A 50,946-nucleotide genomic window follows, 5' to 3' on the forward strand; every position below is an offset into this window, starting at 1 on the left:
GGGGGGACTGGGTGGCCCAGGCCTGCACGTCCTGCATTTCCCCGGCACTGATAGGCAGGTGTCTGTGTGTCAGTGGGAAAAGGGGTGATTAGCCCTCAGTTACCCTCTCCACCCTATCCTATGGGCCATGTGACCTTGTCCGGAAGACTTTTTATTTATTTATTTGTTTGTTTTAATTTCATTATTTTTTTTAAAGCTTATTTATTTATTTTGACAGAGACTGAGTGAGCCTGAGAACAGGGGAGGGCAGAGAGAGAGAGGGAGAGAGAGAATCTCAAGCAGGTCAGCACAGAGCCCGACGCGGGGCTCGAACTCACAAATCGTAAGACCATGCATGACCTGAGCTGAAATCAAGAGTCGGACGCTTAAGCGACTGAGCCACCAGGCACCCCTCAATCCTGCATTCCTAACTGGCTTCTTTTTTAGTTTCTCCTTTGAACTATTAAAAAACAAAAAACAAAAAACACCTACCAGTTCCCTCCTTCTTTAATGAGTTAAATAAAATCTTGGACATATGTTCATCTTATATTTTCACGGGAGTCATTATTTTATTCTTTTAAGAAAGTATCTTTTAACACACTTGTGCGCAGTCCTCGGTGTTAACTTCCTGTTTACAGGTGTGATGGGGAGTAGGGGGCGTCTTCATTCCGTGTCCTCCACAGAGGGAACAGGGACCAGCAGGGCTTAATGGGGTGCAGGTTTTAATTTAACATAAAAAAGCCTGCACACTGGCCCGCACCGGGGAACGGACTGCCTTGTGACCCCGGGTACAGCCGCACTGGGGTGCTCCCAGGGTGGGGGGGGGGTCCCCGACTTTGCGGCACATCAGAACCACATGGAAGCATGTGGTTACAAATGCAGACTCCAGGCCTGCCGCACCCAGATGCTGATTCCATAGGAAGTGCTAAGGCTTTGATGGTTGAGGACCAGCAAGGTGGGGCTGTGGGGTCAAGGACAGGCCACCCCAGAATGTGCCCCTGTGGCAGAGTGATTATTCCAGAGAAACACCGGGCCCAAGGGCCTTCAGACCCTCCTCCTTCCAGTGGAAACAAACCCCCCACGTGAAAAATACCCTTCCTGCTGTAACAAGTGAAAAGACACACCCTCATCACCAGAGATGGGGCCTTGAGCGCCGAGAAAGCGGTGGAAACAAACCTGCTGACTTTCGGGGCGCCTGGGTGGCGTAGTCGGTTAAGCGTCCGACTTCAGCCAGGTCACGATCTCGCGGTCCGTGGGTTCGAGCCCCGCGTCAGGCTCTGGGCTGATGGCTCAGAGCCTGGAGCCTGTTTCCGATTCTGTGTCTCCCTCTCTCTCTGCCCCTCCCCCGTTCATGCTCTGTCTCTCTCTGTCCCAAAAATAAATAAACGTTGAAAAAAAAATTTAAAAAAAAAAAAAAAAAAAAAAAAAAACCTGCTGACTTTCTTACTCGTCCACGACCTCAGCCCAAACTGCAGAGAATTCCATACTGGTTAAAGCTCACAAACCCCTGTTTTCCTTAACCTGTCAATTCCTCACAAACTTCTCGTCTCTTCGTCTACACCGTATAAAAGCTGCCTGACTTGGTCATCTCTTGGGTCCCAGTTTCATTACTGGGCCTCTGTGCATGTGTTCTGTGCGTGTGTGAAGCAGCTTTGGGCCTTTCCCCTGTTGATCCGTTCCGTGTAAATTGAATTCCTTTTTTTTTAATGTTTAGTTTTTTAGAGAGAAAGAGAGACAGAGTGTGAGAGGGGGGAGAGGCGGAGAGAGAGGGAGTCACAGAATCCGAAGCAGGCTCCAGGCTCCCAGCTGTCAGCACAGAGCCTGACGATGGGCAGGCTCGAACTCACAGACTGTGAGATCATGGGCTGAAGTTAGATATTTAATGGACTGAGCAACAACCCCAGTGCCCCCATGTAAATTGATTTCTTAGTCCAGCCGAGGACTTGGAAGGAGGAGGAAGAACTCCCCCTCCCCAAAAGGGCCCTGCCGCTGGGGGAGGGGGGTGCTGCCACTGGGTGGGGGCCCTGCTGCTGGGGGGCAGGCGACCTCTGAAACCCTTTCTAGCCAAACACCGCATGGCCTGAGGGCTCGCTGGCAGGTGGCCTGACCCAGCCTGGAGGTTTATTTCCAACATCATCAGGTGCTGGTTTCTTCTTGGCGTCAAAGTCAGCACTGGCTTGTTCTTGAGGCTGTTTCCATAGTGAGTGGCTGCATTCTGAAGGAACTCTCTCTGCCCCTCAACATCTTTTGGAGACTGCCTGTTGCTTTCCACTTCCTAAATTTCCCGGATTTGGGAATTGCATTTTGCCACCTAGAGTATTTATTCAGATTCAAGAACTGAGCCCTTGGGGCGCCCGGCGGGTGGGCTCAGTCAGGGGAGCTAACTCTTGATCTCAGGGTGGGGAGTTCGAGCCTCACACTGGGTGTAGAGGTGACTTTAAAAATAAGGCCTAAAAAAAAGAAAAAAAGGAAAGAAAAGAAAAAGAACTTAGCCCTTTGCACCAAACGCTTTAGGAGCGGAGTCACCGGGCACCCCTTTCTATGGAGTGACCCTACATTTGAGGGTTTGGGTTTGTATTCGCCAGTATCGTCCCTGTCCTCCATCGATGGCCAGGTGCCGCTGCCTGCCTTGGATGACACGGGGCCACCGGTGTTGGCTTCCAGCTCGTAGGTTTAAGGAGAACACAGGAAGCTGTTAACTTGCTTACCGTCTGACTTCTGATTTCCCCTGGGCTCCCCGGATTTCCTCCTGGCCCCGGGCTCTTGGGAGAAGACCTGTCCACCTGGCCAGTGTGACAGAGCAACCAGGGGCACTCACGCTCCTGCCAGACTCCTGGAGGCCAGCTGAGCCCCGGGGGATGCGGTTCCTCCCGGCCTGGCCTGCGCTGCTCGTCCTCTACCCGACCCAGGACCCGGACCCAGGACCTAGGACCCAGGACCCAGACCCAGGACCCAGGACCCAGGACCCAGGACCCAGGACCCAGGACCCAGGACTCAGGACCCGGACCCAGGACCCAGGACCCAGGACCCAGGACCCAGGACCCAGGACCCGGACCCAGGACTCAGGACCTGGACCCAGGACCCAGGACCCAGGACCCGGACCCAGGACCCAGGACCCAGGACCTAGGACCCAGGACCCAGACCCGGGACCCAGACCCAGGACCCAGGACCCAGGACCCAGGACCCAGGACCCGGACCCAGGACTCAGGACCTGGACCCAGGACCCAGGACCCAGGACCTGGACCCAGGACCCAGGACCCAGGACCCGGACCCAGGACCCAGGACCCAGGACCCAGGACCCGGACCCAGGACCCAGGACCTGGACCCAGGACCCAGGACCCAGGACCTAGGACCCAGACCCAGGACCCAGACCCAGGACCCAGGACCCAGGACCCAGACCCAGGACCCAGACCCAGGACCCAGGACCCAGACCCAGGACCCAGACCCAGGACCCAGACCCAGGACCCAGGACCCAGGACCCAGGACCCAGACCCAGGACCCAGGACCCAGGACCCAGACCCAGGACCCAGACCCAGGACCCAGACCCAGGACCCAGGACCCGGACCCAGGACTCAGGACCTGGACCCAGGACCCAGGACCCAGGACCTGGACCCAGGACCCAGGACCACCAGCTGGCCGCCCACCAGCCTCCAGGCCTCTGCACACAGGGCTGTCCTCACAGAAGAACTTCGCTGTCCTGAGGGACTCAGATTTATTTCAGACGCACACAACGATTACTGCCCCCACCACTGGACAAGCGACAGTTTTTAAAACCTGAATAAACAGCGTTCTTTATATTTTCGGAGGCTCTCACACGACGCTGTCTCACCGAATCCGGCAAAATCCCATCTCTTTTGGACCATACAATCCCTCACACAGGAACACACACACCCTAGGGCCTCGCCCTGGAGAACCTTCCTGCCTTGACTCACCCAGGCCTGGGCAGTGGGTGAGTCACAGAGGCTGGGATCACCCCAAGCGGGAGGGGCCCCGGCTTTGAGGGCCAGCCGTGTGTGTGTGTGTGTGTGTGTGTGTGTGTGTGTGTGAGTGAGAGAGAGAGACACACACAGAGACACGGAGAGAAATGGAGACCGTGTGTGTGTATCAGAGACAGAGACAGGGAGAGACGTGTATTTGGAAGAGAACACATTCTTCCCCACAATCATGGGCAGGGAAGGGGTCCGTGGGGTGTGGTCTTCTAGGCAAGCCTATCGGGGCCTTTCTGCTCCAGCGACTGGAATGTTCTGGTCCTTGCGAAACACCATCACCGATGCCTCAGGAAGACGTGATAAGAAGGAAGTGCGCTGGGTTTCAGTTAGTGCGGGGGAAGGGGTCTTGTGTATTTGTGGGTTTGTCTGCTGGGGTCTGTGGTTGAGCAGAGGGCTGGCTCACACACACACACACACACACACACAGACACACACACACACACACACACACACACACACCCCACCTGCCATCCACTCACCTGCTGGCGGACCCTGGGACTGCCTCCACATCCTGATTGTTGTAAAGAATGTGGCCGAGAGCATGGGGGAGCAGGTGTCTTTCCGGGTTAGCGTTTTCCTTTTCCTTCCCCGGGCAAACCCTCACAACAACCCTATGACACAGGTCTTGTTACGTTTTCCACATTTGCAGATGAGGAAACTGAGGCACCCAGCGGTTCAGTGCCTTCCCCGGGGGCACCGGGCGGGTGCTGAGTGTCACCTTCGGGAACCTCGGCCCTGAACGCGGGCGTGTGGTGTTCTGGGCCAGTGCGGGGTCGGGGGGAGGACAAACCCTCTCGGCTGCCACCCTCCTCACCTTGCAAGCCGCAGTGGCCACGGTCAGCCATGGGATCCCCGACCCTATGTCCAACCCCGGCTTCTCACTGTCCCTCTCCAGCCCGGCTCAGCCTGCGTCCTGTGTACATGATCGGGCGCTTCCTGCCTCGCGGCCCGCCCGGCCTGCACCTCCTGCTCACAGCCTCCCACCTCCCGTCACCGCCGAGTGTAAACGCAGTCAGTGCTCGCCCAGAATAGCCGGGTACTTCCCCTGGCCCTGGCCCCGGCTGAGGCCTCTGTCTCCTCTGGAGGCTAGTCCCCCCCTCCCTCTGTCTCTCCCACCCCCCCGCCCCTTACACACACAGATTTATTGTTTAGAATACTAATGTGAGTTTCCAGGCACAGCTAGTGGTGCCCAAGTCAGTCTCCACAAGATTTATGATTTAATCTCGGTGGGGTTTAAAGCCTGGAAAGCCGTTTCTTTGCGTCGGTCCCTCGTACCGATTGGGTCAGCGCCAGGGCCCAGCCCAGGCGGTCACTGCCTGAGTGTCGGGCTCTTCCTTGGCCCCGAGAGAGGCTCTGCCCAGCAGTTCCCGGGAGAGAACACGAGACCCTGCCCGGGGCCAAATAAGGGAATATTACAAAAGGGGCCTCCCTGCCGAGTCTCGGTGTGAGTCACTTCTGAGCCATGTGGCCACACAGTGTCTGACTCAGAGATTCTCCAGCTCTTAGCAGAGGTGGAGGAGGAGGGCTGGACCGTCTCCTTGTCCAACCCCCGCGGATGGGGAGCTGAGGCCAGAGCAGAAGGTCCGGCAGCCGCAGGGGAGCGCGCGGGCCTGGGTCCGGACACACAGAGCGGCTACGCCCAGCCTCTGTCCCTGTGCCTCTGACCCGGCTGGGGACACCTCTCCTTCCTGACTCACACTCAGAGGGGAGTGTCTGGGAGGGATTTCCTTCCGCCCCAGCAGTCCAGAAACTGCTCCAAAATGCAAGTCACGGCAAGACAGGGATGCTCCCTAAGCAAGACGGGGGTGCTCCCTAATGCAAATTCCGTGGTGTGGATTTACTATAAACCCAAAAGCACAATAAGGAACAATTAGAACTATCAGCTCGGCACTTGCTGTGACTTCTCTGCTCCCGCCTGCCACACGTGTCTGTGAGTCCGATTCCCTGCTGGCCTGAAAGTGCCCCAACTGGACGGACTTTCTTTGTGGCCTCGTGGTCCTGGCGTGGCGCCTGACCGTGGGCCCCAGGATCCCCGAGGCAGAGCCCGCTGGTGTGTTCAGGGTTCGTGTCCTTGGCCCAGGGTGGGGGAGGTGCAGCTTGGGGCCCCGCGTCCCGTGGAAGGGTCTCCCAGTTGACAGCCTTGAGGAGCTCTGTTTGAATGTCCACCAGGATTGTTCCCGCCTCTGTGTTTAGGGTGAGGTGTGCACCCTCTTCCTCAGAGAACCGGAAGATCTGTCCCCTAGGGTGGGGCGACCTGTGCTCGGGACAAATGTGAGACCAGGCCCTGCTAGCATTTCCTGCCACCATCCTCCTCCTCCTCCTCTGTCAGCGTCAGCGGCTGGGCTGGCCGGCCCTTCCTTCAGGCGCTGGTACAGGGCTGGGGAGTCTGCTCAGGACGCACAGCCCCCCTCCCCCCGCCCACTTCTACCCCAGGAGCATCTCCAAGCCAACTGAGTAACTCAGGGACTCCCTGGGCCTGTTGGGAATTCATGAGTGGGGTTGGGGAGGGGGTGGGGACCGTGCTGGTGTGAGGGGCCAGGGGAGGACAGACGTGAAGCCTGGAGGTAGGGACAGACTGCGTCCCCTAGGGCTTGTAAAGGCAGTGAGGGAGTCAAAGGAGGGTTGGCGGGGGAGGGTCCTCGTCGGAGGGGTGGGGGCGGCTCCTGGCTGCAGGGGGCAGGGGTGTGGGCGGAGATGCCCCCCCGCCCTGCAGGAATGCTGCACCGAAGGCCCCTTCCTGGAAGCAGAGCTCTGGGCAGGGACGGTGGCCCCCCAGCCCTCCTTCCCGGGTCCTGCTGGAATAGGACTGATGGGCTGGAAGACAGCTGTCCCCACGGATCCCCCCCCCCCCACCCCCCCGGCTGTCCTCACCACGGATCCCAGACTACGGGCTCCCTGGTGAGGAGACGCCCCCTCCCCACCCTTTTGGGCAGCCGGATGGTTGGTTGGAGCCTCAGAGTCCTAACAGCCCCGGAGATTTCCCGAACGACAAACCTGAGCCTGGGGTGACCCTTCACACCCAGGAGCTGCTCTCCTTCGTGGCCTGGGGGGCGTAACCACCTGGCCGGGGCGTCCTCGGCGCCTCGTTGGCTCCACCGTGCGGCCGAGCGCAGCATTGTGGCTTCCGAGCAGGAGAAACCCCAGTTGAGCAGCGAAAGGCTTTGGATACGTTTCAGTATAAACAGCTGAAATGGAGAAAGTGTGTTGGCGGGGTGGGGGTGGGGGGGGTCTAAGGCAGCCACAGAGGCAGATTGTAAAGCCCTCTGGCGGGATCCCGCCCCGCCCCTTTGTCTCCTCTCTAATCTGTGTCTGTCTATCTCTGTCTGTCTCTGTCTGCCTATCTATCCAGATATCTGTTATCCCGACCACCTGTTTACCGATCCGTTGATCTGACCATCCATCCACCTGTCTGTGTAATGTGTGGTCACGTGCAGCTCTGGGCTTCAGCCGTGAACAGGACTCAGGCCTGGGCTCACAGAGGATCTAGGTGGCCGTGATTAGCCCTGATCATTGCTGTGGCGGGAAGTGCCTACTGAGGACCCTCACTCAGACTTGGGGAGACTTGGAAGGTTCCAGCGAGGAAGTCATAAGCAAGCAGAGGCCCAGAGCTGGCTCAGCTCCTGTGAGGTGGGCGGGCGACGGGAGAGGCCACCGAGGAGAGCGGAGATGTCTGGGCAAGTCCAGACCGCGAGAACAGGGCTTCAGCCATCACTTTTAACGTGAGTGTGGCAATCGGCTTTTGGGGCAGGAGGGCTGGGTGCCCGCCAGCCCAGTGGTGGACACATCTGTGTGCTCCCCAGCTAACAGGCCCACCCGAGGATTTCTGTCTTTGTTTTTATTTTTATTTATTTATTTATTTTAACATTTTATTTATTTTTGAGACAGAGAGAGACAGAGCATGAACAGGGGATGGTGAGAGAGAGAGGGAGACACAGAATCGGAAACAGGCTCCAGGCTCTGAGCTGTCAGCACAGAGCCCGACGCGGGGCTCGAACTCACGGACCGTGAGATCATGACCTGGGCCGAAGTCGGACGCTTAACCAACTGAGCCACCCAGGCGCCCCAGGATTTCTGTTTTTAAATGATAGTTTTATTCATTCATTTATTCACTCATAAGTAATCTCTATGCCCAACGTGGGGCTCGAACTCACAACTCCAAGATCCAGAGTCGCATGCTCTACCGACTGAGCCAGCCAGGCGCCCCGGATTTTCTTATCCTTTAGGAAAATGTAATTTTGTTTGACTTGTTATACACCATTGAATAGGGCCCCGACTCTATAAGGTTATACGTTAGCATGTAGGTTTTTGTCTGGTGCTGATGCAAATAATTCCTTTCAGGTAAAAAATACGAGAACAAAGTCTCCCAACCAAGGTTGTCCCTTCCTTGTCCTGTATGACATTAGCCAGTTTTGTGTATATCCTGGAAGTCCTGTTTTAACATTCTTTATCCCGAGCTAGGATATTTAGCCTAATATTAATATTTAATTTAAGCAGCTTGATCATCCTGCTGGTTCCCTGTTAATTAGGTAAATAAATTGTAGAAACCTTAGGTAAATAAATGCAGGCTGACTTTATATTTACGAAAGTGAATTCAGCTTCTAAAAAGTTATCCTGTTGTCACGTGAGTTCACGTTGACCCTTGATTCCAAATGAAGACCAAGTGCCTTGTCTCAAAGTTCCCTCTCTCCTGGGTGCCTGGCTGGTTCAGGTGGTCGGGCGTCCGACTTCAGCTCAGGTCATGATCTCTCGGTCTGTGAGTTCGAGCCCCGCGTCGGGCTCTGTGCTGACAGATCGGAGCCTGGAGCCTGCCTCGGATTCTGTGTCTCCCTCTCTCTCTGCCCCTCCCCCATTCGCACTCTGTCTCTCTGTCTCTCTCAAAAATAAATAAACATTACAAAAAATAGAGTTCCGTCTCTCTGCATTTGTAACGCTCTTCTCCAGCAATGAGAACGTGACTTCCATCATTCTTTTTTTTATTTTTTAATTTTTATTTATTTATTTTTTTTATTTATTTTTGGGACAGAGAGAGACAGAGCATGAACGGGGGAGGGGCAGAGAGAGAGGGAGACACAGAATCCGAAGCAGGCTCCGGGCTCCGAGCCATCAGCCCAGAGCCTGACGCGGGGCTCGAACTCCCGGACCGCGAGATCGTGACCTGGCTGAAGTCGGACGCTTAACTGACTGCGCTACCCAGGTGCCCCGACTTCCATCATTCTTAATGAATTTCCCCATTTTCTTTCTCCAGGGACGCCCAGAAAGTAGTTTGCAATTGCTGGCCCATGCTACTGTGCAAATCAAAACTAGTAGCCAGCGTTCAACATTTGTTCACAGTTCTTGTGGACACAGTTACTGAGGACACAAGGTCAGAATGCTGCAGGCAAAGCCTCTTGGATTAGTTCTTTCCCCGCTGTCTGTAGAGCCCGTGTCTGAAGCTTGCGGGTATTAGGACAGACAGCAAAATGGACGGCAGGATGGATGGCAGGACAGACAGCAGGACAGACCACAGGATGGACCTCAGGACAGATGGCAGGATGGACAGCAGGACGGACAGGAGGACAGATGTCACAATGGATGCCAGGGCAGATGTACGATGGATGTAGGACGGATGTCAGGATGGACGGCAGGACAGATCTAGGATGCACGGCAGGACAGACGTCAGCACGGATGGCGGGATGGATGGCAGGACGGACGTCAGCACGGACGTCAGCACGGATGGCAGGACCGATGGCAGGACAGATGTAGGACTGATGCGGGACAGATGTCAGGACAGCGTGGGGCGCCCCGTCACCCGCAGCAGTGTCGTGAACTGTGGGGCTCCGTCCGCAGGACAACAGAGCGTTACTCTGCACAAGGGGTCCTGTAAACAGAAACATCAAATAGACACGCGGCAGAGTGTAAAATCAGGGTGTGACTTCTATTTTTACCAGCCTTTGCCTGATATCCTACCCCTTAGTCCTTCCCAGCCCACGTGGAAAGTGACGGTATTGGCCCATTTTAATTAACTACAGATATTTTTCTGTTTACTGCTCTGAGAACTTGATGTCCCCAAGAGGGGCCCCGATCTTGAGAAGCAGCCCCAGTCCCCAGGGCCGGACCGTTCCGAGCCGGTTTTAGACAAGGACACTCCTGATTGTTCAGTTGCATAGGCAGTGTTAGCGTCCTCGCGGTGAGGGAGTTTTTTAATGACTTATCTAAATGACATCTTCATGTTTAGTTTTTAATCGCTGGGCTGTATCTTACGCTCACGTTGGCGTCAGGAACAAGGCTCTGACAAAGACAAACTCCGGGCAAAATCCGGAGTTTCTCTGCAGGCCCCCGGCCCTCTCCCCTCCCCTGTATTCCGTGCGTACAGGGCCCCTACGATCTCTTCATCGTACGCACGAAGTGTGAATAGCAGATAACAGCTCACGGTACGCCCTCTGGTGCACCCCTCCGGGACGGCCACTCGTGGGGTGGGAGGCAGCCCTCGCGGCCAGCTCGCCACGTGCAGGGCTCAGTGCAAATGTGGCCACGTTCTTTAAAACCCAGGAAAAAGGTGCTGTTAAAATACAGTAAAACCTTGGTTTGTGAGCACAATTCATTCTGGAAACATGCTTGTAATCCAAACACTCGTATGTCAAAGCGAATTTCAATTGGCTCACTTGTGATCATGTGACGTTTGGTGTCATAGACGACTCGTATCGCAAGACATTGCTTGCTTATCAGGTTAAAGTTTATTAGAAATGTTTGCTTGTCTTGTGGACTCACAGAACGAGTTCCTCGCAATCCAGGGTTTTACCTTATAAGGCTTTTTCCTTTAAAAATATACTTTACATATAAGAGATAGTAATAGTGACATGTGGGGGGGAACATAAACTTACAAACTGCAAAAAGAGGCCATTTTTGGTCTCATAATTTTCTATAATACAATGAATAATTGTGATTTATTAATTTGGTATCTTTATGTAATGTGTATTTATTTTTGAGAGAGAGAGAAAGTGTGGGGAGGGGCAGAGAGTGAGGGAGACCCAGAATCCGAAGCAGACTCCAGGCTCCGAGCTGTCAGCACAGAGCCCGACACAGGGCTCGAACTCACGAGCTGTGAGATCATGACCTGAGCCGAAGTCGGATGCTTAGCGGACTGAGCCACCCAGGCTCCCTTTAATTTGGTATCTTGATTGATGAAAAGATTTCTCTGGCTCACTTTGCTGAAAGTTCACTTACGGGATTTTCCATAGAACCGAAATCACCACGGGGATTTATATTTTCAAGATGGTGAGCAAGAGCACGAAGCCGCGTGCGTCCCTCCGAGCGCACGCCCGCGTGGCTGGCCTGCTCTGTTGCCGGCTGCGCTCTCCGGGAGCCGACGCTGAGCCGGGGTTCCGCATGCCTGGTGTTTACCGGGATCAGCATCTGTGGAAGGGGAACAGGGAGTCCCGGTCGGAGGGAGGAATCAAAATGCAACACCGTTGTGACAGAGATTTGACCAGTCCCTTGGATGCCCTGGACCCCCCGTGGCCCAGAAGAGATGCGAGGTTGGGCCGGAATGTCTTTGTGGGCTTGTCCCTACCAGGCGCTGGGTGCGGGCTGCCCCCGCTGCCCCCTGTGATTAGCACCAGGTTTGCCCCCTGTAGAGTCACCGCGGGAGGACACAACCTTCCCAGGTGACCCGCATCCTTCCGATGAGAGTGTGAGCAAACCGAGCCCGGCTGTATACACGTGACAATAATCACAGCCCAAAACACAAGTTGGGGGGCAGCCGGCTGGCTCAGTGGGTGGGGCATGTGCCTCTCGCTCTCCTCGTTTTATCGTCTGTCGGTGACGGCTGCTGAGACCCAGCATCTCACTAAGGCTGGCAGACTGTTGTCTCTTCCAGTTGTCTCTCACCCCTGCTCTTATTAGCCGACATTCTTCTGTAAAGAAAAGCGTTGCTGGGGTGCCCGGGGAGCTCAGCCAGTTGAGTGTCCGACTTCGGCTCAGGTCATGATCTCACGGTTTGTCGGTTCGAGCCCTGCATCGGGCTCCGTGCTGACAGCTCGGAGCCTGGAGCCTGCTTCGGATTCTGTGTCTCCCTCTCTCTGTGCCCCTCCCCTGCTATCTCTCTCTCTCTCTCTCAAATAAATAAACATTAAAAAAATAAAAAATAAAGTGTTGCCTAACCAACCATTTCCCCTGAAACACGGCGCACACGGGAGAGTCAGGTAAATGCACGTCCCTTCCCTTACTGATTTTCAGAATGTTCTAGTCATTTAAAGATAAAGACGGGTGTAAATATTCTTTATCAGCAGAAACAGCTAGCGGCCACCCTCTGGAGCAAACAGGAAAGCGCGAGCAGATCACTGCAGAGACAATGCTGTAGGGAGCACTGGTTTAAGGAGTCCCCGAGGCTGTGGGGTGACCCAGGGCTCTGGGGGGCAGCAGAGACCAGCAGCCGCGGCCCCTTTACCGATGCCTTACTGCAGAGCACTGCAGAGCATTGTCACTCATGGCACTTGTCTCAGCTGGAACGTCAGGAGGTGTGAGGCCATGTGCCGGTCACAGGTGCAGGAGGAGCAGGGGCTGTTCCCGGTGTCCCAGTGTCCCCAGTGTCCCTGTTGTCCCCGGTGTCCCTGTTGTCCCAGTGTCCCCATTGTCCCTGGTGTCCCCGTTGTCCCCAGTGTCCCCCATGTCTCTGTTGTCCCCAGTGTCCCCGATGTCCCTGTTGTCCCTGGTGTCCCCAGTGTCCCCAACATCCCTGTTGTCCCTGGTGTCCCCATTGTCCCCAGTGTCTCTGTTATCCCCGGTGTCCCCGTTATCCCCAGTGTCCCCAATGTCCCTGTTGTCCCCAGTGTCCCTGACATCCCTGTTGTCCCTGTTGTCCCTGATGTCCCTGTTATCCTTGGTGTCCCCATTGTCCCTGGTGTCCCCATTGTCCCCGGTGTCCCTGTTGTCCCCAGTGTCTCTGTTGTCCCTGGTGTCCCTGTTATCCCCAGTGCCCCCAATGTCCCTGTTGTCCCTGGTGTCCCCATTGTCCCCGGTGTCCCCGTTGTCCCCAGTGTCTCCGTTGTCCCCGGTGTCCCCAATGTCCCTGTTGTCCCCAGTGTCCCCGTCGTCCCTATTGTCCCTGGTGTCCCCGGTGTCCCTGTTGTCCCCAGTGTTCCCATGTCCCAATTGTCCCCGGTGTTTCCATTGTCCCCAGTGCTCCCGGTGTCCCTGGTGTCCCCGGCCCTGCTCCCTGCAGCTGGAAGAGAAGGGTCCCGCCTCTGACAAACAGCAGGAGACCAGCAGCTGTGTGGGGACTTGAGCACGAGAGAGCAGCCCCCCCAGTTCAACCCCCATTTTCCATCGATTTTTTGTCTCTTTCAACAGTGTCAATATAGTGTCTTGGGAAAACACGTGGGCTTTTAGGGGAGACAAGCCTGGGTTCAAATCCTCCTGCTGCTTAGCTTGGTGCCGCTGTGCTCTCATCTGTGACGCCCCGTCGGCGACAGCGGCTGCGGCCCAGACGGGACGATGTGAGCGCAGGGCCGGGCCGGGGGCTCCGCGTGTGGCACGCGCATGTGTGTGTGCATAACCGCGGGGTGGACCCCTGACCTGGGCCCGGGGGGCTTGGCCCCCCTCCAGGGCTGACAGCTGCATTCAGCTTACCAGGCGCTGTCTCCCCTGGACGCGGGTGGCCTGGTCCAGCTCACAGCACAGCCGTGTCCTCTGGGTCAGGTGAGCAAAGACCCGCGAGGAAAGTGACGTCTCCAGGTGACCGCGAGGATGGGACGGAGTGAGGCTGAAATCCGGGTCCGCTGTCCGTCCGGGGCTCCTACTGGCCACATCTAAACTACTATTTCTAGATGCTTGTAGCCTTCTCCCAGCACTTCCTACTTTGTCTCGGTTTCAGTCATACGTGCAAACCTTTTCAGACAATCACACACGACATAAGAGCCCTCAGGGCACACGTGTACTTGAATTCCATACTTTTATCCCCCCGGGGCTCGATTCTGTTGTGTCTTGCTAATCCAAGGACGCAAGACACAAAGCTTGCATGTAATTGCATGTTTAGTGAGTTATTCCTTCATTAGGCACGTCTTGAACATCTGTTCTGTGTCCAGCACGGGGCCACAGCGAAGGGGTGTGTGTATCGGGGGAGAGACTCAGGGACGAACATGCAGTTTCCGCGTGCCAGAAGGGTCTGGGCACAGGAGGTGTGGCAGCAAAATTGCACACGGTGGGCAGGGAGTGGGGGGCGGGGGGCCCTCACCGTCCGTTCTGCCCGAGGAGCACCCGATGGGCTGCGCGGGCATCAGGTGGTGAGAGTCCGGGTGCTGGGCCCGGGACACAGGATGTCTCCCTCAAGGCAAGCTGAGGGGCCCCGAAACTCCTCATGTAACGGAATCATCTGGAGGTTGGAGGGATTTGGAAAGTCGGGGACACTGTTGCCGTGATCCGGGCCTGAAGGGATACAGAATTGTGCGGAGGCCGTGGCTTGGGGTGCAGCGAAGGGAAGGGACCCCAGCAATGATATCGAGGGATACTTGGGGGAAAGACTGTCGCTTCTCTGCCATCTGAGGGTCCTGGCGGGGTCCCCAGCCCCCGCACACCACCCCTCTGCCTGCTGCACGGTTGTGTGTTTAACGGTCAGTGTTCAAAGCTGGATTAATTACAATCCTTGATTCGTGGCACATTCTCATCGTTAGTCCACGCGTGGCTTGCTTTAACAAACTTACTACTAATAGTGTGATAAAGCGCTGTAAACGTATCCGCCGGCCTGCCCGAGAACATCGCCTAAACCTTGCATGTCTCTGTTTTCCCGTCCCATCTCCCCCCTCGAGGTGGAAAAGACCACGCTCCTGATCTTTGTGTTCAGCTTTCCTTCTGGGTGTGTTCTATCAGTCATTTATTTATTTTTAAGCATTTTATTGTCAACGAGTCTCTACACCCTACACAACTCCGAGATCGAGTCGCAGGCTCCACCGTGGGCCCCTGGTGTGTGTTAATTCATACCCTTGTGTGTGTGTGTTTCGCCCCCACATTTGAAGTCGCCCCACTCCTCAAAAAGTGAAAGATAGAACGACCCTACGACCCAGCAACTGCACTGCTAGGTGTTTATCCAAGGGATACAGGTGTGCTGTTTCGAAGGGACGCATGCACCCCCATGTTTATAGCAGCGCTATCGACAAGAGCCAAAGTATGGAAAGAGCCCGAATGTCCATCGATGGATGAATGGATAAAGGAGATGTGGTATATATATACAATGGAGTATTACTTGGCAATCAAAAAGAATGAAATCTTGCCATTTGCAACTACGTGGATGGAACTGGAAGGTATTATGCTAAGTGAAATTAGTCAGAGAAAGACAAAAATCGTATGACTTCACTCATAGGAGGACTTTAAGAGACAAAACAGATGAACACAAGGGAAGGGAAACAAAAATAATATAAAAACCGGGAGGGGGACAAAAACGTAAGTATGGAGAACATATTAAATATGGAGAACAAACAGGGTGGCTGGAGGGGTTGTGGGAGGGGGGATGGGCTAAACGGGTAAGGAGCGTTAGGGAGGGCACTTGTTGGGGGCACTTGGGGGGCTCAGTCATTTAAGCATCCGACTTCGGTTCAGGTCATGATCTCAGAGTCTGTGAGTTCAAGCCCCGGGTCAGGCTCTGTGCCGACAGCTCAGAGCCTGGAGCCTGCTTCGGATTCTGGGTCTCCCTCTCTCTCTGCTCCTCCCCGACTCACACTCTCTCTCTCTGTCTCTCAAAAATAAATAAATGTTAAGAAAAAAAATTGGGGGGCACCTGGGTGGCTCAGCTGGTTATGCATCTGACTTCGGCTCAGGTCATGATCTTACGGTTTGTGGGTTCGAGCCCCGCGTCGGGCTCTGTGCTGACAGGTCTGAGCCTGGAGTCTGTTTCAGATTCGGTGTCTCCCTCTCTCTGCCCCTCTCCTGCTTGTGCTCTGTCTCTCTCTCAGAAATAAACATTAAAAAACAACCTTAAAAATTAAAAGGTAAGAGCTTCCCTGAACTTGGGGGTCGAGCCTGGCAGCCTCCTGAGTTTACTTTGTGTTCAACACTTAAAACGTTCCTTTTACAGAAAAATCTTTGAGGGCCGCCTGGGATGGCTCAGTCGGTGAAGAGTCTGATTCTTGATTTCGGCTCAGGTCTTGATCCCAGGGTCGTGGGATCGAGCCCTATGTCAGGCTCCATGCTGAACACGGACCCTGCTTGGCATCCTCTCTCTTCTCTCTCTGCCCCTCCCCCCGTTTTCTCTCTCTCTCTCTCTCTCTCTCAGCTGATAGTTCAAGAGAGCAGGTTGTGTTTCTGCCTCTGCACGTCAGCAGATACCCGAGGGCGCAGGTCCCCGGTGAGGGCATCGCTCTGACAGCCTGGAACAGCGGGGATGCAGAGGGGCGGCGGCCGTGTGCGTGGAGATGGTGAGGGGCCCCGGGGGGGACAGGGCAGAGCGCGGACACGCCGCACGCAGCCGGACCCTCAGCCTGGTCAGCGACCCAGGACCCGTGGGCCTGGCGGGTTCTTTCGCCCGCTAGTTAGCGGTGGGCTTGTCCTCGACACGCCGGAGCCAGAGCTGGAGCTCGGGAGGCGGTGGTGGCCCGCGGGGCAGTCCCGGCCCCGTTGGCAGAGACGACGAGGGCTCCGAGGAGGCCAGCAGGTAGCAGGGCAGAGCTAGGTGACTGCCCGGCGCGAGGGGTCGTCTATGAGGGCAGGGCAGCTGGGCTCGTCCGCCGCCTGGCGACCACACAGAAGCCCCCTGCCCTTTCGCTCTCCTGTGCGCGTAGTCGCTATTTCATACCTTCTGTGTCTCAGTCGCCTCCCCCCCTGGGCTCTCTCAGCGAATGTCCTCCACCCCTACGTCCACGAGGAAACGTCACAGGCACCGGAAGAGAACTTCCCAGGGCCCCACTGTCCCGCCGCCCCTCACGTGCACACCTGCCTTCTCGCCTGGGACAGGGACGGACTGCGCGTGCTCCCAGGAAGACCAGCCCCACCCCCCGCCTCCCCTTGGGCTCTAGGTCTGAACTCAGGGACACCCTCGTGCGATTTCCCTCCGTTTCTAGAAGGAGAGAGTGTGGACTGTGTCCAGTGAGATGGGGGTGGGGAGCAGCCACTGGTTTGGGCCACCTGAAGGTCACGATGGCCTCTGCGGAGCATGTGACTGAGTGACGGGAAGAGAGGACGGGTGGGGGGCGGGGTGCAGAGAACTCGGCTCCGTGAGGGTCTCCCCTCCCTGGCGGAACCGCGTTCTGTGTTGTAACGAGAGAGGAAGGGGTGGGGCAGGGGTGCAGGGGCGGGAGAGGCTAGAAACAGAAGACGCTGAGGGACAAGGTCCAGCAGAGAAGCCGACGGACGACGCAGGGCGCCCGCGGCCACTGGCAGCGGGGCCTGAGTGCCGGGAGCGTGTGACATGGTGACACAGTGACAACACGAGCCGCCTCAGAGACCCCGCAAGCAGCGTCCAGGTCACAGGTGGCGCTCTGTGCGGCCAGCGTCACGAACTTTACATGTCCCCGACTCCTGTCTCCCGCGGCCCCGTCTCTGAACAGGCCGGGTCGGGGGGTCACCATCAGCTCCCGTCTGGCTTCCAGCAGCTGCCTCCCGACTCCACCTTCCTCCGGGTCCCCCGCTGCTGCGGCCACTGCGGGGACTGTGCTGCCCTCAGGTCTGGGATGCCCCCTCTCACGGCCTCTGCCAGGACCCTCAGTGCCGTCCAAGTCTCCTGTTCTTCAGCAGCAAGGCCCCTCTGTCTCTCCCACAGCACCACGTTCCTCGTGGGCAGGAAAGGCGTTTGTCTGTCCTTTCCTCCTTCTACCCGGTGTCCACCTCTGCCCGCCCCGTCTGTGGGGCGTTGCCCGGGTCAGGGCTCCCCTCCAGCAGGCAGGGCAGGTCCTGTGTCATGGCAAGAATGTGGAACTGAGAGACCTGGGGTCACGTCTGCCACGGAGTGACCGTGGGCTGGCCTGACCATACCGTCTACTGTAGACCTTCCGTGGGTCTCCGACCCGCCCTGGATCTATAGGGGCCACGTCGACCTGACCTAATCACCTGGTCACGCTGGCTCAGCAGGATCTGGGTTGGCCGCTGGGGGGCGGTGCGGCGGGGTGGGCGTCTGGGGCGGCGAGTGATCCCACAGGGCAGGAGAGGGACGAGCCCGCGCTCCGGTCCCCCCTTCTGCCTCGTCGGGGCTGGTCGGATGGGCTTATCTCCCCCGGCACCCTTGCTGTCCTGGCAGATGGGGCCAGTCTTTCTGCAGATACCAGTAACGAATGCATGGATTATAGCGGGTCTCCTCTGCCCTCCTGTTTTTCTTTTAAATTCTCTATCGAATCAAGCTCTCCCGATACGAAGCTCGCCGTTTGAAAGGTTCTTGGTGCACTCTCTGTGCTGGGCGCCCATCACCGACGGCTGGTCCCGGAAGATTCCCACCACCCCGAAAAGAAGCCCCGTCCCTGTGTCAATCCCTCTCCCGCGTGCGTCCAGTAATCTTCGCTCCGTTTCTGTGGATTTGCCCATTCTGGGCATTTCTCATAACGGGAGCCATCGGTTACGCGGCCCGTAGGGGCCAGCCTCCCTCTCGTGACCCTGTTGTAGCATGTGTCACACCTCCTTCCCTCTTACGGCTTCTCATCGCTTGCCCGGGGACCACGTTGCTTACGGAGTCCTCCGCCGACGGACGCGGGGGCCGAGTCCACTTCGTGTCCCCGTGGGCCGCCGCGAAGGGCGCTGTACGAGCGCCTGGGCACAGGTCTCCCTGTTCCTCGCTTCCCTGTGGAGGAGGGAACGCGGAGTTACCGTGTGGCAGTGGGAGGGCCCTCCAGACTGCTTTCCCGAGGGTCTGCAACACCTCGCGTTCCCTCCAGCACCGCGGACACTGGGTCCGTGCCTCGTCCGTCTTTGAATTCGGCGGTGGGAGGACCCGGGAGAGAGGACACTGCCGGCTCTCGCCACCCCTTCCCTGATGCTGGTCACGCGGGACAATGTGCTCTGCCGCCGTAATTGTGTGAAACGCACGCCCGGCCTTTGGGCGATTTCTCCTCCTTGCCGGGGGGACGACGCAGCCTTGGTCCTTCTGCGGATCCGTGTGCAGCACCAAGGGGACCCGTGTGACTCAGGTGCTGCATGACCACCCTGCCTGGCATCCCCAGTCTCCGAAAGGGGCCAGGGCTTCGTGGAACGGAGTTGGCGGGGTCTTGCGGGGTCTGGGGCGCGAGGCTTTGGGGACGTCTGCCCCAGGTGACAGGCTGCTTCCTCCGGAGCATCGGCCGGGCCACACTGAGCAGGAGGCCAGTGAGGGTGCTGCGTCTGGGGCTTTCTGGGCTCCAGCGGCACAGCGGCCAGCACGGTAGGAGGGGGCGGGTGGGTGGCATCCAGAAAGCCTGTCCTGGGACACTGGGCGTCTGAAGGATGAGCACAGCAGGGCACCGCCCTGGAGCCCGCATTCCCGCGCCCAAAGGACAGCCAGGAGGCAGGGAGTGGAGAGAAAAGGGCCGGGGTCCCGGCTCAGGGGTCCCGTGGGGCCCCTCCGGCCTCATTCCCCTGAGAGCGGCCGGCAGGGTCTGGGCTTCAGGCCAGGTCTGTGTTTGAAGTGACCGCTCAGGTCAGTCTTGGCTTTGGACACTTGGCCGTAGATTCCAACTGAAAATACGTATTTCCTCTCCTTTCCCACAGACCGGCTAGATTTCTCCTGGAGGCCAGTGCGTCTGGAAGATTCCGTGTTGACTGAATGGAGTCATGGTCCTGCTTCTACGGGAGGAGGGGCCACCGGCTGAGAGCAGGGTCACCTTTGGGGGCCGGCGGCGGATCCAGGGCAAGTGGGAGCCCAGCAGGGAGGGTGGGGCCCCCGAGCGGCCGCAGCCCCATCTCCCCGCTGAGGCCGGACAAACTCAGCTTTACGGTGGGTGCCTGGCGGCTTGCCCAGACCTGCCCACCTGCCTTCGCTCCCAGACCGTCCCCGGCTCAGAAGGTCAGAACTGGGTGCCGTGGAGGTCAGCTGGTCGGCTGGCCCGGAGCGCCCTGTGTCTGCAGATCCGGGTCCCGCCTCGGACCCTGTGACTCAGACCTGTTTTTGGAGGGCGGGATGGCAGCAGGGCCTCAGGGAAGCAGCATTTTGGGCAAGCACTCCGGGGGATTCTCGCCCACACCGTGTGGCTTCCGGGCTGCTGTTCGCAAGTGACTACAAGCCTGGTGGCTCTAGAAGCGCAGAAACCCTTCGGCCACGGTTCCGGAGGCCGGAAGTCCACGCTCCGTTTCCCTGTGGCTGCAGCCAAGGCCATGTGCCTGCAGAGGCTCCGGGGCTGTGTTCCCGGCCTCCCCCAGGTCCGTGGCCTGTGGCTGCAACGCTCCAGCTGCTGTCCCGTGGGCACATCGCCTCCTCCTTTTTGTGCTTGACACGTCTGGCCCCGCCTGGGTCTCTCGAGGACACTCGTGGTTGCATTTAGGGCCACGATAATCTCCCCATTTCAAGAGCCTCAACTTAATCTTACCTGCAAAGATCCTTTTCCGAATAAGGCGCTGCTCACAGGTCCCAGGGATTAGGTGTCCAGGTCTTGGGGGGCCATTCTCCAGGCTGCCACACACGCTAAGTTCAAAAATCCCTGATGTGTGAACGGGTGGTCTCTGGAGGGGAGGGGTGGGGAGGGGAGTGAGAAGGGGAGGGGAGGGGGCAGGGAGAGAAGGGGAGGGAAGGGAGAGGGAGAGGAGAGGGAGAGGGGAGGGGAGGGCGGGGAGGGGAGGGAGAGGGAGAGGAGAGGGGGAGGGGAGGGGAGGGGAGGGGAGGGCGGGGAGCAGGTGCGGGGTTGAGGGACGCAGGCTCCCAGTGACCATGAGTGCATCTCGGGGTGGGAAGTGCAGAGCGGTGACTGGAGTGGACAACACTGTGATGACCGTCCGGTGGCTGGGGTGGCCACACCAGCCGTGGGGAGCACCTCGGAGCGTGGAGACACGTTGGGTCAGTCTCTTGTGCGCCTGAAACCAGCGTAACGCGTGTGTCGACTACGTTTCAACAGTGAAAGTTAGAACGATCACGCGTGGGGTCCACGTCCGTAGAGGAGACCAGGCCCAGGGAACCGGAGCCACGAGAAGAGTGACCCATCCAAGGTCACGTTCCCTTCTCAGCAGAGAAGCCGTGACTCCTGACCCCCAGGCCTTCCCTTCCTGGCCCCCCCGGGTCCCTAGGAACAGCGACAGCTGACACCTGCTGAGTGAATCCCACACCCTGTCTCGTGACGCCCCGACTGGTGACACTCTCAACCCTGCAAGGCGGGTCCCCCTATTATCTTCCATTTTACAGATGAGAAAATTGAGGGGAGGAGGTTGAATAATATGCTCAAAGCGAGCTAATTACTGGTGGATGTGGGACAGAAACAACCTAACCTCGCTCGCGGGGCAGGCTCTGCTGGGCTCGCTCTGACATTCCCACCCCACCCCCCCTTCCTGGCCATCCTCTGAGCCGCTCCCCCAGGGCCGGGCAAACACTGGAGCCACAGGACTGGTGTTCCCACCTCAGCCCACCGGGCCCACGGGGCCAAGGGCAGGGGAGCGGGCCTTGCCCAGGGTGGGAGCGGCTGGGATGCCACCAGACCTCCTAGGGAGGGCCCCCCCCCCCAGGTTCCCAGCCTCCTAAGTGTTTGCAGAAACGCTCAAGGCAAAGGCGAAGGTGGGTGACATTCATTAGAGCTTTTGTGACTCACTTCCCAGGGAGCAGGCCCCTGGATAAAGGTTCCCAGCAGCCTCACCTCCCCGCGGCAGGTGCCCGAGAGTGCGGCACGGCTCTGCCCCCCGTCCCCCCCCCCCGGGGAGCCCTCGGCCATGTCTGCGCTCGCGGCCAGCGTATCTCAGCGGCGGCGGGCGGCAGCTCACGGTCTTGGCTCCCAGCACAAAGCCGTCAAGTATTTAGGCCAGGACTTCGAGACCCTGAGGAGGCAGTGCTTGGACTCGGGGGTCCTGTTCAAGGACCCTGAGTTCCCAGCGTGCCCGTCAGCCTTGGGCTACAAGGACCTTGGACCACACTCCCCCCAGACTCGAGGCGTCGTCTGGAAGCGACCCCCGGTAAGCAGACCGGCTTGCAGCTGAGGGTCACACGGATGGAGGGTCCTCACTTCTGGTCGGAAGTAGTTGAGGGAGAAATCATGCCCCTGGGCCCTAAGTTTCTGGGTCCCCTATTGTAGAGCAAGACTTTCTCAGAGGCAGTGAGGTATGGAGGGAACACCACACACAGGCTTTGGGACGAGACGCGTTGGATCTGAGCCCGTGTGGCCATGTGCAGAAACCTCACCTTTCTCATCTGTGGAACGGTGCTTCAGGGTGGGGGGGGGGTGCAGAACCGTCCTCCCCAAACCCAAGCCGTGACCTCCTGCTCCGGGACCCTTGTCCGGTGACTCAACCGGAAGGATGGGGGCCCCTCTGCAGGGTGAGAGCCGAGACCAGGGCTCCGTGCCGTGTCTGGCACATAAAGGGACCACAATCAGTGGCCCTACGCCAGGCGCTTCTGTTCTCGCCCACAACGGGAAAGCCAAGCTGTGGGAGCCGTCTCCTCAGCAGGGGTGGGGAACGGAGCGCGAGGCAGGGACAGCACCGTGGACGTGATCAGAACCGTCCTTCGGTTCCGGCTCCTGCTGCCCCAGGGTCTGCGTCCTGCCCGGTTTGCAGGACGGTCTCCTGGAGAAACCCGTCACCCCACTCGATCCTGCCAACCCGGCCCATCCTCCGCACCCGAGACCTGAGGGGCTAGTCGGGGGTGTTGGCAAAATCGAGGCCGGGAATTGGTTTTGGATTCTTATTTCGAGAGTTGACGGCCATTTCGTTTCCAAGGACAGGTCGTCCAGCCTGAGTTTTGGGCCAGGCGTGGGCTCCGTCCCGGGGAAGGCGGTCGGGGAGACCCTGAGGAGGGAGCTGTGGTCCCAGCTGTGAATCGGGGACAATGGAGGCGCTGCACAGGGACGTCAACTGCGAGCCAGGGGGCCCGGGGTGTCCAGAGTGGGCAGCCTAGTGGGGCTGGGGACCCCAAAGGGCCTGGGGAGGGGTGAACGGGGGTGACGGGGGTTTCGCCGGGTGACCGAAGCCACGGGTCAGTTAACCTTTGCCAAGGTTTTCTCCTTCATCTGAGATTCTCAAAGCTCCTACCTCCCCGACCACTTTGCTCTGCCCAAAACCGAGTCTTCACCGGGTCTCACTGTCCACGTAAACACGGTCACTGTAGAGCGGACGCGTGGGTTTGCGCGAGGCTGTGCTCACACACCGTGAGGTGTCACACATCCTCTGAGACCCTACCGACGTCACACAGGCTCCCAAGCTGGAAACAGCCCTGACCCTCCCTCCGTCGGGCGCCTGCCCCGGTACCTGGGAAAACCAGCCCGGCCAAGAGGCTGGGCCCCATCCCCGGATGCCTCGGGGCCGCAAGAATGGGGGCGTCCCGACCGGAGCTGCACTGATGGGCCCCCTTCCCCCTTCTCTCCTTCCTTCCTTTTCTTGCTTCTACTTGTGGTAAAATACACATAGCGTAAAACTTCCCGTCCCAACCGCCTCTAGGCTTGCCCGCCGAGCACTTACCCTCTCGTGCACTGCCAACACGCCATGGGCTCCCAAACAGCTTGTGAAACGGGGCCTCTGTCCTCACTAAACACTGTATGTGGAACCACACGGTATTCGTCCTTCCGTGACCGGTTCATCTCACTCAGTCCGATGTCCTCAGGGTCACCCCTGCGGTAGCAGGTGTCAGAATTTCCTTCCTTCTGGAGGCTGAGCCCCAGTCCACTGGGGGCGGATGCCATGCTTCTCTCACTCATTCACTAATCGAGGGACGTTCAGGTTGTTTCCACCCTCTGGCTGTCGTGGGTCCTGCCGTTACGAACACGGGTGTTCAAGTATCTCTTCGAGACCCAGCTTTCAATTCTTTTGGGTGTATGCCCCGACGTGGAACCTCCAGATCGTACGGTAATAATGTTTTTGATTTTTTTAAAGGAAGTAAAATGTATTTTTTTTTAGTTTATTTTTTAAAAATGTTTATTTATTTATTTTGAGAGAGAGAGAGAGAAAGAGTGAGAGGGGGAAGAGGCAGAGAGAGAGGGAGGGAGAGGCTCCCAAGCAGGATCCACACTGTCAGCGCGGAGCCCGACGTGGGGCTCGATCTCATGAACTGTGAGATCGTGACTTGAGTTGATATCGAGAGTCAGACACTTAACCGACTGAGCCCCCAGGCTCCCCTTGTTTCTTTATCCTTTTGTTTTATTAATTTTTTTAATGTTTATTTGTTTTTGAGACAGAAAGAGACAGAGCACAAGCAGGGGAGAGGCAGAGAGAGAGGGAGAGAGAATCTGAAGCAGGCTCCAGGCTCTGAGCTGTCAGCACAGAGCCCGATGCGGGGCTCGAACTCACAGACTGTGAGATCATGACCTGAGCTGAAGTCGGACGCTCAACCACCTGAACCACCCAGGCGCCCCCCAACAAGTGTCCTCCTTAATGCCCATCACCCATTTAGCCCAACCCCCCACCCACCTCCCCTCCAGCACCCCCCAGTTTGTTCTCTGTATCTAAGAGTCTCTTAGAGTTTGCCTCCTTCTCGGTTTTTATCTTATTTTTCCTTCCCTTCTTGTATGTTCATCTCTTGTTTCTTAAATTTCACATGTGAGTAAAGTCCTGGGACATCAGTCTTTCTCTGCCCGACTTCTTTCGCTCAGCATAATACCCTCCAGTTCCATCCGCGTTGTTGCAAATGGCAAGATTTCCTTCTTTCTCGTGGCCGAGTAACATTCCACTGTGTGTGCATACAACGCCGTCTTTATCCGTTCATTGGTTCCTGGACACTTGAGTTGCTTCTGTATCTTGGCTGTTGTAGGTGATGCTGCGGTAAACACCGGGGTGCCTGTATCCCTTTGAATTAGTGTTTTTGTATTCTTTGGATAAACACCTAGTAGTGCAGTTGCTGGGTCGTAGGGTAGTTCAATTTTTAACTTTTTGAGGCACTTCCACGCTGTTCTCCAGAGCGGCCGCGCCATTGTGTATTCCCACCAGCGGCGCACGCGGGTTCCCCTTTCTCCACGTCCTCGCCAGCACCTGCTGTTTTCTGCTCTTTGACAGTGGCCGTCCTAATGTGCGCGGGGTGGCCTCTCACTGTGGTTTTGGTTTGTGTTCCCCTGATGATGACGCTGAGCGTCTCTGCATGTGTCCGTTGGCCACCCGGATGTCTTCCCTGGAGAAATGTCTGTTCAAGTCATTTGCTCATTTTTAAGTTGGGTGATTGGCTTTTTGGTTTCACTCGCTGCTTTGGAGGGTGATGCCTGACTCTGTTTGTACCAGGGACTTCACGCCAGCTGCCGGGCTGTGGCTGTAACGCCCCTGCCTCGCACCAAGCTGTTAACTTGTACCTGTCCTGCGGGGCGCGTGGATGGGGTGGGCTGAACACACATGCACGTATGCTTTGGTCCTCTTGACAGGAGATGATGCTGGCTACTTAGATGTTTCCTGAAATCATAAAATTTGGCATCCTGACCCTTTCAGGGTCTTTGCCTGTTTTGTTTTGTTTTGTTTTGTTTTTTTTTGTTTTGTTTTTTTGCCTATTTTTACCCTGCTGAGCAGAAGGCCTGCTTGGGCTCTCGTCTCGGTGGTGGAAGACGAGTTTGCCCAGATTGAAGATCTCAGGGTCCAGCTTGTAAGCTCAGGATAAGCTTTGGCTATTCACGATCCGAGTGAGATTTTCTCCGCTGGGGCTGGACACGGACGACAGACACAACGGCGGCCGTGTGAGACCCGGGGCCTCCCGCCGCCCTCCCCACGCTGTCCACCCTCGTGTCCCCACGGCGCCCGGGCCCCCCACCTGAGGGACGCCTGGCGTGCACGGCCCCGCTGACGATGTTCTTTTCTGCCCATTTGTTGGCAGTTGAGCATTTGGTGGATCCAAATGCTCCGGGGGAGGAGGTGATGCCTGCTGCATAGTGAGGACCCAGGGGAGGGGTGGAGGGCGTGGCTCTTGGGAGGTTGGGGTGCAGATGAGCAGCCGGGCCTCCCCTTGGGGCTGCCACACTCCCTCCTCTGCTGTCTCTGGACTAATGGATTTGGCCGCATCTATTAGCGCTGGTCACACACAGATGCCAGTGTGGAGCCTGCGCGAGCCTTCTCCAGTGGGGAGCAGGCAGCGTGTGGCTGAGAGCCTGGGTCTGGGCGCCAGGCACATTGGGATTATGGTCCCCTCGGTGCCGTTTCCTGGCCCTGTGACCACGAGTGAGATGCTGACCCCCCGGGACCCAGTCTCGACATCTGTAAAAGGGGTAATAACATCACTTACCTGGCGGGGTTATCCGGAGGCTTGGATGAGAGAGCGGGAGTGGGTTGAGCACGGCGGCGCTCGGGGCTGGGAGCACCCCCTGGTTCACGTCAGAGGGCGAAGTACAAATAGGAACGGAACACATGGGGCCAGGGCAGGGGCGTTAACCTGACCGTGGAGTCCGGGATGGTTCATCACTGCGGACATTCGAGTCGGAAGGTGGGGTTGGGAGAGAGCAGGGCTGTGCAGGTGTGCGGGAGAGAGGGAGGCTCTGGGAGACAGAGGTGAGGCTGGGAGGTCAAGGGGGCGGGCTGCAGGGGTGGGACCGCCAGGCAGGTGATGAGGCCGCCACCCTGGCGGTGGTGACCGAGGTGACAGCACCGTGGGCTCTGGAAGCCACGGTCGGAGCTCCTGAAACTGTCAGACGTGGGCTGATGCCCCGGGGCGCTGTGTTTCCCCGTCACCGCTGTCACCGTCACCGTCACCTGGAGTGTGCCGTCCAGTCACTTCCTGCCTTGGCCTCCTCAGGGGTCCCCGGGGGTCCCTGCGCCCTGCACCACAGGCTGATGCGGGCTGGAGTAACGTATGTGTGTGTTGAGATTCCTGCCCCAGCGGCATTAACACCATTACGGAGAAGGGGGAGGGGGGGACGCGTGCCTCTCCGGAACCGCCCGGGCCAGCGCGTTCCTCGATATCTCCCGCCCCCGTTCCGGCAACAAGCCGCGTGGGGAGACCTCGGGAACGCGCTGCGGCCACAGCTCTGAGCCGAGATGCAGTCTGCTCGCCGAGCTGAGGGTCTGCACAACCCGGAAGTCGTGGCGTTTCTTGGTGCCTGTTTCCGAGGAGGCGTCGTGAATGATGCTAACCGACGACGCGATAAACCAACGTCTCCTCCGCCTGTAGGCCACGCGGTGCCATTCCTACGACAGGATACGCCACCTCCAGGTCTCGCAAACCACCGTCTCCCGGACCGAGTGCAAGATCTTAACAGAACTTGGTCTGAGTCTGCTTAGATCTCAGTCTCATGAGCTTACGTCACAGGAACTGTGACTTGTGCAGCTGGGGACATGGCCATCCTCCGTGGCTGGGGGTTGAAGCCAGGGGTTTGGGTTGGCTCGACTTGGGACTTGAACTCACGGACCTCAAGAACAGCACCTGAGCTGCCCTCGGATGCTCAGCTGACTGAGCCACCCAGGCACCCCAAGAGTATGTTTTTAATGTTTATTTTTGAGAGAGAGAAAGTGTGAGTGTGGGAGGGGTCTAGAGAGAGGGAGACGGAGTCCCAAGCAGGATCTGCCCCATCAGCACAGAGCCCGACGTGGGGCTCAATCTCCTGAGCCCTGAGATCATGACCTGAGCTGAAGTCAAGAGTCAGATGCTTAACTGGCTGAGCCGCCAAGCACCCTGGGAGGGGACAGTCTTTCAGGAGGGTTTTCAAGGAGCGAGATTCTGTGAGACCCTGCTCGGTGCGTCCTCTCGTCTTTCTTCTCGACGTTTTTTGTCCCTCTCTTTTTAATTTTTCATTTTCCAAATCTGTCCCCCTTCTGCTCCCCAAGAGCTGACGGTCTGGAGGCCGGGAGCCCCCAGCACCTGGCATCAGCATTTGCAGCTCTGAGAACCCCTGGCTTGGCTGACACCAGGGCGTCTCTCAACTGCCCCCGGAGGTGGCTGAGAGGGACCCGGACAGAGCTGCAGGCCCGCCAGCGGCCCAGCCGCATAACCCACGGTTCTTACAGCGAGGTTGTGAAGTCTCCACGTGCTGAGAAAGCGCGGACAAGACACGTGTGATCGAAAGCCGGCATCTACCGTGACCTCCTGCCTCCCCCCTCCCCCCGTCCTCCTGCCTCCTGCCTCCCCCTCCCCCCCCCCCATTTCCCCATGGTCAGTCACAGAGGGATCTCTGTTCCTTGAGGGTCCACCCTCACCCTGGACAGTCTGCCGGGGGCAATGCAGACCCACCTCTCCCTTGGGGACAGAGTCGTGGTCAGCCCCTCGGACAGTCTGCATCCTCTCCCACCCAGAGAGCCCCAGACACAGCCCCTCTCGGGTGTTTCTCGTTTTCCCCCCGAGCGTACTCGGCCTACACCCGGCTTTTCTCTGACTCTTCCGTGAGGGTCAGTCCTGGTTTCCCGAGCAAAGGCCGGAAGCACCTTGAGTCTCAGGACCGGTTCTCCCTTTGCTCCTGCCTTGCCCTCTTGCCCGACTGCCGAGCTGTGCGCGGAGTGGGCTCCCGGACGAGTTGGACAAGCTGCTCGGGGGAGTACACCGGCCCCGTGGTGGGGGGGTTCACCGGAAGGAAGGACAGACGGCCCCGTGGTGGGGGTGGGTACACCAGAAGGAAGGACACCTCGTGGGGCCCGGAGCTCCAGGCGGATGCCCCGCGGAGGGGCGTGAGCGCAGGGAGTGCGGCTGGGGTGTGTGGGTGCATCACCGCGAGCTCTCGCCTGGGGTCACACCCCACGCCCCAGCGCCTGGGTCAGTGCGAGGGGCCCCCTTCACGCTGTCAGGCGGTTAATGAGCGTCCGCGGGTGCACAGCACTAGTTGGGGCGAGGAAACGCTTCTGTAAGCCTCTCTGTAGGTGGGGGTGCTGAGAGGTGAGCTCACGAGTCACCACATTATTGCCGGGGCCACTGCCTTTCGTCCCTCCCTGCCCTGCATCTCCGCTCTGCACCCTGGCCGCCTTCCCCCTCCGCACCCCGGCCGCCTTCCCCCTCCTCCAGGCTGCAGAGTCCTCGGCAGGTGATCTGGGCTCCTCCCAGGCTGAGCCCTGACCGTGACACTCCCTGACCTCCACTCCTTCCGGCACCGGACGACCAGTGACTCGTGTTTTGTCCCCTCGCTTTCAGGAGCTGTGTGCCAGCCCTCACTTTATCGTTGATGGAGCCAGGCGCGCGGACATCTGTCAGGGAGACCTGGGTGAGTACGGGGTCAGCCACAGCCCCCTTTGTCCGTGGTCAGGGCGCGCGCGTGGCCGTGTGCTGACTGACGCGAGATCAAGCTGTTGGACGCGCCATCGCCTGTGCGATTTTCTGCGTGGGTCTGCGTTTCTGGGCGGCTGTCTTCACTGTGAGTCTGCACAGCTGGGAGTGTCACTCCCCCGTGGGGTTCCCGCGTGGCACCCGGCCCCTCCTAACGCAAGAGTCACGAGCCGGGATGGCGGGCGCACGGTGGCGACCGTGCTGCGATGCGCTTCGAGGCTGGTTGCCTGTAAGTGGACGTCACTCGCCCGTGGAATGGCCACGTCCGTATAATTGTGGTCTGTCCACGGGACGGTTCTAAACTCCGTAGGAAGACGAGGATCCCGTTTTCTCACCAAGCTGTGTCTCGTAGCCTGGAATCCTGGGAGAACAGCGTCCACCTCCCAACCTCCCACGCTCCCTCCGAATCAGATGCACTTACACTTAGAAAATCGTTTATCCCAAGTTTTTGCTAAGTTCTGGCCTCGGGTGGGGGGCCGAGGCTCCCCTTGAAGGTGCCTCAGCGCTGCTGGCCTCTCAGCCGCCCCCGGCCCGTGGGGTCTGCGCACGGAGTCGCCCGACGCCGACGTCTCAGGGGACGGGGCGGCCCTCGGTCGAGCTCACTGGGCTCCTGACCGCCAGCCCGCGCCGGCTGCAAGGCCAGAACTGGAGATCAGGCACCGGGTGATCCAGTCCCACCCGGAAAACCAGCGAAGCAAAAGGAAGCATCCGCACGGGCCCGGAAACCCTGTCTTCCCAGGAAGCCCCTCCCTCCTCTCCTGCTGGTTCCAGCCGAGAACACCTGCTCCCCTCAGCCTGCCAGGAGGTTCTAGGAATTGGAAGTTCACAGGGCATTTTATTTTAAGTGTTCCCGCATTCTGGCTGTTACACGTGGAGCAGACACCGCCTCGGCCGGAGCCCACAGAGCGTGAGAGCAGAGCGGCTGGGACGTGGCCGCGGCCTCCGTGTCCCTAGCCCTGTGACTTCTGTGCCCCTTGTGCCCGGACTCACGGCTTTTACTTCCAGCCAAATGTTTAACCTAATTAGCATGCGTCTCAGGGACACAGCTTTGAATGTCCACTTGTAACAGCTCCTCGTTATAGACGCCTTAACTTTGGGAAAGGTATTTAATAAGTGCCTTTTAATTGTCGGCCTGAATAGAGGCTCTTGAGTAGTTTCGAGCAGGGAGAGGAGAGGTTTCCAGAGGAGGCCTGCGTGTTGCCATGGTGAGCGCATGCAAATGTGGAGCCAGACATGGACCAGCTGCCCTCAGAAGCCGCCTCCTGGGTAGTGAGGGGGGCCGCCAGCCGGTGCCCCGGGGGAGCCCAGCCTCCGCGGTGGCCTTTCGAGAACGGAGCGTAAAGGGGCTGGAGGGCGCGTGGTGGGGGCCTGAGGGCCAGCCGGGCGCCCTGGGCCCTGGGTGGAGGCCCCCGGGGGAGGCTCCCCATCCGACCAGGAGCCTGGCGGCCCTGGCGAGTCAGGGCGCGCCTCCCACGGTGTTCGTCCAGTGCTGAGAGTCCGATATAGCACAGGGGGCCCTACTCTGGGTTTACTACGTTTTCATCACCATTGCTACCCCTGGTCTATCATTTTGTTATTTCGGATGCACGCCGTTCACCAGTGACAAATCCCGGAGAGCGTGCGGTGAGAAGCTAGCTGCCCGCCTCCCCGGGGGCCCGCCGCCCTGTCACCGCCTCTTGTCCGGCCCACTGGCTTACCGCGTCCTTGCGCTGGAGGCAGAAAAGTGTAGGCACCGCTGTTTGTTCTCTTTGCGCTTAACCAAGTGCTGGTCTTCCCACAACGTGTCGGAACAGCTGGGTCCCCTTCCCGCTCAGCGCTGTCCCGTCTTGACGTCGCCTGCCGAGCCGTCTTCTCCTTTGCCGTTACGACACGTGTAGCAGCGGATGTCCTTCTTCCTCGGCCCTGTCGCGCGTGGGTGCCTGTCCCTGGGCCTGCGGTACCACAGGTTCAGTCCGCGGGGCGCCGATCTGCCGCCCGCCGGGCCGAGCCTGCCTCCCGGAGGCGTGAGCCGCTCCGCGCCCAGCGGAGACTCTGGGCTCACCTCCGGTCCGGGGCCTGGCCTTCTCTGGAGGCACGGTTTTAGGAGAATAAAGGCTGGGAAGCGAGTGATGCTAGCCAGCCCCTAGCGCCGCGGGCCAGGAGCGCAGGAAGCGCCCGTTCTGGGCCCCTGAGGGGCTCCGCGACCGCGACTATGGGGCAGACGTCTCCGCCAAGTGGGCTCTGACGCTCGCTGCTTTCAGCAAATGGGGAGCAGAGACTTCCGGAGTCCAGAGGGAAATTAGATCGCTCCTTTTGTTTTTTGTTTTAGGTTTATTCATTTATTCTGAGAGAGACAGAGAGAAGACAAGTGGGGGAGGGGCAGAGAGAGGGGGAGAGAGAGACTCCCAAACACAGTCCCCACTGCCAGCGCAGAGCCCGACGTGGGGCTCGAACCCACAAACTGTGAGATCACGACCTGAGCTGAAACCAGGAGCTGGGTGCTCAGCCGACCGAGCCCCTGGCGCCCCGGAATTAGAATGGTTTCCGAATCACGACTGCTGCTGCGGAGCAGGGTGAGGGAGAAGGGCCCCCTACGAGGCGCTGGTGGCTCTGGGGCCTCCGCCCTGCTTCCTCTCTGCCTGGCAGCGGGCGTGGGCGCTGAGCGTGGGCGTGGGCTCCCCGGGCGCTCCCCGCACCTCCCTGGAATCGCTGTCCTTTCTTCCTGGTTGTCTTTCTTCCGGGTCAGGCCCTGTGTTCTCGTGAAGGGGGCGTGGGTGGCCCGTTCCCCACGTCTCCACAGAGAACGAGCAACAGGTCCTAAATCCCGGCTCCTTCTCTGATGCGTTCCCCTCATGGATTTTTCCGCGTGAGTCGGCGCTCCCGCGAGGGGGCCACAGCGGACTGGTGTCTCCATCCTTAAAACGCTCTCCGGGACGCCTTAGATCTGTGGCCTCCTTTGAGGAGGCCGCGAAGTAAGTCAGTTCATCAGGACTGGCGACCAGGCGGCCTCAGCACGTAGAGAGCCAGACCCCTCACGGACTCTGGTGGGCGCGGGTCAGGCCTCCAGGAAGCGCTCAGCCGCAGATGGCCGTTCCCGCAGCCAGGCCTGGGTGAGGAGGGCGAGGTTCGCTTTTGCCAATGGGGCCTTCTCCTACTTAGGGTGGTCCCCCTTCCCTCCATTTGATACCTAGTGCTCAGTGCCCCTGCGCTCGGACCCACTATCACAATATCCCGTCTACTCTGAGGAAGGGGCCCAGGACAGTCATTTACACGTTAGTATGAATCTGAGCCAGTGGTTACAGGAGGATTTGTGTGTCCTGTGTGGTCGGAATGGTTGCAGGCAAAGATGTGCAGCAGTGGCAGCCGCGGATCACATCACAGTGGCTGTAAATACCTCAGAATACCGTTTCAATTTCTACTCATTACCACCTCGTAATTAAGCTGTCACCAGGCCCCACCCCAAACCTTTTACATCGAACGTTGACAAAGAAACACAAACCTTCCTGTGTCATAATTGAAAAAACATTTTAATAACGATTTCGATACAGTTTATGATGTCCTGTTTTTCATGTTATGCATTTAGAAACATTATTCTATCCATCCCTCACGGGCAGAGATGCTGCTCAGCTCCGTTGGGGTCACTGGGTCTGAGGCCCGAGGCTCCCCGGCCCCCCAGGAGCCCTGCCCAGGGGCTGGGGAGTGACGCTCACCGAGGCCAGCGTAGAACTTTGTCTGGTCCACTAGCAGAGAGAGTCCGTCCGGGGTAATCGCTTGGTCTTCTAGATGCCTGTCCCCCTCCCGTCTCCTGCCCCCGATGCTGCTGGGCTGGCCTGGCCGCACCCGGCGGGGCATGTCTGCGGTGGGCGCCGTTCCCGCCTGGGCCTTCTTCCGCCACGCGCCTCGGGCACCACGCTCCTGGCCTCTTGTGCTTTGCTGAGGCCACGGGAGGCCTTGTAGGTATCTCTGCCCTCCCAGGGCTTGTCTCCTCCTCGCCGGCTGGAGGCCGCTGGGTCCGTGCAGATGGTCCCTCCTCACCGGCTTCCGTCTTGGTCCCCGTGCCTGTGGGCTCTCGGTCCCTGTGCCCACGCAGCCCCCCGGCACCTCCTCCTTGCTCTGAGCTTGGAGCCCCTGTTCCCACTGATCCCCACCCGCCTTCCCAGAAGCTGTATCTGTGGATGGGGTCGGGGTCGAGGTACCCTGAGGACGTTACGTCTGCTGTTAACCCCTGCACGTGTGTGCACCTGTTATGTCCCGATCCCCTCTGCCAGCTAGGGATTTATATTCATATGGATTCTTAAATATTCCTCTTGTTACAAGTAAGTCCTTTTTGCTCAGTGCCAGATGATCCTGTGCAGTGAATCGGGAGGTACAAACCCATTTTACAGATCAGAAAACCCAGGACCACAGGAGTTAACTGTGTGGGGGCTGCAGGTGGCTCAGCAGACAAGTCCGAACCCACGTTATTTCTGCTTTTCTGAGCTTGTAGGGACCGATTCTCAAATCTCTGGTCCCAGTGTCCTGCAGACTGTCCCCCACAGTGTGGGGTTTGGTGGTGACACACAGAGCAGGGCCCCCAACCTGAGGGCGGGAATCTCCCACAGGTGCGTCCTCCTGGAGGGGGGCTGGGACTCTCACCCTGTGACCGTAAGGACCCAGAATGTCCACAGAGGCTCCCGCTCGGGTCCCTCGGGGCGCAGGCACTGCTGACTTGTTCACTCGCTGGCCCCTGCACCGCCCAGCCCGCCTGGGCAGATACCGCGACCAAGTGGCAGTGTGGTCAGGGAGCAGGTGACGATGACCAGGGTGAACAGGAGCCGGGGACGCCCGAGGCCGTGTCCCAGCTGCCATGTGTTCCAGGCTGCCGGGCATCTGGGCTCTGGGCAGAGCCTGGGAGAGGGCAGAGAGGTGTCCGTGGGGCAGAGGCTGGCCCCAGAGGAAGCCGGGGCTCTGGGGACCCGGTCACCCGGTGACTCCGAGGTTTGGAACTGTCTGGCTTTGTCTCTGCTTGCTGGGGTGAGGGCTGGCATCAGCGTGCCTTGGAGGGAAAGAAGAACGGTATAATTACGGGGCTCGGAGGGCCTGCAGGAGGCCACGAGGCCACGTTCCCAAATGCGGCTGGGCCCGAGACGGGTCCTGCTGTGACGGCGTCTCACGTGGGCACCCGGGTGAGACGAGACCCCTCTGCTGGCCTGGGCACCAAGCCAGAGCGGCGAGAGGGAGAGGAGGAGCAGGGGAGTGGAGCGGGGCTCCCGGAAAACTCTGTAGTGACAGGGTTAGAAGGATCGTTGTCACCACCAGGGACGTGTTGCCACAGAGCCACATCAGGCTGTCTTGTCCGACCTCCCTCCAGCGCAGACCCCTCCCGTGGGGCTCTGGCTTGTCAGCCCCCCCGCTCCCCGTGCCAGCATGCCCCTCCCCCAACCCCGGGGACGTGTGCGATGTCTGGGGGTGGTGAGGGTCATCACCGTGGCCTGGGGTGGGCTGAGCATTCTGTCACACACAGTGGGATTCACTCAGGATACAGGGGCTCAGAGACCCACGTCTGCTTCTGGTCTTACCTGGCTGTCTCCGCCCTCCCCGTGTGCAATGTCGTTGCACAACAGCTAAGGCGTGAGACCTTCTCCCCAGTAATCAACACACGGGTTTTCGAATCACTTCGGACAATTTCGTGCTGACCCACGGGATTTCATTCAGGTAGCATTTTATCCTGGGGTCTGCGAAAGCGTCCGGGCCCGCTGCCCGCCTCCACTGGGGGAGCCGGGGGAGGCTGGGAACTGTGCTGGAGGCCTGGAAGGCACCAGACGCGGAGGGGAGGAGGCCCGGTCGGCTTTGCGCCAGAGGCAGAGCTAAAGCAGCACCGGCTGGTGACGGCCCGGCAGGCGGAGGCCTCGGCCGCCGTCGAGTCTTGAAGGTGGACTTTTACAAGGTGGCACAAAGCCCTCCACGCCCTGCGCTGTTCTCAGCGGGACCCTGGCTCCCTGACCACGAGTTGGGGGGGGGAACACAGACCGTCCGATTACAAGGGTTCCGCCCTGTCTCTGAGGGGCTCCCATCTCTTTTGGGCCAACGCTCCTCATTCAGTCGCCCTTTTGGGGGCGCTTTCTTGCTTCATAAAGGCCACCCCCTCCCCAGCCTCCCCGAGACGCCTGAACACAAGGAAGGCCAACCGTCCCCTGGGCGGGGGAGAAGGGCCACGAGTTTCTGACTGCGGCCCCGTGTGTGGCCTTTCCCCCGGGCGGTTCTGCGACACCCACGGGCCGTCCTGTGATCCAACTCAGTTCTGACGTTGTGTAGGTGGCGTCAGACCCACCAGCCCCGGGCTCAGCCCTACGAGACCATCCCCGCCTCAGACGCCAGGCTCAAGTCCTGTGCTTGACCTGTGCTACTGACCAACTGGCTGTGGGTGGGAAGGTCCCACGACCCCTCCTTGGGTCAATGTGCCGGAGCGGCTCTCACTGCGCAGGCAAGCATTTTACTCGCTGGAGCTGGTTTCCTAGAAGAGGATGCACCTCACGAACAGTGACGGGGGAGAGGCGCAGGGTGAAGTGGGGACGGGGCGGGGGCGCCGGTCTCCCCGAATCTGCATGTGTGCACCAGTGACAGACGCCTGATGGATAGGATCATTGGTTGCTGGGGGATGATGGGCTCCCAGGTCCGCGGGGGGGGGGGGGGGCGGCGGTGGGGGGAAGGGGGGACTGAGGGCTCCGTTGTTCCCCTGGCAACCAGTTAGGTAGGTCACCTGCCCGGGGTGGGAGAGGGGGACTGAGGGCTCCGTTCCCCTGGGAGCTTTCAAAGCCACCTCATTACCGTAACAATAGAGTGAGTGACAGTGTCTCCCACTGCTTCAGCCTGGGTTACCATAACCGAAGAGTGACACTGGGTTTCCTGAGCCCTGAGCCCAGAAACAGGTCCGAGACTGATTGTCATTCGTTACTATAAACGTCAGAGCATCACAGGCTGGCTGGTGCCAGTGTGGTCCCTGGGCTGGTCCCCGGACGTGGGACTCTGTACCCTCGAGCCCGTTCTCCTGCTACAGCCCGGGGTTCCCACGCCCGACCCCGCAGCCACCACAGCTCTTGGGGGGCGGGGGTTCACCTGCCTTGTTCCCTCCCGGCTCCCAGGGGGCGTCCCGGTGGCTGGGCTGGCTCCCTCCTCTCCACCCCACCCCCACCCCCAGGCTCTGTGCATCCTGTTCCCAGAGTCCCGGGGGGCCCCGCCCCCTGCTGTGGCTTTGTCTCAGCCCTTCTGCTCTTTACTCTGGTTCCTGCTGTTCAGCTTTGAAGGGGCCCCTGCAGGGGCTCTGGCACCTCACCTTTCTCCGTCCTTCCTCCCACCTCCTCCCTGCCCGTGGCCCAGACGCTGCCCCCCTTCTCCCTCGGTGTCTGAGTTCTTGACACGCAAGGTTCACAGTAACACAGTAACCCTGGGTGTTCAGACCTCAGGCTTTGACGCTGATGTGTCAAGGGAATTTTTGATTTAGCGACTTCTGTGTCAAAAGCCTGACTCAGGATGGCTGTCTTTTCGCGGACTTAGAGCCTCTTTTGACAGAGCGCCTCATCGTTAGGGCTTGCTCGGGTCTGCCTGCTGCTTCGTGGCCCTGAAGCCCGTGGCTGCAGGGGTGGAGGGCTCCCGGGAGTCCTGATTTCGGTGGGATAAAAAAATCACTTTGTTATTTTAATAGACATTAGCCCCCTTACAGTATAACCTGAGTAAGAGTGGGAGGAATGAAGCTCAGGTGCCCCCGACTTCCCCTGAGGTCAGAGACCCGGGACCCCCCAATTCCAGCCGCCTCGTTGCTCCAAACTCTGCCCCTCCTGCGGCCGGACCTTGCTGGAAGGTGGCTGGCGAGGAGGACTTGTCCGTCACAATTTCCCCCTCTTTCCCGCCCGCCTTGTTCGTCACCGAAGCCTTGTGGCTGCTTCTGGAAATGGGAACACGGCCACAGATCACAGCCGTGTCCCTCTTGAGATTCATGTGGCCCCGGCTTCAAGGCAGGTCCCCAAACAAGTGCTGGAAAGTTCTGAGCAACAGAATACATGTCCCCCCAGGAGCCTCTCGAAGGGGAACATCCTGGCTCGGCGTGTTCCTTAGAAAGAGCATCCGCTCACGCCTGACCGGGGCTGGTTGGAAGCCCAGAGCCTGTGAACCCACCACGTGCACTCCGAGCTCTGCGCGAGCACGAGGGGGGGCCCCGCGAGACGTCAGGACTGAGGCAGATGAAAGGAAGATTAACCTCCTCGAGCTGGGCAGCCCCGTTTGATGTCAGCCACTGAGGGACGCTTAGTTTCCGTGACTTGACTTGTAATGTCTGAGGTGTCGGAGGCGGGCAGCCGGGAGCAAGTTCAGTGCCAGAGGGAGCGGGGGGGGGGGGGGGGCCGCGCCTGGCCGTGAGGGCACCTGCCTCCTGGAGTGGCCACCCTGTCAACCCCTCCCCGGGGGCACAGGCCAGGGTGACTTCCCTTGTTATCTCCCCCTGCCCCCAGGTTTAGGGGCAAAGGCCCCGACGTTGGCGGAGGTGGGATCTGTGGGCCCAGAGCATGTTCCCTGGGGCCTCGCTTCCCCACAGACCCGGGAGACTGGAGCAAACACGGAAGGTGCTCCTGGGGATTTGCACAAGGACAAGATGTAATCCATTCATTCATTCTGTCACTTGCTTATTTATTTTTGTCGAACGCTCATTGAGCCCCTACTATGGGTCAGCCACCTGCGGGGGGATGCCAGACAAGGAATCCACATCCCTGCTGGGGCTCCAGGAGGGTGCGCCACCTGAGGGGGGAGGCGGGGTCATGCCTCGGCTGAGCACCTGCCGTGCAGAAGGAGCTCTGGGTCCACACTGGGTGCTGACCGTGACCCCGAGGTGCACAGAGCGGTTTAGATACGCTCTTCGGGAAACACAATGGAACAGAGTGACGTGTGGCTGGAGAGGGGGCGGGGGCGTTGCAGCGACTCGCAGGCAGAGGGACCAGGGACCGAGGGGTCAGCCACCCAGGGGGAGGCGAGGGCACGCTCGTGCACATCCGAGTCTGACCGGAGGTCAGGTTCTTGGTAGGAGAGGAAGGAGGAAAGCTGGAGACGTGGGTCACGTTCGTGTGTTTTCTGTCTTTCCACTGTCGACCCCACCAGTTGGGTGCGTGGAGGTGAAACGGTCAATTTTCAGGGATGCGGGGGGAGCAGAGAACTTCCCAGGACTCCCAGGGAGGGTGCAGGGGCCACCGTGACCCCAGGGTCCATCCGACCCTGAAGGGTGGACTGAACAGGACAGTGAGGGTCAGAGAGGGCAGGGACCCTGCGGGCCGGCCTGACCAGCGTCCCCGTGTCACGGCGCAGGTGACTGCTGGCTCCTGGCGGCCCTGGCCTCCCTCACCTTGAACGAAGAGCTGCTTTACCGCGTTGTCCCCAGAGACCAGGATTTCCAGCAAAACTACGCGGGGATCTTTCATTTCCAGGTATCGTGCTCTGCTCGTGGCCCTTGAACAGCGTGGGGATTGGGGTGCAGCCGGAAATCTGTGGATGACGTTGGACCCCCCCAAATGTCACTACTTTTAACTTACTGTCGACCTGAAGCCGTCTCGATAACGTAACCAGTCGATTCACACGTAGTTTGTGTGTTACGTGTATTACACACTGTGTTCCCAGAATAAAGTAAGTCGGAGAAAAGAAAATGTTACTAGGAAAATCATAAGGAAGAGAAAACACATTTTCAGGACTGTGCTGTATTTATCGAAAACAGTCCACGCGTGAGCCGTTCTCACTGTGCAAACCGCGTGGCCCAGGAGCAGCTCCCGCCCAGACCCACGGAATCTGCGGGGGGCCAGGGGCCCGGCGGTCCCCCCGGGGGCTTCTGGCGCGCCCCTGGGTCTGAGAACTGCGGCCCCCACGCATCCGCGCTCCCCGGCTGTGTGGCCTTGAGGAGGAAGCCCCTTTGGGGGAGGGTCCCGGGGCGCGGGGTCCGGTCGCCCGCTGCGCCATGCGGGCAATTCGTGCCTCCTGCGTTTCCTGCTTTCTCGTGGGTGCGGAAGACCAGGGCCCGCCCTTGCGGGAGCTGGGAGCTCAGGGGGGGGGGGCGCTGCCCCGTGTCTGTGCGCCCGCAGTTCTGGCGGTACGGCGAGTGGGTGGACGTGGTCGTGGACGACAGGCTGCCCACCGAGGACGGGGAGCTGCTGTTCCTTCGCTCCGGGACGGGCGGCGAGTTCTGGGGCGCCCTGCTGGAGAAGGCCTACGCCAAGTGAGTGACCCAGGAGCCAGAGGAACAGACCTCAGGGCCAGGAGGTCACGGCTCAGTTCTGTCCCCCGTGACCGCATGAATCGGGGGCGAGCCCCTCAGCCTCGGTGCCTAGTTTTGTCCTCTTTGGGCCCCACGCTCCCTTCCAGGTCCAGGCGTATTTTTACAGGAGTGATGAGGACGAGTAGACGGGGCACTTAGATGCTGACCCCTGCCCTGCGGCCGCCCCCCCTTCCCGTGGGCTCCCCACGTGGGATCTGACGCGTGTCACTTTCTGGCTCCCTGTCCTTCAGCCCCATTCCTCCAGCCCTCTTCCCAGAGCAGGCGCCTGGGGGGACTCCCAGCCTGAGGGAGGGGCCCCCTCATCCCTGCCTGTGCTCCCTGCCCCCAGGGTCAGCTGTGCAGAGGCTGAACTTTGCTTTTAAAGGGGCAGGTGGGCGGCTTGGTGACAGGTGACCTGACATTCGTTCCTGCACCTTGCTGGTCCAGAGCAAACTCGGCAGAGGGCCCTCCCTTACCTTCTGCCCCCACGGCCCCCTCGCTTGTGAATGGCGCGTTCTTTCCTTCTTTCACAGGCTCAACGGCTCCTACGAGGCTCTCACCGGAGGGTGTCTGGTGCAGGGGTTGCAGGATCTCACAGGCGGCATCTGTGAGTGTTACGACCTGAGGAAGCCTCCGGCCGGCCTGTTTCTGATCATCCGGAAGGCCCTCCGTGCGGGGTCTCTGCTGGCCTGCTCCATTGATGTGAGTCAGTGCGGGCCCCTCTGTTCCCCTCGTGCGGCAGGGGAGGGGCTGGGCAGGCGAGCGGCCAGGAGGCTTTGGGCCAGAGCAGCATCCGGGCTGAAGGGGCAAGTCTGGTGACACATGGGTCCCAGCACGCGGGGGCGGGTTGGGACCTGGTTAGTGGGTAGAACGGGGGCTCCCATGAGGAGTTAGTAACCGGGGAGCAGCCCTGAGAACGGAGATCTGCTCCCGGATCCCAGCTCCCTCCTGTGCTCCCCCCTCTCTGCTGAGTAACCGTGGGCTTTAGGAAACAGATTTAGGACATACTCGACGGGCTTTGGGACCCCTGAGGAAAAGGGAAGCGGTTCTGGAACCAGGGTGCTGGCCGTCCCGGCCCTGGGGCGGCGTGGACGGACTGACGCACTTTTCCGCAACGTCTCTGCATTAGTGTGTCTTTGGTGGAGAGACGGTGCAGGGCCTGGAGAGAAAGGGGGGAGAACCAGGCTTGTTCAGAGCGGCCGTCCTGGATCGGCGGCACGGGGTCACCCTCGGGGAGCAGGTGACGCCCCAGTTTTCGGGGGCATCTGGAGGCTGTGAGCGTGGAGCTGTGCGCCTGCTTGGAGGGGCGGGATGGGGAGGGCTCTGCTCCCTGAGGTCACTGCTGCACCTGCACCCCAGCACCGCACGGGGCCCGTCTGGGCGGCGTGTCCTTGGAAAGCCCTGTAGGGGCCACCCGGACAGGGTCAGGATCAGGGTCCTCATTCCCCCTCAGGTCTCCAGTGCAGCTGAGGCAGAAGCAGAGACCACAACCTCCCAGAAGCTGGTGAAGAGCCACGCGTACTCGGTCACTGGCGTTGAAGAGGTAGAACCGGGGAGGGGAGGGGAGACTGCACGTGCCCAGGGCACCCTGAGAGGGGCCACCTCTGAGAGGTTCCCTGCCCCCCCCCCCCCGAGGTCCCTCTCCGGCTGCCCCTGACACTCACAGCAATGGCCCTTCTGGCCTTGTGGATGACGTGGCCTGTGTGAGCCACAGCCCCGTGGGCTCCGAGGAGATGCGGCCTGGGGGGCGGGGGTGGGGGAAGGCCCTGGAGAAAGTGTGGAAATTGTCAGATTCCACACTCATCCCAAGCGTGTGGATACAGGTGAAGGGGTGGAAACCCGCACGACCCCGAAGGGGATAGAGGCAGTGATGTCTGCTCTCAGGACGGGGCGTAACAGCGGGAAGGAGCACAGGTTTTCCCTACTCTCCAACCCGAGCAGAAAGCAGGGGCTGTGGTTTTCAGTATTTTTAGTTACTGGACTCTGCCCACTTCCCTAAAAAGGATTTGCAGTTGTTTACAGAGAAAAGCACAGACACTGTCAAACCATAGCACGAGGGTAAACACACCAGATAGTCCAGGCAAAAGACAGTGCTACCGTTGAGAAATGAATTTTGCTTTGGGTTTCCCGCTGGCCAAGGCAAAAAGGGAAATGCGATGGGTATCTCAGTTTTTGTTATTTATTAAAATGAAACAGGTGTTCGTTGCATGCGTTTGTGTCCCACAAATATCCTCTTTAGTGAAGCCAGTTCTCCAGTACAGATGGAGCGTGAGTGTGTAAGCACAGGGCTGGGTGTCACGGGAGATACAAAGGAAAGCAGGACACCGAGGTCCTAATGATTCGTCGTGTCGGTGTGTGCGGATGCAAATACTGGCATGAGGGCTCCTAGTGAGTGTTCAGTAACCACCAGGGAGGCAGGAGGTGTGGGCTTCGGAGACAACTGCCCAGATGCCCACCCTCCCTCCACCACCTGCTGACCCTGGATAACTTAACCCTCTGAGTCTAGGATTTCTGAGCTGCAAAATACAGGTGCTAGCAGCACCCAGCTCGTAGGACCCCCATCAGGTTTAAATGAGGTGATAATGCCCTTGAACCGCTTAGCGCCCTGCTTAGTCCGGAGCACATGTTCCGTGAGTGCTGACTGCCATGCTGCTGGCATTTGTCTGGAGGGCGCCTGTCACCGTTAGGTTCGTTCCAGCCGATACCAACTTGTTAGACACACTACGTGTCCAACCCAATTGTGGAAAACAGAGCAGTTGGCCGCATCCTGAAAATGTGTTAAAATAAGGGTGTGGTTGTTTAGGGGCATTGAAAGTTGAATGGGAGCCCCCTCTGGGCAGACGTGGGGGTGGGGCAGCCCGGACACAGCAGCTCAGGTGCTTTCGCGCGCGCGGGGACCTTGCAGGTGGATTTCTGGGGCCATCCCGAGAAGCTGGTCAGACTCCGGAACCCGTGGGGCGAAGTGGAGTGGACGGGGGCGTGGAGCGACAGGTAGGCTCTCCCTCTCCGTCCTCGCCTCCCCCTGCAAGGGCGGCTCGCGGACACGGTCCTCTTGAGACCAAAAGCGCCGTGAGCACCGCGGCACTTTCTGTCCACGAGCAGCCTGTTCAGAGAGTGCTGCGTGGCTCCGGGCTGGGAAGGCACAGCTCACAGCACGTGGTGGGGTCTCTGCCTGGCGTTTGCAGATCTGGCAGCTGGGTTGGAATTCTGCTTGTCACTGAAGTTTGCCTGTTTCCCAACTGCCACACCGCGGTGACCCCAAGGGAGGCCAGACCCTCAGGTCCACGCCTCCCAACCCACAGACCCTGGTCTCTGACAAAGGCCAAGCTTGGGAAGTGGGGTCCACCCCCAAGGGCCAGCAGGCAGTGGTGGGTGGACGAGAGCGAGGCTCTCACTCACCATGGGACCCCTATTGGTCCTTCCGGCAAGGTCATAAAGGACCGGACAGGCTCCCCTCAGGCAGGCCTCCCGCCCTGGACGAGGAGCCACTGGAAATGGGAATGAACTCACCTCCCTCCTCTCAGTGCGTCCTAACCTGGGGGGCGGGGGGGCAGGGATCTGAGTGCTGTCTGTGCGTCCTCAACCTGGTGGGGGGGGGGGGGGGAGCCGTGTGCTGTCCGTGCGTCCTTAACGTTGGTGAGGGACAGGGAGCTGCGTGCTGTCCGAGCTCCGCGATCGCGCCGGGCTCTGGGGGGCCTTTGGCACGTGCAGCCACACGTCACCAGTGCCCACCTGCCTGCCTCCCTTCAGGTGTGCGCCACCAGAAACAGGTGTCCCTGGGGCCACAGATTCTGATGCCCCTGCCTGAGCCTGAGCAAAACCCAAAACCTCCCTTCTGCCAACGGCCCAGAAAGGGCAGAAACCGAACGAACCGAAGCTCCGAGTTTGGGCCGTTTTGGCCGACGGCTGTTTGGCCGGAGGGCTTGTTTGAGCCCGGCTCCTTGCCTGACGGCTCTCGGTCTCTCAGAGGTTGGGGCAACTCCGAGCGGAGGCGTGGGCGCAGGTGAGGGTGCAGGCGGGGACCTGGCAAGGACGTGGGCGTGGATGTGGGTGTGGACACGGGCGTGGACAGGGGTGTGGCCGGGGCTGTGGGTGCAGGTGTGGTGTGGGTGTGGACGCGGGTGTGGACAGGGGTGTGGCCAGGGAGTGTGGGTGTGGAGAGTCGTGTGGACGTGGGTGTGGGCGTGGACACGAGCGTAGACCGGGGTGTGGCTGCGTGTGGGCGTGGCCATGGGGCGTGGCCACGGGCTTGCATGCCTGACCAGCTTCCGCAGGCTTCTTCTCTCGACCCTCCTGTCCTCCGGACCGGGAGCCTCAGTCAGACACGGGAAGGGGCCCGAGAGTGAACTTAGGGCAAAGTCCCTGCCGCACAACTGGGGTCGCCCTGCAGGTGCCGTGGGGTCCGTGTCCCCGGCCGGCGTCCTGTCCCAGGCGCGTGCCCCCCGCCCCCACTGTCTGTTCTGCCTCTGCCTGTTGGGCTTCAGCTCCCGTCTGTCTGTGGCCCTCGGGGGACATCTGTCTATTCTAAACAGCGTGCCCTGCAGGTGACCTTGCTTAGACGACCACCTCTGCTTCGATTCAAAGTATTTCAGGGCGGCCTGGGGGCTCCGTTGGTTAAGCGTGGGACCCTTGATCTTGGCTCAGGTTCATAGATCGAGCCCAGCGTTGGGCTCTGCGCGGACAGCACGGAGCCCGCTTGGGACTCTGTCTCCCTCTCTGCCCCTCCCCCCACTCACACTCTTTCTCTCTCTCAAAACCAATAAATAAACTTAAAAAACTAATTTTATGATTTCCACCAGTGCACCAGAGTGGAAACACATCGATCCCAGGCGGAAGGAGGAGCTGGACAAGAGAGCCGAGGACGGGGAGTTCTGGTGAGTGCCGTCTGAGGGAATGTTCCGGAATGCGACAGGGTCTCCTCGGGGGCTGTTCTTCCCCCCTTTATCCCCCTTCCTGCGTGTCGTAGCATCGAAGACGTACTGTCTGGGTCTGTCCTCCCACGTTCCCGCATCCGTTCATCGGGCAGAGCGCTAAGCTGGGCTTAGCAGTGAGGCAGGGGGACTCCCTCATGGCGGGCGGAGGCAGGTGACAGGGACGCCATGAACGTGACGTGGCCTGGGGACGGGTCTGCAAGTCGTTGCTTGGAGTTAGGTCGGAGGACGCCTGCTCAGGCTCCCAAGTGGCCGGCCCGGAGGCAGCACCCGCATGCAGATGGGTCTCTGCCTGGTCCTTACCGCGCCGGGGGGCGGAGGGGGGCTCCCCGATAAAACGGAGGCGCTGACAGTGGCAGGCACTCGGACAGCAGCCCCGCGGGTGCAGAGAGGGTCAGAGCCGGCCGCGGCCGCCCCTCTGTCCTGCCCGCAGGCTCCCCCTTCTCTCCTCTCAGCCCTGCTCTCCTGACCCCCAGCCCTCTGCCTCTTCCGCCCCCAGGATGTCATTTTCGGATTTCTCGAGGCAGTTCTCCCGGCTGCAGATCTGCAGCTTGTCCCCGGACTCCCTGAGCGGTGACCAGCTGCACAAATGGAACCTGGTCCTGTTCAACGGCCGCTGGACGCGGGGCCCCACCGCCGGGGGCTGCCCGAGCTTCCCAGGTGAGGCAGAGGGCCGAGGGGGCCCAGGCGCTTCTGGTGCGCCCTCCCAGGGCTGGCTCCCGGCGCAGGCCCCGCGTCTCCCTGGGCCTGGGGACCCCGGCAGCCCCCCACCCGAGGCCTGAGCCCAGCTAACACCGTCCCTCAGCTTCTGCGTGTTCAGGGTGTCCTCAGGCCCCCCACCGCCCCCGCCCCCCCAAGGGCCTGCTCCTTCTTGTTTAATGTGCCCTTGGCTCCCAGTGCCAAGGCCCCCTGCCCTTTCCTTGGGCTCCTCCCGGCCCCTGGCGGACAGCCTCCCGACTCCGAGAACCTCTGCTGCTTCAACACGCCGCATCCCCCAGGGTGCGTGTGCGCCTGGGCGGGCAGTGGACACGGAGGCGGAGGGGCCTGAGCCTGGGGGTCCGGACGGCCCCTCCGCCCTCTCCCGGGGCCACCGGAGCCCCACCCCGGTGGGGACAGCCTGGTACAACCATCCACATCTGCACGCCCGGGCCCTTGTCCTGCTGCGGGTGGGGGGCCCTCCTGGCTCCCAGGACGGCACTGACACACGGGCGCACTGAGAAACCCACCGCACGTCTCTAAGGAGAAGTGGAGGAAAGCAAAGCCCACTGTCTGCACCCCTCCCTCCCCGGCGCCCCACCCACCCCTGCCCGGTTCCCTGCCCTCCCTGCTCTGAGGCCTACGGCCCCACCGGCTGGTGGAGACCCTCGGCCCCCCAGGCAGAGCTGGGCCAGGGCTGTGTCGTGCTGTGCACGTGGCCCCGTAATAAAGTCCCACGTGCGTGCAGGCCACGTCTCCTCCTTCGTCACCCCCCACCCAGACCCAAAGCCCCACTCTGGTGGCAGAGACAGTGGGCGCCCACCTGGTTGAACAGGTGCCGGGCCCTGGGAGCGTCGTTTGGGTTCCGGAGCCTTGTGGTACAGTGAGAACACCCACCTCGGAAGGCGCTTTGTAAACTGGGTAGTGTTCCGTGAACGGAGTGTAGTATTTTTACGGCCCATTCTGTTCCTCCGGTTCCGTTAAGGAGTGAACAAAAAATGGAAAGATTGCGGTAAGGTTGCATTTGGGAGAAATTAAATATGCTCGCCGTTAGCAAGCTCTCAGAGAATGCTGGGAGATTTGCAAGGATCACTTAGGGGCTCAGAGCCATGGGGGACAGAGGTCTCTGCACACAATCCCCGTCACCTCCGCATCCTTCCCGCCCTTCTGCAATGGCTTCCTGAAGCCGCAGGGGTTTGCCTTTGAAATCCACACACTTGTGCCCTAAATAAACAGTCCTGACGTGGGGATTGAGAAGGCGGGGTCGAGTACGTAATATTACCACTGATAATCCGTGGTTCTTGGTCCCCTGTGTGGGCCGTGTCATTTCGTCCAGTTGGGCCCTTCCCAGAAGGATGTGAGAGCCCCCCCATCCCCTCCCCGCCAGGGCCCTTCCCAGAGGATGTGAGAGCCCCCCCTCCTCACCCCCCACCCCCGTCTTCTCCCCCCAGGGCCCTTCCCAGAGGATGTGAGAGCCCCCCCCTTCCCCTCCCCACCCAGGGCCCAACCCCCCCCCATGGTCCCCTCCCCCTAGGGCCCTTCCCCAGAGGATGTGAGAGCCCCTCCCATCCCCTCCCCCCCAGGGCCCTTCCCAGAGGATGTGAGAGCCCCCCTTCCCCTCCTCCCCCAGGGCCCAGCCCCCCCCATGGTCCCCTCCCCCCAGGGCCCTTCCCCAGAGGATATGAGAGCCCCCCACCGTCCCCTCCCCCCCAGGGCCCTTCCCCAGAGGATGTGAGAGCCCCCCACCGTCCCCTCCCCCCCAGGGCCCAGCCCCCCCAATCCCCTCCCCTCAGGGTGCCGCCTGGGTAAAGCGGTTGAGGTCCCGCGTGGAGATGCCCGTCGGGCCCCTCTTCGGTTGCGCTCTGCCACTTTACTCTGTCACGGAACGCTGTGTGCCTTTGGATGACCCATCTGACCTCTCTGTGCCTTGACTTGTGTAGTCATGCGCTGAGAGAGTGTTAAGAGTCAAGTCGCAAGTGAAGCGGTCTTTCAAAATACCCGTAGGTGGTGACACAGGGGTGCTTCTTAGCTGCCGACCATTACCCCTCCTGCGCCGTCGAGCGAGAGCGTGACCCCGGCCACGTAGGGAGGCCCCGGCCAGGGGATGGACGGTCGGCCCCTCGAGCTGCTTCGGGCCGTGATCTGGGGCAGGGGCCCCCTCTGCGAATGGACAGATGCCCATCAGACAGGTTGTCTCTATAGCCTGTCCTGGGGCGTGACTCCTCCCCCCCGAACCTCCTTCCTCAAGGAGGCGGGCCTGTCTCCACAGGCCAGGAGCTGAGAACAGGGGGTGTTAACCGGTTCCCCGGGGAAGGCACGGAGGTTACTTGCCAGAGTCCTGGTGTGGCCCCGGGGCCATCGGACCTCAAATATTCCCAGTCCAGCATGTCTGGGCCCCCGGTGGCTCAGATGCCCCCGTGCCAGGTTTCCCGATGTTACGGGATGTGTCTGCTGCTGCGTGGGAGGGGGAGGGGAGGGAGGGGAAGGCTGAGCACCCCGTGAAGACGGCTGGCGGACACCTGCCTACACGCGGCTGCCGTTCTCTGCGATGACCCAGCCCTTCCCTCGTATCCTTCCCCTCCTCCCCCGCCACTATCTCCCGGTGACTTCCAGCCACTCCCTGGACCAATCCCCAGTTCAAAATCCATCCGGACAAGGTGGATGACGGCCAGGAGGGGGGCTCGGCGAGCCCCGCTGCACGGTGCTGCTGGGTCTGCTGCAGAAGAATCGCAGGTGACGGGAGAGGACAGGACAGGGCCTGCTCAGCATCGGCCTCAGTGTCTACAAGGTACTTCCGGAGCTGGGCCGTCCTTCATTCCACACTGGGGGGGGTCTTTGCTTGGGATGTTTTGGCCAGTAATTGGGGTGCATCTTTCCTCTCTTCTTGCTCCCCTAAATGCCTCTACTGAGGCTTGAATTCCACCATTAGAGATTCATTCCTATGGCTTACACCTCTGCTGTTAACGTCGAGATGTGTAATTCCTTGAAGTTTGCTGGTTATCAAGGGCTCAGTGTTAATGCACGTACTGGACTTTCCAAGTACAGGCTTCTCAGGGGACCGGAGCCAAGAACATGGGGCATGAGGCGCTTGGGTGGGGGGAGGGAGGCTGCATGTGGGAGCCAGACACACCTTTCCTCCCATGCTGGGCAACCTTGAGACCCTTCTCAGAACCCACAGGCATGGCCGGGGTGAGGGCAGCCACCTGGCCACATTTGGTCCTGTCTCTGGGTTAGGGACACCCTCTGTGTCAGGCGGTGCCCTGCTCCGGTTTGCAACAGAAACCACCCCCTGTGACTCCACGGCCTCAGGGACACGTTAAAGCAAGGCCTCGCTGGGAACGAATCGGAAGCCGCCTTTTTACACAGGCAAAGACTCCTTGCCGCAGATTCCGGAGGGGTTCCTGGTGGTTGTTTTTTTTTTTTTGTAATTTTGTTAAGAATGAATTTCTTGGGAAAAACGCAATTTCAGTCCGGAAGAACACGAGCCGGCTGGAGGCCCGACACCTCAGAATAAAGTGACGCACGAGAAAGGAAGCCCACTGCCGAGCTCCGACCACCCCCGGCCCCTTTCTTCCTCCTGCTTTGGAACGTGAGGCTTCGCAGTTCAGGGTGTGGTATGTGTGCGTCTTCTACGGCGGAAGCGTGCCCTTGGAAAGTGGCCGGTGGGTTGCCGGCAGGAGACCAGAATGTCCGGTAAACAGGCCCAGTGCCACCCCAGCTTGGCCCGTCCCCCCCACCTAGAGCGTGCAGAGCCCCAGACCGTCCCCCCCCCCTCCCAAACCTACAGCGTGCAGAGCCCCGGACCGGACTCCTTTCCTGCAGGGATGAAAATCGAGAAGGCGTTTACGAATGTGGGTCAATTCTACGTGCTTTAGCGAGCGTCTGCTTTGTGCCGGTGCTGTGCTGAGCATAACACACGGTTATGCTCTCAGGAGCCGTTAAAACCCCAAATTCGGCTGAGTGAACGTTGAAGACCGTACTGGCTTTGTTCAGTGACTTGTGAAACGGGCAGCGTCCCATTTGGCAAGGAGGGAGGAGCCCTGGTTACAGGCACAGGGTGGGAGAGGGGAGTTCCAGGGAGGGGCGGATCGGTTCAGGCTGGGTCACCTTCCTTCGGGGGGCAGCTGGGGTCTGTCAGGTGGGTCACCTCTCTGGTGCGGCCCAGTGACTACAGATGAACTGGGTTGAGATTTCATCCCTACAAGGGGATCAAAGTGTCGTCCAGTCAGGTATCAATTGTCACTGGTCGTGGGGAGCACCTAGGGCTGCGGGGAGCATCTGACGTTGCAGGGAGCATCTGATGTTGTGGGGAGCATCTGATGTTGTAGGGAGCACCTGGTGTTGTGGGGAGCACCTAGGGATGTAGGGAGTACCTGGGGGTGTTAGGGAGCACGTGGGGTTGTTGGGAGCACCTGGTGTTGAGGGGAGCATCTGGCATTGTAGGGGGCACCTAATGTTATAGGGAGCACCTGATGTTATGGGGAGCATCTGATGTTGGGAGCACCTGGGGTTGTGGGGAGCATCTAGGGATGTAGGGAGTACCTGGGGTTGTGGGGAGCACATGGGGTTGTCAGGAGCACCTGGGGTTGTGGGGAGAACCTGACATTGTAGGGAGCATCTGATGTTGTGGGGAGAACCTAATGTGGGGAGCATCTAACATTATAGGGAGCACTTGATGTGGGGAGCACCCGGTGTAGGGAGCATCTGAGGATGTAGGGAGCATCTGATGTGGGGAGCACGTATAACTGACTTGGAAAGCTCTGTGCGTGTGCAATCTGGAGACCTGTGTAGTTTGAAAGCTGACACTGTTTGGGAAGCAGCCCTGACAGCCCGAAGGCTAAAGAGCCCAGGTGTCCGTTCCCTCTGTCCCCTGTTACCTTCCTGCTGTGACAACAGGCTCAGGCCAGGCAGGCCTGTCATTTGTAGCCAGGATCCTGCATCTCTAAGGTGACCGTCCCTCTGCTTCCATGGGCCTTGCTTTTCCTGGTCTGTGCTCTCCGTGCCAGTCTGTGAGATATCATCTGCCCCTGGGATGTCAGTCCTGAGTGAGGGACGTGGGGTCCCGGTCCCTGGGGTGTCAGTCCTGAGGGACGTGGGGTCCTGGCCCCCGGGGTATCAGTCCTGAGTGAGGGACGTGGGGTCCTGGTCCCTGGGGTGTCAGTCCTGAAGGACGTGGGGTCCTGGCCCCCGGGGTGTCAGTCCTGGGGGACGTGGGGTCCTGGTCCCTGGGGTGTCAGCCCTGATTGAGGGACGTGGGGTCCTGGCCCCTGGGGTGTCAGTCCTGAGGGACGTGGGGTTCTGGTCCCCAGGGTGTCAGTCCTGAGGGACGTGGGGTCCTGGTCCCTGGGGTGTCAGCCCTGAGTGAGGGACGTGGGGTCCTGGCCCCCGGGGTGTCAGTCCTGAGGGACGTGGGGTCCTGGCCCCTGGGGTGTCAGTCTTGAGTGAGGGACGTGGGGTCCTGGTCCCTAGGGTGTCAGTCCTGAGGGACGTGGGGTCCTGGCCCCCGGGGTGTCAGTCCTGAGGGACGTGGGGTCCTGGTCCCCGGGGTGTCAGTCCTGAGGGACGTGGCGTCCTGGTCCCCGGGGTGTTAGTCCTGAGGGACATGGGGTCCTGGCCCCTGGGGTGTCAGTCCTGAGTGAGGGACATGGGGTCCTGGCCCCCGGGGTATCAGTCCTGAGTGAGGGACGTGGGGTCCCGGTCCCTGGGGTGTCAGTCCTGAGGGACGTGGGGTCCTGGCCCCCGGGGTATCAGTCCTGAGTGAGGGACGTGGGGTCCTGGTCCCTGGGGTGTCAGTCCTGAAGGACGTGGGGTCCTGGCCCCCGGGGTGTCAGTCCTGGGGGACGTGGGGTCCTGGTCCCTGGGGTGTCAGCCCTGATTGAGGGACGTGGGGTCCTGGCCCCTGGGGTG

General features: G+C 59.8%; 1 protein-coding gene and 1 non-coding gene across 2 annotated transcripts; one reads left to right on the plus strand and one right to left on the minus strand.

The window, feature by feature from the left end:
• Window positions 1-8,094: 8,094 nt before the first annotated feature.
• TRNAQ-CUG (transfer RNA glutamine (anticodon CUG)) lies at window positions 8,095-8,167 on the minus strand. The gene has a single exon. It is a non-coding gene; the product is annotated as a tRNA-Gln (tRNA).
• A 13,428-nt stretch (window positions 8,168-21,595) lies between these two features.
• LOC112863177 (calpain-8) lies at window positions 21,596-45,786 on the plus strand. Its single transcript, XM_086693924.1, has 9 exons — window positions 21,596-21,980; window positions 29,038-29,107; window positions 38,476-38,594; window positions 39,240-39,373; window positions 39,946-40,114; window positions 40,866-40,955; window positions 42,318-42,403; window positions 44,212-44,286; window positions 44,843-45,786. The coding sequence occupies exons 1-9, from the start codon at window positions 21,741-21,743 to the stop codon at window positions 45,123-45,125; spliced, it is 1,266 nt and encodes a 421-aa protein (XP_086550050.1). The 5' UTR covers window positions 21,596-21,740; the 3' UTR covers window positions 45,126-45,786.
• Window positions 45,787-50,946: the final 5,160 nt, after the last annotated feature.

This window comes from Puma concolor, chromosome E4 (assembly GCF_028749965.1).
Source record: "Puma concolor isolate L17-30 chromosome E4, mPumCon1.1.hap2, whole genome shotgun sequence".
In the NCBI taxonomy this organism is placed as follows: domain Eukaryota; kingdom Metazoa; phylum Chordata; class Mammalia; order Carnivora; family Felidae; genus Puma; species Puma concolor.

What these genes read in the sequence shown, in the direction of transcription:
- LOC112863177 (XM_086693924.1), top strand. Translation starts at nt 21,741, where the DNA reads ATGTCTGCGCTCGCGGCCAGCGTATCTCAGCGGCGGCGGGCGGCAGCT. An exon ending in CTGGAGAAGGCCTACGCCAA is followed by an intron (nt 39,374 to 39,945) that starts GTGAGTGACCCA and finishes CTTCTTTCACAG; the next exon opens with GCTCAACGGCTCCTACGAGG. An exon ending in TGCTGGCCTGCTCCATTGAT is followed by an intron (nt 40,115 to 40,865) that starts GTGAGTCAGTGC and finishes ATTCCCCCTCAG; the next exon opens with GTCTCCAGTGCAGCTGAGGC.